Source organism: Nicotiana tomentosiformis, chromosome 1, assembly GCF_000390325.3.
Source record: "Nicotiana tomentosiformis chromosome 1, ASM39032v3, whole genome shotgun sequence".
Lineage (NCBI taxonomy): Eukaryota > Viridiplantae > Streptophyta > Magnoliopsida > Solanales > Solanaceae > Nicotiana > Nicotiana tomentosiformis.
Genome location: NC_090812.1, coordinates 30134124 through 30204917, shown reverse-complemented (window position 1 = coordinate 30204917; position 70794 = coordinate 30134124). Strand labels below are relative to the sequence as shown.

At 36.9% G+C, this 70794-nt stretch overlaps 7 protein-coding genes across 9 annotated transcripts; 5 read left to right on the top strand and 2 right to left on the bottom strand.

Annotated features, from left to right (window-relative positions):
* Positions 1-6574: 6574 nt before the first annotated feature.
* On the top strand, positions 6575-9296 carry LOC104119316 (uncharacterized). Of its 2 annotated transcripts, none has more exons than XM_009630783.4 (6): positions 6575-6853; positions 7812-7881; positions 7973-8032; positions 8548-8589; positions 8680-8736; positions 8873-9296. In XM_009630783.4, exons 1-6 carry the CDS (start codon positions 6648-6650, stop codon positions 8963-8965), a joined length of 528 nt encoding a protein of 175 aa, XP_009629078.1. In that variant the 5' UTR covers positions 6575-6647; the 3' UTR covers positions 8966-9296. The 2 variants fall into 2 exon arrangements, with proteins under 2 accessions (XP_009629078.1, XP_009629077.1); XM_009630782.4 differs by having other exon boundaries at positions 7970-8032.
* Positions 9297-13089: 3793 nt separating this feature from the next.
* Positions 13090-14392, top strand: LOC104119315 (uncharacterized). Its single transcript, XM_009630781.4, has 3 exons — positions 13090-13245; positions 13360-13689; positions 14077-14392. The coding sequence occupies exons 1-3, from the start codon at positions 13191-13193 to the stop codon at positions 14223-14225; spliced, it is 534 nt and encodes a 177-aa protein (XP_009629076.1). The 5' UTR covers positions 13090-13190; the 3' UTR covers positions 14226-14392.
* A 3834-nt stretch (positions 14393-18226) lies between these two features.
* LOC138905141 (uncharacterized) lies at positions 18227-19532 on the top strand. Its single transcript, XM_070193650.1, has 3 exons — positions 18227-18568; positions 18885-19013; positions 19143-19532. The coding sequence occupies exons 1-3, from the start codon at positions 18227-18229 to the stop codon at positions 19530-19532; spliced, it is 861 nt and encodes a 286-aa protein (XP_070049751.1).
* A 13650-nt stretch (positions 19533-33182) lies between these two features.
* On the top strand, positions 33183-37712 carry LOC104119314 (uncharacterized). The gene is made up of 3 exons (XM_009630780.4): positions 33183-33940; positions 36982-37214; positions 37343-37712. Exons 1-3 carry the CDS (start codon positions 33476-33478, stop codon positions 37590-37592), a joined length of 948 nt encoding a protein of 315 aa, XP_009629075.1. The 5' UTR covers positions 33183-33475; the 3' UTR covers positions 37593-37712.
* Positions 37713-40560: 2848 nt separating this feature from the next.
* On the bottom strand, positions 40561-44029 carry LOC104119312 (large ribosomal subunit protein eL18y). Its single transcript, XM_009630779.4, has 4 exons — positions 43795-44029; positions 43570-43698; positions 43281-43463; positions 40561-40889 (listed from the first exon to the last, which is right to left on the bottom strand). The coding sequence occupies exons 1-4, from the start codon at positions 43885-43887 to the stop codon at positions 40731-40733; spliced, it is 564 nt and encodes a 187-aa protein (XP_009629074.1). The 5' UTR covers positions 43888-44029; the 3' UTR covers positions 40561-40730.
* Positions 44030-48101: 4072 nt separating this feature from the next.
* On the bottom strand, positions 48102-54803 carry LOC104119310 (uncharacterized). The gene is made up of 8 exons (XM_009630778.4): positions 54579-54803; positions 51429-51510; positions 51246-51313; positions 51054-51151; positions 49630-49766; positions 49465-49532; positions 48524-48587; positions 48102-48345 (listed from the first exon to the last, which is right to left on the bottom strand). Exons 1-8 carry the CDS (start codon positions 54587-54589, stop codon positions 48328-48330), a joined length of 546 nt encoding a protein of 181 aa, XP_009629073.1. The 5' UTR covers positions 54590-54803; the 3' UTR covers positions 48102-48327.
* A 7931-nt stretch (positions 54804-62734) lies between these two features.
* Positions 62735-65335, top strand: LOC104119309 (uncharacterized). 2 transcript variants are annotated; one of them, XM_009630777.4, is made up of 3 exons: positions 62778-62925; positions 63647-63712; positions 64083-65335. In XM_009630777.4, exon 3 carries the CDS (start codon positions 64128-64130, stop codon positions 64869-64871), a length of 744 nt encoding a protein of 247 aa, XP_009629072.1. In that variant the 5' UTR covers positions 62778-62925; positions 63647-63712; positions 64083-64127; the 3' UTR covers positions 64872-65335. The 2 variants fall into 2 exon arrangements, with proteins under 2 accessions (XP_009629071.1, XP_009629072.1); XM_009630776.4 differs by lacking the exon at positions 63647-63712 and having other exon boundaries at positions 62735-62925.
* The last annotated feature ends 5459 nt before the right edge of the window (positions 65336-70794 follow it).

The following is a 70794-nucleotide window of genomic DNA, read 5'->3' as shown; positions in this document are numbered from 1 at the left end:
TCATCACCAGGTTGCTCCCCCTGCTCAATAACTTCACCAGGTTTCTCCCCCTGCTCGTCAACCTCGTCGGTCGTACTTTCTGCACTTGTGGGATTGTTAGAAGTAGAAGGAATAGTAACCAGGTTAGAAATAATACCATTCTTGGCCTTCTCTAGCATATCATCAGCAGTTCCAACTTCACTTTCTCGAAAGACTACATCTCTGCTTCTGATGACCTTCTTCCTTACGGGATCCCACAATCTGTATCTGAATTCTTCATCTCCATATCCGATGAATATGCAAGGAACAGATTTATCATCCAGCTTTATTTTCTGCTCAGTTGGTACATGTGCAAGGCTTTGCAACCGAACACCTTCACATGCGAGTAGGACACCTCCTTGTTGGTCCAAACTCTCTCTGGGATGTCAAACGCCAACGGAACTGATGGACTCCTATTGATCAAGTAACAGGTTGTCTGAACTACTTCACCCCAGAATGACTTAGGCAATTTAGCCATTCTGAGCATGCTTCTCACCTTCTCCACAATGGTGTGGTTCATCTTTTTGGCTACGCCATTGTGTTGTGGGGTTCTAGAAACTGTCTTTTCATGTCTGATCCCATGGTTAGAACAGTACTCTTCAAATTGCCTTGAAGTGTACTCACCTCCATTGTCACTTCGGAGATGCTTTAGCTTTTGGCCTGTCTCCCTTTCCACCATAGCATGAAACTTCTAGAAAACTTGAAACACCTGATCTTTGGTTTTCAAAATATGAACCCATAATTTTCGTGAAGCATCATCAATAAAAGTAACAAAATATTTGTTACCGCCCATCGATTCAATTTCTATTGGACCACAAACAGCAGAATATACCAAATCAAGTATATTCAATTTTCTTTCAGACGATGTCTGAAATGAGACTCTATGCTGCTTACCAAATAAACAGTAGTCATAGGGTTTTACCGTTGTACCTTTGGCATAAGAAATGAGTGATTTCTTGGCAAGAATCTGCAATCCATTCTCGCTCATATGACCCATTCTTTTGTGCCACAAATCTGCAGAAATCTCATCTTGTGCCGCGTTCAATTCACCTTGGCATATTTATGCATTTGTCCTGTACAATGTGCCATGAGCAACTCCCTTTGCAATCACCAATCATCCCTTGGTGAGTCTTCACTTTTGATTTGTAAAATAGTTCTCGTATCCATCTCGGTTTAAAGCAATTCCCGAGATCAAGTTCATCCGCAAATCAGGTTTCATGTCGCACGTCCTTCAGAACCAATGTGCATCCGACATTTGTCTTGATACAAATATCACCAATCCCCGTAATCTTTGAGTAACTTGTGTTACCCATTCTCACAAGGCCGAAATCACCTGCTACATATCTGCAAAAAAAAGATCTTTTACCGGTGTGGCATGGTAAGATGTTGCTGTATCAACCACCCATTCCAACTCTGGACCTGATAAGTGCATGCATTCCTCTTCCTCATTTATACAGAGGACAACATTATCATTGTGTTGCACCATGGAGGCTGTGTTGTCGTCATTCTTCTAGCCACTAGTTTCACTTTTGCCCTTCCTTGAATTTGGGCAATCTCCTTTGAAGTGACCTGGTTGATCACAATTGTAGAAATTTTTAGCTCTTGATTTGGACCGGTTCTTAGACTTCCCACGAGCTCCGGATCTACCATAGTTGTTCAAACTCCTTTTATAACTCATGCCTCTACCTTCTGTGATGAGAGCATGTCCTTGATTTTCAGGCTTCTTTCTCATCTTCTTATTGAGTAAAAGAGTCGATGTGACATCTTTCAACTCAATGGTAGTCTTACCGTGCAGGATGATTGTTGCCAGATTATCGTACGAAGATGGAAACGAGTTCAACAGCAAGATGGCTTTATCTTCTTCCTCGATTTTCATTCCGAGATTGGCGAGCTGTGTGATTAGTCCGTTAAACCCATTTAAATGTGACAAAAAATTCGTACCTTTACCCATGTGTAGGGCGTATAGTTGCTTCTTCAGGTACAATTTATTTGTTAGCGTTTTGGACATGTATAGACTTTCCAACCTTCCCCAAATGCCACATGCGGTATCTTCATCAATGATGTTATTTATCACATTATCTGATAAGTTCAACCTGATTGTACTAGCAGCCCTTTCATCCAAGTCAGCCAAATCCGCAGCTTTCATAGTATCATGCATTTTGGCATCAACATCTAGTACCTTGTGTAATCCTTGTTGGATGAGCAGATCTCTCGTCCTTCTTTGGCATGTTGAGAAACCGCTATCTCCGTTAAATTTTGATATCTCGTACTTTACTCCGGACATTTTTATTTTTCACCGAGTATAGTACTACCGACAGTGAATAGTATTTCTGTGAACAAACAGAAAATGTGCTCTGATACTAGTTGTTGGGAATAAACCCCCACATAAATAATATTTACGGTACTTAAAGCGAAATAATAATGTAGCACCGAGATACGGTAGTTAACAAGAATAAAAGAGTGACAACGACACCAAGATTTTTACGTGAAAATCCCTTTTGAATAAGGGAAAAAATCACGGCCCCGAGACGAGCAACCAATATCACTATAGCAAGGAATTTTACACTTTGTAGGTCCGAGTAAAATACTCCAAAGATCACTACAACACTCAAAAGAAATAACCCTCTTTTGATATTCCCACCTCACTACAATATCGCTCACTCTCTCTTTTTCCTCTACACAATCTATTTCTCACAATGCCTGAGAAATACTCTCTGCAACTATTGTGTTGCTTCTCTTTCTGTGTGTTGAAATGAAGAAGCCGAAGCTCTCCTTTTATAGGAGAAATAGCCTACCTCTTCAACCAATCAGAATGAAGGATTAGTTGAAAATTTGCAATGCAAATTTTTCTTTCTTCCGCCTAACAATTTGACATTTTCCTTCTGCAGCCTACCATTTTTGACAATGCAAAAGAGAAGATGGTTGCCAATCAAAGGAAGAAATTTTTCTTCCTTAATTTATGGGATGGACCCCACAAATCAGTTATTCAGCTTTACAATTTCCCAAGGACGGACCAAGTCACAATCTCCTCGGTGCACGCCCGCACGTCCGTCACCTAGTATATGCGTCACCTCCAAAATAATCACATGATACAAAATTCCAGGGTTTCATACCCTCAGGACCAGATTTAAAACTGTTACTTACCTCGAACAAGCCAAATCCAATGTCGAGCAAGCTAAATAATGCTCCAGAAATCCCATTCTGCGCGTATCAACTTTCGAACGGCTCGAATCTAGTCACAATTAATTTTATTCAGCTCACAAAATTTATAAGAATTAATTCCATATTAAAATATTAATATTTTTCACAAAATTCAAAATTACGCCCCAAAAACGTTTGTGGGGCCCACGTCTTGGAACCCGAAAAAGTTATAAAATATTAACGACCATCCAACCACGAGTTCAACCATACAAATTTTACTAAATTCCAATATCAACTCGACCCTCAAATCTTCAATTGAAGTTTTTGAAGATTTCTACCATTTTCAACCCAATCTTTACCCATTTGAACTCAACACTCTTTCCATAAACCTTATTGATACGTATAAATAATACTTTTATACCCAAGAATCATACTCTTAATCACCCATCATTACTCAAACTCGAAATTGAAGATTAGAGGTTAAAACCTTACCTCTTTGATGAAGAACTTGAGGGATTTCTTGTTGGATTTTAAGGCTTGGACAAGAATTTGATGAACAAGACACTTCATCTACTTCCTCTCTCTAGAACACTCTCACTTCTCTCTAAAATCATCAGATAATTGCCTCAAAATAAGCCCCAAAGCTTATTTATCAAAATGGGGTCGGGTTATGAAAATAAAAAAATTACCCCTCCGAAAACATGTATGTGATCGCACAATGCACCGCCAAATAGGTATGCGGGTCGCACAATGGATCGCAAAACTGATGCCCAGAAGTGGTGTGTGCTGGGCATATCGGCGACCATTTTGCGGGTCGCAAACCTGTTTTGCGGCTCGCATAATTGATTTGCGGTCGCACAGTTTGCCGCATAATCGTATTTTTTCAGCTTTTGGTAATTTGGTCATAACTTCTTGTAGGAATGTCCAAATGACAAACGGTTTGAAGAGTTAGAAACTAGACTCAAAGATCTTTCATTTTATAGGTAATACACCATATAACACTTCATATCATGAGAGTTATACTCATTTGAAATTAGGTCTTGTACGAACTCACTTGAAACTTTAGTCTTATGAAATTTCCAACTTCTACATTCGATGTCGAAACCTATTGAATCAAGTCCGATTGACCTCAAATTTTGCACACAAGTCATAAATGACATAATGAAGCTATTCCAATTTCCAGAATCGGATTCCGACCTCGATATTAAAAAGTCAACCCCTCGGTCAAACTTCCCAAAAATTTAACTTTCGGCATTTCAAGCCTAATTCCACTACGGACCTCCAAATAATTTTTCGGACACGCCCCTAAGTCCAAAATCACCATATAAATATTGGAATCCTCAGAATTAAATTCCGAGGTCGTTTACACATAAGTCAATATCCGATCAACTTTTTCAACTTAAGTTTTAAACCTTGGAACTAAGTGTTCCAATTCATTCCAATACCTAACCGAACCCGAACCAATTACCCTAGTAAGTCACACAACAATTGTAAAGCCCAAATTGAGTAGTAAATAGGGAAAGGGGGCTGTGATACTCAAAACGACCGGTCGGATCGTTACATAGGGTGAACATGATTTCCTTATATAAGAGTAGTTTAGAAACGTGGCTTCAGATTTTGGTGAATAAGTAATAGATAAGGAGGAGTTAGAATGAAGGGACAAAAAGGAAGAAAAGGAAGAACCAAAAATAATTTTCGAACAACGAGCAAGAAATAAATAAATGAAGGATATATAGAGCTGCGATATATAAGAGTCATTTTCCTTCAGAAACTTAAAGAAGACGAAAGTACAAGATAAACGTAGGCCTCATTTATTTGCACTTAGTGGAGATCTGAATCTTAATCATTCAGTTCTCAGACATTAAGTGTATTTGATTTTAAAGTCTGAATCTTAAACATTCAGATCTAATAATTAAGTGTGTTTGTTTTTTTTACTCACAACCACTTAATGAGTGTGAATAGGTCTGTATGATTAAGATCTATAACCAAGACTTGATTTCATTAAGATGCTATCATCCACAATCATTACTAACTGCCGCCACCACCTACCATTATCAACTACCACTACCACCACCCGCAACCATAGTCGCCTCCACTACCATCATCCTCAACCATAACCACACACTCACCCACCTTAACTACCACAATCAACCACCTCATCACCATTAATAAACATAGATGACACCACCCATTATTATAAACTACTATCACCCATCATCACTCATCGCCTTTCTCAACCACAACCACAACCACCACCCACCTTTTATTAACTATCACTACCCACCACCATCCTCAAACATAATTGTTATTGCTACCAATCACCACTAGCTACTACCCAGAACCACTACCATCAATCAACTACCACCAACCACCGCCTCTAGTCGGCACTCACATGCACCTTCGTTAACCATCACCACTACCATATATATATATATATATATATATATATATATATATATATATATATAAAATTTTTATTGATAGAATATTAGATTAATTAATATTTTATTTGAATTTTATATTTATTATTTTTTAAATAAAGATATTAAAAAAATAAACAGTCTCAATCATTTAGTATTCAGATCTTAATATATATCTTGATATTCAGATGTGTATTCGAATTCAGATATCTTAATCTTAATACATATCTTGATATTCAGATATGTATTCAGATTCTGACGTCTTAATTATAAAATAAAAAAAACAAATGAGGCTATTCACCTCAATTTGTTATATTACATCAAAATTAGACAAAGATCAAAAATTTGTCTTCTTTATTTTTGTTGCATTCGTGCCAAACAACAAAGTAAACTGTAAACATTTCAAAGTAAACTGTAAACATTTCATGCAAAGAAAATAAATAGATGTAATTAGTTCCTTTATCTTACCTCTCCTCGTTATGAAATCGGATATTGTGTTGGAGAACGAGAAGGTAAACAATTAAGTGTACATATCCGATTTTATTATTTTTAGTATTTGAATATTAGAAAAAGATCATCTTATAAATATAATGAAATCTTTCACAAGTTCACTAGTTAAGTTTATAATTTAATGTAGGTAGGTAAAAATTCCTATAAAATAGCATGCTTCGGCCTCACTCTCTGTTTCTACAGTAATTTTTTATTGTTTAATAAAAACCAGAAGTGTAATTCAGGAAATTAGTAGTTTCTCTCCCACAACATGCTTCTGCTGTTGATCATTAGTTCAAAGTATTTTTTCCCTTGCCAAACACCCCAAAATTCTCGTAAAAAATGGATCGTTTTTAAAGGGAAAAAAAAGGTAGTTTTGACTTCCCAAAAGTTTGATAAAAAAGTCATAAGCTGGTCTTTAGAACTAGGGGTTTAATTGAAATGGAGTACTAGCATAATACCAAGATTACCCTTTCGAAAAACGTAAAATTCAAGTAGCGTTGCTTGCAGATACAATTTGCACCAATTTGTCTCTTCACAAGGGGAAAGAAAAAGCTCCCAACTCATCCGCCGATCTCGATGGCCGCCTCATCGTCCTCATCGGCGTCGGACTCTTCGTCGTCTTCTGGTCACCGGGATCGTAAGCGTCATCGGCGCCACCGAAAAGACAAAGATAAGGACGCTCTCAAGGTTCTCAAGAAGAGCCGCTCTCACACCAAACGTCGTCGTAGCCGTCATTCATCCTCCGACAGCTATTCTTCTTCCTCTTCCTCTGAAGACTACAGGTTTATTTACATAGATTAATTTGCTTTGATGGAGAGTTGTTTAGGGATTTGACGATCTAGTTTTATGAACTTAGGGTTAATTAGTTGTGTAAATTAATCCTAAGTGTTAATTCTAGTAAACAATTAGTTGTTGTCAAATGATTGTTCGAATTGTTTGCTTTGTATTTGTTTATTCTATGTCGAAATCAGTGTTTTAGGCCTAAGAAGTATTGGAAACTGCAGTATTCGTCACTTAAGATGTTTGTCACCTTATCATTATCATTATAAATAGAAGGCGAGGTGTTTTCCTAGCGCCTTAGCTATATCTTTTAAGTCACTGTTAATTGCTGAAAGTTTAACCAAAGCTGGGGAGGTCAGCCTTCGCTAGGACGAAGGCATCCTCTTAAGAAGATAAGAGAAAGAGAAGTAATAGAAGTTTTAATATGGTAAAACAGTGTTCTATATGGGTAACTTAATGTTAGAAAAATATCTTGAGTTTTTCCTATTTAGTTGCTTGGTGATGAAGACATTGCTCTCAATAGATCCTACAGTTGGATCTTTGCCGAACTGGGGCAGAACGAGCAAATAAATATTGCTTTGTCACAGTTTCGACATGAGATATTGGGGTTCACACCAGCTTGTGGGAACTTAGACCGGAAACTAGGGGTCAGAAAGAAAAAGGAAATGGAAGCTTTAATAGTTCTCTCTTTCCAGAACAAAGGAATTCTTTCGTATCCAAATTCTTAAAGGTCCTATTTTATTTTGGAATATCTCAAATCCAAGCATGGGGCTTTCAAGATGAGCATGATTGTTGCATGCCTCTGCGTTGTTGCTTCTTATAAAACTGTTGCATGCCTCTGCCTGTTCCACAATGTGTGTAGATTCCAGCCTGCTGTTACTGGGAGGTCTCAAGTGTTTCTAAATTAGATTGCTTCTTTTTTCCATTGTAACCATCTAGTTACAACTCTTTTGCTTATAGTTCTTCAGACAGTGAACGTGAAGCAGTCAACAGTTCAAAAAGACACAGACAGAAAGATAGAGCCACTAAGGTGGTTGCTTGAGAAGATTTGGTTATTATTTTTTCAATTACATATTTTGCTTGAACATTGACATATTACCAGCTTGTTTCCTTTTCAGAAGAAGGATAAAGAGAGAGGGAAAAGTCACAGGCAAAAACGTCATAAGCTTAAAACTAAAGAGGTAGATTTTTGTTCGCATGACCATGCAGTCAGACTTCTTCTGCTTTTTATGTTTTAATGTTGTACACTATTAGAAGGGGAGCCTTGGCATAACCGGTAAAGTTGCTGCCATGTGACCAGGAGGTCATGGGTTCGAGCCGTGGAGACAACCTCTTGCATAAATGCAGGGTAAGGCTGCGTACAATAGACCCTTGTGGTCCGGCCCTTCTCCGGACCTCGCGCATAGCGAGAGCTTAGTGCACCGAGCTGGCCTTTTTAATGTTGTACGCTATTGCTCCGAGCATACAAACTTTAAGCACACTGTTACATAGTCCATATAAACTTTTTAGATTTCAGCTGTTGGCAGTTACTGTGCTTATTAATGTATGAGATGCTGATAGTACTTTTCTGCCTGTTTATTTTTATGGCTCTTCGAATTTGGAGCTGTGGTCTGTGACATGGTGGCTGGGTGCTTGATGGTTTGCCTGGTTTTGTTACTTGTTTGTGGGTTATGATGGCAATGGGAGCCATATGCAGAAGCAGCAGGAGGAAAGTAGTGGTCCTGTGCAGCTTTCTAAGGTTTTATTTTCTCATACTTAATTTTAGTTTCTCTTTTAGAGTTGTTCTCCTTTCTTTCTTTTTTTCATATACATAATCTACCATATCCAGTTTTTGGGGCGTGATAAGGATGATGGCGTCCGTCGGAGTGCTGTCTCTGGCAAAAAGGTCCGTTCATCTTTCTTGGATTGTCAGGAAACTATGCTACTAGTGTTTGCTGCCTTTAGCTTGCCTACTAATCGCCTTGAAACATGGGTGGGGTTAAAGCTATGGAATTTTAGTGATTATATGTTCTTATTTGTAGATTCTCTTGAAGCTAGACAAGACAAAGGAGGACAAGGAAGCAGAGAGTAAACGAAATGAATTACTCAAATTCCTGAATGCAAGTTATGATTGATTATTTGAAGTCTAAAAGTTAGCCTAAGTTTCCCACTGGTTCAGGCAAATGTTTGTAGCAACATATCTTCAAGTATCAGTGTTCTCATTGTATTCAGAACTTGCATCATTTTGCCTATTGTGAGTATGTTGATCTTATCCAGCCTTCAGGTGAAGCTCAATACCATGCTGCTCATTTCTGCGGTTGCCAGTGTGGGAAGTTTGTATAAGTTTTGAAATTTTTGTTAGTTTCACCATTATGTATTCTGTCAAATGCCGTTGTGCTTTTAGTTTTTGTATGGTTAAATTAGACATTGTAATATTAAATGATCGAAAAGTGTTTTGGCTGATCATTGTTGATCTTCTGTGAGGGAACCAACTTTTATTTCAGCTCAATTAATTTAATAGCTGAACAAGTCTCAGCATAGGAGACACGACTATAGGCTTAAAAAGCATGATTCGAATTGTACAAATTCTCCCTTTAATGTTTTACCAAATGTAATTAAGTGATCAATCTTAAAGTACTGCTGTTAAATCTGCCTGTTTTTTAGGTTGAGCCGTTCAGGCAGAGTGGAGCTCTTTTGACTCTTCATAGTGAGAAAGGCACTTTCACGGGGACCTTTAATTGAATTTCCTCTTCGCCTGCTTGCTTGATTTCAGAATTTTTCCTAACGTCATTTATGTGCAAGGATAGTAGGCATTTCGGACATCTGGTTAACGCATTGCATCTATAAAAGAACTGATAGCCAGCTAGAGTTCGTCACTCTCTCTTCTGATTGTTGATTAAGTGCTAGTGATGTAAGCAGTCTACCCTTATGTGGTTTCCTATTTCAAAGAGGATCAAAACAAATTTCTGTTGCTTTCAATTTTCAAATTTTGATAGATATCATTTGCCATTTGTCCAGTTGTAGAAGGCCTCTAATTTTTCTCTGTAGTTGCCAAAAACTAGTAATCTCCATGTATTGCTGATAAGCATGCTAAGGAGGTGCTATTTTCTTTTTTCTTTTTTTCCCCGAAAAGGAGGTGTTAATTTATTAGCTTCACTATATTAATGCTAGGCAACTACCCCTTTTCTTCAATGATTTGTCTAATAGCTTTCACTTCTGAAGCATCCTCCATGGGTCACCTTGTTGCGAAACACAAGGAGGTAGCACCATTGGATCAGTTTCAGATAATCTTTTTATACCCCATTACAAGACATTTTCTTAAACCAAGCAGCATACCACTTGTTTAGCCCAATTACAATTACTAGTACCAGCTCCCAGGTAATACAAAATGATTGGAGATTGGTTATTAACAGCTCGAAAACCATATCAGTATCATCTTTTATTATAACCGTTACAGTCGATTAATCGTATTTTGTGTTTAGGGCACTAAACTTTAACTGGTAAATCAGAATACGTAACGAGTACTTTTCTTTTCTAAACTAACCGAAGTTTCATACTTGTATAACTCCCGACACAAATAAAGTGACTTCCTTAATCAAATTGCGAAGTAGAATCAGATATGAAATAATGTAGAAATTCTTAAGTTGACACATCTCGACAAGAGGGGTCATAAAGTCAGTGCACAAGAATAGATACATATATTAGATTTTAAAATGGACAAGTTGAACTCTAATTACCAAACTTTAATAATATCTTTTTGTTTTTCCCTTACTGCACCTTCCATGAAATGCTGTACTGCCAAGTTAGAGAATAAAAGGTAGAGACCGATATAAACTATAAGTATATGACATAATTAGATTATTACCCTATCAATATCATACGCCCGCCTCTTTCAATGAGGCGGAGAACCAAGTATATAAACTGTATGGGTCAAAATCTATCTTTAGAATACTTAAGTCAAAGCCGCAGCGGCACCTCACGAACTTTTTACTGGGGCAGTACTATAATAGGTATTTGCGAGTGTTTGGATGCACATGTTTTGTTCATATTCGTATTGGTGGAACGTTCCCAGCTATCGCTTGTCGAAGTAATCTAAGAAACAGTGAAGGCCGTGGTCGAAGAGTCAGCAAGGGATGAAGCCGAGGAAGTCATCATGGATCAAGGCCGAGGTCGAGTACCCTTGAAAGAGTTATAACGGCTAGTTTCAAGATAAGACATAAAAGAGAATATTCTAGTAGATATTCTCTGCACTTGTTTAGGAACATGTTCTCTATAAATAGAAAGAGACACAATGATAGGGGACATGTGATATTCATTTGTAAAATACTCTTTAACTTTAAAAGAGAGAATCAGATCTCGTTGCAAGGATACAAACACAATCTTTTCACTAAGATTCTTATCTACACTTTTTCACTAGATCCGAGAATAACTCAGATATTCAAAGGCTTATCCATCACTCATCATTGTCAGGAAGAACATTCACTGATTTCATCCTTTCTTGGATGACTCATTCGGTCTATTTAGATAAATGTCATTTATTGCTATTCATCACTATTTAATGCTACATTACTTCCTTTGACTTCTTAAATATTGATTGTGTGCCACCGTTGCTATTGAAGTATATCTACGTATTATTTATTGCACTTCTTAAAATTTCATCTTTAGAATATTATCGTTAACTAAGATTAACCCTTATTTATATAAATTTAATTAGTTGAACCAAGTTCTATATTTTCTAGTCAAACATAAACTATTTTAATTTCATCGATTACTTGCAATCTTCTTCCCTTTCTGCCCATGCACAAAAACACTTCTAGTCTGACTAACAAATGTGACTTATCCCTTAGCTCCATTAACGCCCCTAGTTTTGACATTTTCACTTGTATATTCATAATTAAAATGCATATAATTTCTAGGATCAGATGTTAAAAGTTTTCATCCTTGGGGAATGCGGTATAGGTGATGCATTATTTGTATATACCTCATTTGTTAAGCTCGACAGTGTAGCTAATATAAGGTTAAAGCAACCTTCTGAATCATTGGAAGAATGAAGATCATCACATGACAAATGACAAATGACAAACTTTAAGGACATTGTGTTACGTGCATATTCCTTCTTATCTTGTTTTAACCTGTTAAGTGTAATCTGACATTTCAAACTTGTTCTTCTGTGCATATATACTACGAGTACTATTTAATTTGTCGTCCCACTCCTCCTCCGATCCTAATATTCATCTAGTTATCTGTCTATGGAGTTTTGCTTCTCTCTTGTAGTCGTAATGCTTGGCTTGTCATTTCTTCCTAACCCTCACCCAAACAAAATACATGTGAAATGAATTCGTACAGTCCACCACACATAAAATACCAAATTCCCCTGCGCAACGCTCATCAACCTAAATATTGGCTGTACTTGAAATGACGAAAGGTGCTCATTATCTTCAGCAATATAAACAACAAAAGAGAAAAACTTACTAAAATTAGAAGAGAAAAACTTGGAACTTGTCTGTTTGTGTATATAGGCAAACGTAAGCTGTCTCCTGTTAAAACTCCACCTAGACAAAAACAAACTGCCACCAAGGATCGTGCTACAGTTTGCTTTTCTTGAACCAAATGTATAATCTAGCTCCTCTCTTTGTACTTTGCATAGACAAAGAGACAAACTACCAGCAAGATTCGTGCCACAATTTTCATGCAAGGTTTTAATAGTAAAAACAATTTTCGTTCGAGGCTTTAATATCACACTACCTGAACTGTGCGAACAAAACAATTTAGTGATGATATCATTACATGACAGGAACTAATTACCTTGAAACGTGTATATTCGCAGTTTACCAGGTTAAGAAAATGAATTTACTAAAAAAAACAAGAATTAGCGACGGACAAATCTGTAGCTAAACAGAAAAATTCTCCTCTAATCATGTTTAGCGACATATTATATATCAATAAATTATATTAGCTACGAGCGATTTAGCGACGAAATTCGTAGTTAATTCCAAATTTTTTGTAGTGTTTTAATTACCTAGAATAATTCTTCTCATTACGGCAAACAATTTGTAGAGACGAGTGTAGGATTAATGTAAATCAATATATTAATTCTTGTAACCCAAACAAGTGCATGTTGACTAGTAGATCCAATATAGAAAAAGAAAAAAAAAAGGATTTATTTTGACCGACATCCGCCCCAGACAATTTTGGGAAACAATAATTGTCCTGGAACTCCTCCCTTTCCAATAGATTTGATAAACTCTTCTCTATATAATAAACTCTCATTTCCATAATTCTCCTCATACAAACACACTCACTCTTCCTTCATCAAATCTCCAAGCAACAAAATCTTGCAGAATATTCTTGGAAATCAATATGAACTTCACTACTCTCTTCCTTGCTTTATGCCTCTTCCTCCAAGGAGTTCTTGGTAATTAACCTCAAAAATAAATAGAAACCCTGCTTTCTTTTACATTCTTAATAATCACTTCAGGGTTTTAAGTTATATAACCTCTTTTAATATTGCCTTTTGTTGATTTTTCAGGTGATTTGATATGCGAGGAATTACCAGAGGAAATGTGTACGTTCTCAATAGCAAGCAGTGGAAAGAGGTGTTTGCTGGAGAGTCACGTTTCTAGCGAAGGAAATCTGGAAATGGAATGCCAAACTTCAGAAGTGTTTGCAACTAATAAAATGCAGGAATATATAGAGACAGATGAATGCATTGGTGCATGTGGTGTTGACAGGCAATCTCTTGGCCTGTCTTCAGACTCCCTTCTTGATTCTAAATTCATTGCCAAACTTTGCTCAGCACAGTGTTACAACAATTGTCCCAATATTGTTGATCTTTACTCCAATTTGGCTTCTGCTGAAGGTGATCCCTACCTTCCCCCAATCTCCACACAAATCCCCCTCAAAAGTAGTACCCCTTGTGTTCATTTTTCGTGTTTGTTAGTTCAATGGACATTTTTAGTAGTTAAACTTATATATACAGATAAAAAATGTATTAGAATTTTTACACTATCATGTCGATAATTAGAGGTAACTGTCCATAATTATTGGAACCAACCACGTGGAAAAATAAAGTTGACAACTTGCTACAACACCGATAATGTAAAAATTATTTACAATTTGCTTTCTCCTTTTCTTCTAATTTAATAAAACTATGTTTTATCTCTTTCTTGTATTGATACTTTATAAGATACATTAATCTAGCCAAAAGTCTTAGCTTTTCTTATCCTAAAAACTGAAATACTTGCAGGAATATCTTTGCATGGACTATGTTTGTCGCAGAAAACTCGTGCACACCATGGAACGTCTCAACTTCTGAGCTCTGGTGCTGCTGCTAAGGCTCCAGTTTATGCTGCTGGTCCAGTTTCTGCTGCAGCTCCTCCTCCTTCTGAATATTGATTTTGATTGTGCTCCGGCACCCATGTAATAAATGTGTAAGACAGTCCCACTGCCATTGCCAATATCTATCACAATTATCTCTTGGTGATTTGATAGATAAAGTTCTTGTATTATTAAAAGTTATACTCGTGTAAAATGGGATGATACTATATGATGTTTAATTTTAATTTTGTGCACCGATAGGTTATAATATAAATATGTTATTAGATCAAGGTGATTTGCAACAGTAGGTACGTAACTTTCATATATAGTAACTTATCTTATTTTCAAGATCACAAATCTCACATTTTAAGAAAGTTTACATGTAGATATTCTTTGGGTGATTTTTTGATGAACTAGACAGTAAGGTATAAGAAACTTGTTATAACATGTTAAAATATAATAATAGTGTATAGATTATTTGTAGTGTCATACTCATATAAGTTAAATCCTATATGCAATTCTTTGAGTTTATACAACAAAGAAGCAAATAATATAGACCAAGCTAATACTCCAATATAAGATCGTATTTAACAAGTTCATTTACAATATGAATTAGAAACAAATTAACCCGTTTCTAACTTGAAAATATGAGTGAGCTTGGATTAGAAAAGGGATGAATATGACTTAAAGGACAGATATAGGAAACAAATGTCGTGTACTTCATGTCTATTTCTAGCGGTTTTTATTGAGGATCTAATGCCACCTATCTTGAAACTTACTACTGTTGGGTTTTTTGAGTAAGGGCATGAATGAAAAATCGAGGGGAAAAAATGGAGGAAAATAATATATTATTCTTTTTATAAATGGAACTTTATGAAAAAGAATCACTTCCTTTCCAACGAGGGAAATAAAAATTTAATCCTTGTTTGTTTTATATCCTAACTCAACTAATCAGGAAAAAAAAAGTAACAAAGTTGACACTTATGAGTCAATGGAATTGTATACGTGAAGAAAAAAAGACCATCAAGATTCGATTTCTTTAGAGAGGTGGGCCAAAATTTCAATTAAATGGGCCTTGTGGGCCGACGATTAACATGATGAGCCCTGCTATGGATAATGTTGGGTCAGAGGAAGTATTTCATCGGATTGATCAAATTGAACATTAAGATTAAATTCCAAAAACAAAGACAAAATTATGTCAGTAATGTATGTATTTTATCATGCGTGTTAATCATGTACAATTACCGATAATTTCATATTTTAAAACTAAATTGAACTTTATAGGCCAAATTTACATGATTAATGAGAAAAATAATGTCGTGAAAGATGATATTGTTCGGGACATGTCACGTATTAGTGAATCTTCTAGTTATTGAAATCCCTCTATTTCACTTTATTTGATTTTTTTATTAATTCGTTTCAAAAACAATATTTTTATATTTTAAATAGTTGAACTTTTTAAATTTTTTATTATATTCTTAATGAGAAATTTTTCACATAATAAATATGGTTTATTTAAAATTACAACATCAAAAGTTAGTCACATAATAATTATGGTATATTTAAAATTACAATATCAAAATCTTTCTTTTATCTTAAGTATCTTGCTAAACAAAACCACGCCATGTAAATTAAAATGTGGAGTACACAATTTTGTGTAATAAAATACATTTGCGCAACCCGTTTTCAATTCACCTTTGCCGCCACTAGCTACTACAAAATAGTCAAACTTCTAATGATAAGGATAGGTGTGATGTGCCTTTCGAGGTCTGATCTTTTCGGTACAGATATTTATTTACCCGAAAAATGGATAGAGTTGAATTTATACGTAGTTCTAAGAATATGTGAAATAACTTGGTACAAAATAAAAAAATAAGTAGAAATATATCGAATATTGACTGTAAAAAATGAATGAAATACAAACTCAAATTGAGTAGAGAATGATTTATAAATGAACAAGATGAACCAATGTAAAAAGCCCCAAAAAGATAATATTTACTATATGCGTGTAAATCTCAATAATCTCTGAAATGTGAGAGTTTATTGATGTCTGCATGTTCAATGTCCACTCTATAGAAATGATAGTCACTCTTAATATAGTAGAGGAATCCTACTTTGAATATTATTAAAAATACATAGTGGGGATCCCATGATAGATTAGTTAAATAGTTTTTTCTTAATTCCCGCTGAGATTCTTTCCCCCAGTGCGGCTATAACGGCCTTTTGTCCCTTAGCTCGATCTTGACCGTTCTTGGTATTGATCGGTCTCTAGATCTCGAACTTGATAATACCACTTCACATAATAGTTCGATATTAACTCGAGCCTGATATTCGATATTGACTCGAGCTCGGTATTGACTCGAGCTCGATATTGACTCGGGCTTGATAATGACTCGAGCTTGGTATTGGCTCGAGCTCAATACTGACTGGATCTCGGTATTGATCGGTCTGGGTCTTGAGCTCGATAACCCGGCTTCACATCATATCTTGATATCATAATGACGACCCTCAGTCCATTATGTTCCAATCTTGAGTGATTATACGAAGGGCAAACTCGATTTTGACCGTATACAAATAGTCCCCACGTTTCTCGGAAAGAATGTGGCGAGAAACGATATGATTTTTCAACTTTTGACTAGGTACATACTGACATCTGCATCGAGCCCGATTATGACGTATGTGACAAATGTCCCGTCGGTCCAGTTATCAAGGCATTAAATACGCATCAGACGATGGTCGGCCACTGCCGATTTTGAACCGTCATTGAAAAATCTATAAATAGCCCCCCTTCTTCATTATTTTAAACCTTTTACCTTCAACTCTTCTCATTCCAACCTTCACAGTTCTTCGCCTTCTCCAAAGTTCTCTATTTCCAGCTTTAAAAATTTCTTTGCTTGTTCTTTGCCAAACACCAAAATATTTCAATTTCTCATCTTCTTTGTTCTTGAAAATTTAAATGGCTAAGATATCTAAAACTGTTCCTCAGAAAGAGGCTGCTTCCTCAACTCGGCCGGTCGGTGAGAAACCGGTGGTGGAGCCACGCCTCGAAGAACTCGTTCCTGGGGGATGTGTTATCCATTCTGACTTTAAGGTAGAGAAACTTTCATCGGCTACGGGTCAATGTGAGTCGGTATCGAGATACATATGCTCGATACCCCAAAGCCTTATTGATTTGGTGAAGAAAGATTGTGATTGGGAGAACAAAGAGGTCGTGATACCGGCACCGGAGGAAGCGATCACTACCCATGTGGAAGGGTACTTAAGTGTTTATACTTATCCTTTCATGCTGGGTCCCCTCGATTCTATCATCATCGACTTCTACAAAAAGTACCAAGTGACCCTCGGCCAAATACATCCTTCTTTCTGGAGGATTGTAATACAGCTCCGTTTCTTTGTGAGCAAAATCGACGGGCTTCCTTTTACCATCGACCACCTCGTAAGATTATACAGCCCTCGTCTTTACCGAGGTGGGCTGATAAAGCTTCAACGCTTGGCCACCAAGGCGTTCACCTCGAGCATAGATGAAGACAAAGATCGGGGTTGGATGGGTCGGTTTGTTCGATTGAAGACCTCAGACTTAATCCCGGCTGAGAGTATGCCATTTTTCGAGAAATGGAATATGAATTGTAAGTGTGATTCCATTTTTAGCTTTTGTTATTTTTACTTCTTCACCTTTTCTTATCAGTGCCTTTCTTGATACAGTCGTTGCTCGGATGCCGGGCGCGGTTCTCCATCTCGAGAACTGGGTCAGGAGCCTGGTTTCTGCGTCAACATATGCCGAGCGCGCATGGCGCGATTTGTCGAAGAGCCGGTGGGAGGATCATACCCATGGTAAACCTTTCTCTTAGCTCACCGATCTGTTCAAGTATTTTTTCGGGCATAAGTTTTACTTACTTTCCTTTCTTTGTAGGTCTTGGAAAAGATGCGGTTATGAGACCCCCATCAGGTGATGAAGAAATTCTACCGCCTATCTCAAAACCGGAGAAGGTGGTTAAGAGAAAAAGGGCCTCGGACTTCGAGGGTCAAAAACCAAAAAGAGAGTGGCTCGTAAACCCAAGGTGAACGTAATCCCTTTGACTATGGAGTCGGTCCTAAGTCAAAGGGACATAGAAGAAGAAGAAGAAGAAGAAGAAGAAGAAGAAGAAGAAGAAGAAGAAGAAGAAAGTGATTTCGGGTTGTTGGCTCGTGCCCGGGCTAGCACCGATACTCAGAATCCTTCGGTATCGATGGGAGTTGATACTGCTCCGACCAGGCTTGATGAGGTCGAGGAGGGGACTTCGACCCATGTTCCCGAGCCGAGGGAGACCGAGAATGTTTTACCTCGGGGTAAAGACACTGTCGAAGAGGCAGTGAATGTCGGTGCACAAAATGCGCTTGGGGCTCCCGAAGACAGAGGTGGTGCCCCAAAAGACCTACTCGGGGTGATAGAGATCGGGGATTCCCCTTTTTTCCCTTCATTTTCCCAATCGATGATACGTGACACTTAAGCTATAGAGACTTGTCACAGGGAAGGGGGCCACGGAGGGGAGGATCCTTTCCGTGGTTATTTTATCGGGGTAGAAGATGTTAGCGGTCCGAGTGACTTGGAGGATTCGAAGAAGAGCTCGAGCGAGGTGGGAGCATCTTGCCTATTTAACGAAGCCCAACAGGCCCTGAATCGGGTTAGTTCATACTTTCTTTGCCAATTTTCATACTTGTATTTTCCTTTCCTTGTATAATCCCTTCTTATTTTTGTAGGCTTCTGTGCTTCATCACGAGGCATTTTCCCAATCCCAAGGAGAGCTGAGCCGGTATGAGGCCGAAGTTCGAAAGCTTACTGAGGAGAGGGATGCCTTAAAGCTTTTCAGTGAGCAGATAGAAGGAGAAGTAAAAAGGACTTCGGGACGAGCTGGAAGCATCTCGGAAAGAACAAGCTGAGTTGGCCGAGAAGGTACAAAGAATCTTTGAATTTAATGATATTGACTCAGGTTGATGGCTAATAGTTCGGTCCCGCAGGTCGAGCAAAAGTTTGATGTGATTAGGCAGCTTTGTGTTGAAGTGGAAGTAGTGAAATCGGAGGCTGAGGAGTGGAAGAAGAACATGGATCGCCTCGCCTCAGAAAAGGAAACTGCCCGAACTCAACTGGCTTCGGCCGAAGGCCAACTTCAAACCTTAAAAGTGAAAGCCTTGGTACAAGCCAAGAAAATCGAGGAGTTCCAGTCTCAGTTGAGCTCAGCAAATTATGATAGAGAGAGATTGGCCACAGAACTTGCAGCGGCCAAAACAGAGGTCAAGAAAATGATGGCCAATGCTAATGCAATGGTGGTTGTTTATCGATTTGATGCCAAAGCTGCTCAAGTTCGAGCAAAGGAGGTTACTGAGGCTGCTCAGGCTCGGGAAATCTAGGTTGCCGAGCATGCTAAATGCCAGTCTCGATAGGAGAATCTCGAAGAGATTCATGCTCGTGGCTTCGATCTAACAGCTGAGATCGAAAAGGCTAAGGAGCTTGAAGCCGAAGCTAGGATATTGGCCTTTCCCGATGATGATGATATCGGGAGCACGAGCAAATCTGAAAGTGAAGAGGGCCTCGAGGGCGAAGATGCTGCTCCCGGAGAGGACTAAAAATTTTTTAATATTTTTTATGTTTCTTATAAGACCATTTTGGTCTTTTGTAAAGAAATTTGATCAGGCTATCTTTCCTTTGTAAATGATTTTGACATGAATATAAAAACTTTCTTCCTTTCATATCTTCTGAATCTTTCACCTTTTGTTAACTTGTACAAAGGTCAAAAGTGCCTTAGCATTGAATAATTATTCGAAGGTCCAAGATTGAGATAGTTAGGACCGATAGGAAGTACTGCACTCGACCGTTTCTTATAGGTAGTCCCCGAGTGAATCTTCGAACTCAAACTGAGGTGGCCCTTAGGCTTGATAGATAGATGTCAAATGAAATGATTTGCTCAAACTTGAAGCAGAGTAGCCTTTTTAAGCTTGACACGTAGTCCCCGGTTTGGGGTAATAGTACGAACTTGAATCAATGTGTCCCTTGGGATTTGTGGTTGAGTGAGAATGATTTGATTTCTTGGACTCGAGATGAAAAAAAGACCTTAGACTTAATGGTCGAGTGAGTGTTTGCTTGAACTCAAAACGAAAATAGCCCTTAGGCTTTATGGTCGAGTGAGTCCTTGCTCGAACTCGGACTAGTGTAGTCCTTAGGCTTTATGGTCGAGTGAGTATTTTCTTGAACTCGAAGAAAGAGTAACCCTTAGGCTTAAGGTTGAGTGAGTATTTGCTCGAACTCGAAGAAAGAGTAGCCCTTAGGCTTAATGGTCGAGTGAATGTTTGCTCGAACTCGAAGAAAAAGTAGCCCTTAGGCTTAATGGTCGAGTGAGTGTTTACTCGAACTTGAAGAAAGGGTAGCCCTTAGGCTTAATGGTCGAGTGAGTATTTGCTCGAACTCGAAGAAAGAGTAGCCCTTAGGCTCGATGGTCGAGTAAGTGTTTGCTCGAACTCGAATTAAGAATAGCCCTTAGGCTTAATGGTAGAGTGAGTGTTTCCTCGAACTCGAATTAAGAATAGCCCTTAGGCTTAATGGTCGAGTGAGTGTTTGCTCGAACTCGAAGAAAGGGTAGCCCTTAGGCTTAATGGTCGAGTGAGTGTTTGCTCGAACTCAAAGAAAGAGTAGCCCTTAGGCTTTATGGTCGAGTGAGTATTTTCTCGAACTCGAAGAAAGAGTAGCCCTTAGGCTTAATGGTTGAGTGAGTGTTTACTCGAACTCGAAGAAAGAGTAGCCCTTAGGTTAATGGTCGAGTGAGTGTTTGCTCGAACTAGAAGAAAGAGTAGCATTTAGGCTTAATGGTCGAGTGAGTGTTTGCTCGAACTCGAAGAAAGGGTATCCCTTAGGCTTAATAGTCGAGTGAGTATTTTCTCGAACTCGAAGAAAGAGTAGCCCTTAAGCTTGATGGTCGAGTGAGTGTTTGATCGAATTAAGAATAGCCCTTAGGCTTAATGGTCGAGTGAGTGTTTGCTCGAACTCGAATTAAGAATTGCCCTTAGGCTTAATGGTCGAGTAAGTGTTTGCTCGAACTCGAACTAAGAATAGCACTTAGGCTTAATGGTCGAGTGAGTATTTGCTCGAACTCGAAGAAAGGCTAGCCCTTAGGCTTAATGGTCGAGTGAGTGTTTGCTCGAACTCGAAGTAGCCCTTAGGCTTAACGGTCGAGTGAGTGTTTTCTCGAACTCGAATTAAGAATAGCCCTTAGGCTTGATGGTCGAGTGAGTGTTTGCTCGAACTCGAATTAAGAATAGCTCTTAGGCTTAATGGTCGAGTGAGTGTTTGCTCGAACTCGAAGAAAGGGTAGCCCTTAGGCTTAATGGTCGAGTGAGTGTTTGTTCGAACTCGAAGTAGCCCTTAGACTTAATGGTCGAGTGAGTGTTTGCTCGAACTAGAATTAAGAATAGCCCTTAGGCTTGATGGTCGAGTGAGTGTTTGGTCAAACTCGAATTAAGAATAGCCCTTATGCTTAATGGTTGAGTGAGTATTTGCTCGAACTCGAAGAAAGGGTAGCCCTTAGGCTTAATAGTCGAGTGAGTGTTTGCCCGAACTCGAAGTATCCCTTAGGCTTAATGGTCGAGTGAGTGTTTTCTCGAATTAAGAATAGCTCTTAGGCTTAATGGTCGAGTGAGTGTTTGCTCGAACTCGAATTAAGAATTGCCCTTAGGCTTAATGGTCGAGTAAGTGTTTGCTCGAACTCTAACTAAGAATAGCACTTAGGCTTAATGGTCGAGTGAGTATTTGCTCGAACTCGAAGAAAGGCTAGCCCTTAGGCTTAATGGTCGAGTGAGTGTTTGCTCGAACTCGAAGTAGCCCTTAGGCTTAACGGTCGAGTGAGTGTTTGCTCGAACTCGAATTAAGAATAGCCCTTAGGCTTGATGGTCGAGTGAGTGTTTGCTCGAACTCGAATTAAGAATAGCCCTTAGGCTTAATGGTCGAGTGAGTGTTTGCTCGAACTCGAAGAAAGGGTAGCCCTTAGGCTTAATGGTCGAGTGAGTGTTTGCTCGAACTCGAAGTAGCCCTTAGACTTAATGGTCGAGTGAGTGTTTGCTCGAACTAGAATTAAGAATAGCCCTTAGGCTTGATGGTCGAGTGAGTGTTTGGTCGAACTCGAATTAAGAATAGCCCTTATTCTTAATGGTCGAGTGAGTGTTTGCTCGAACTCGAAGAAAGGATAGCCCTTAGGCTTAATAGTCGAGTGAGTGTTTGCCCGAACTCGAAGTAGCCCTTAGACTTAATGGTCGAGTGAGTGTTTGCTCGAACTCAAATTAAGAATAGATCTTAGCTTGATGGTCGAGTGAGTGTTTGCTCGAACTTGAAGAAAGAGTAGCCTTTAGGCTATATGGAGCTCGATCTCGTTGATGTTTTGGTTGGCAGTCCCCGATTTATGGGGTAATTATTCAAACTTCGATCATTATTGGCCTTTAAGCATGTTTACATAATAGATCTGGAACATGAAGTAAAAGAATCTTTCTAAGATATGAGATGTCGGTAAATAAGAAATTTATCTTTATAAGTCATTATACATGTGTTCATGTTTTGTTCCAGGGGCTCGAGCAATACTACGTGGGCATGGTTCGTTTGACCATTTAGCCCTTATAATTTTTTTCCTAACGAAACCTTGTTGCCATGTAGTAGCGTTCTTGCATCGAACTCGATATATTCGAGGGCAATGCCTCCCAACATTCCAGGTTGATTGTAAAGAGGCCTCGGATACTGTTGAATGGTTCTAAGTTAGCACGATCAATGGTTGCCTCATTAAAAACCTTGCCTAAAAATCCATTTAGGACAAAAACGGTCTAAGGGAAAAAGAGTGCTATGCGTGCTTTCAGACCTAAAGGCTTCGAGTTAAATAATCCATCCATGTTTCTGGTCGAACACCTGGAAGGGTTAATTTCGAAATACAAATGAACATGGGAGGGTCGTACCTTAGCAGTAGTATCATTTTAGGTGTGACACGTTCCGATTGCTCGGTAGTTGTTTGCCATTTATCACGCCGAGCTTGGAGGATCCTTTTCCGATGATTTTGAGAACCTGATATGGTCCTTCCTAGTTCGGACCCAGTTTCACTTCATTCAGATTTTGGGTGTTGAGGGTGACTTTCTGTCACGACCCAAACCATAGGGTCGCGATGGCACCCGATGCCTAACTCAACCGAGTACCAACGTAACGTATCATTCTTATCATATTATCATGGGTACATGAACAAGAAAGGCCGTCATAAGATAACTAGAATAAAACATAAGGGAATACTAGATATAGGACGACCCAACATGATATAGAAACTTATACATGTGACATACGAGCCTATAAGGCCGACATAATCATTTGTATACTCAAGACATAGGCCGATAAGGCCATACAAGTATCCATATACATGTCACATATCTACAAGCCTCTAAGAGTACATAAATGTCATAAAGGTCGGGACATTGCCATGTCATACCAAGCAATACATATTCAAATCATACTAACCAAATAGGCAACTCCGGAGCAAGTGGAGTACACCCTTCTACTGAGATGATAGCCTACTAGGAGAACTCTCAACCTGTCTATCGGGACCTGCGGGCATGAAACGCAGCGTCCCCAGAAAAAAGGGACGTCAGTACAAATAAAGTACTGAGTATGTAAGGCATTAAAGTAGTATATAAAAGACATAAAAGAAACGTGGAGTAAAGAACTCAACCTGAAATTCTGAATAGCTCTGTGAATCATGAAAAATTTATAATATCATGCATGTGCATATAAATGTCATACCATGCATAGGTATATGCGTACATAACATCATCAAGTCTCTGAGAGCATCCCATCATATCATCTCAGCCACTATGGGTGAAATCATCAACGTATATCAGTTGATCGGGTGGTGGTGCGTATATTAACGCCGTAACCTTTTTCCATATCCCATATACATATAATATATGCGTATATAACATCATCTGGTCATGGGTCAATATATATGTATAAATGAATAAAATACATAAGAAATACGTTAATAAAATCAATATACCTTTCGAATAAACTTTATCAACTACGTATTTTTCTGAGACCCATGAACAGAAGATATAATAACAATTCACATGGGGAATCACGAACGTAGGCATCTCTAATACTTCTATGAATAGAGTCATTTATGAAAGTTTCGCATTTGCACGTTTTGTTTGTATCATATGGATCATGCCAAAAGGAAAGAATAGATAGCCTTAACATACCTTAACTCTGTTGAGACTGTAATACCTTCCAAGCAATTCTTCAAATAACTCAACTCAATCTACCATAGCATACGGAGATTCAAAATTAGTGTTGAGTAAAGGCTAAGTCCGCAACTTAAACTAGTAGCTCATTTATGTAAATTTGGGCAGCATCTCCCCTGTAACAAGAGCCCTCTCCTATACCATATACCAACAACAATAACTAGAGCAATCCATCAATACATAATTATCAATAACACGAATAATACTATTGTCAACCACGCGAACAATTCTCTTAATCCATAAGAGAAGGTAACCAATCCTACAATGAAACAGGCGACATTTCCCCAGTTCTTATCATTCCCTCAAGCCTACCATGGTCAAGGTAATACAACAACACAACTAGCAACTACCACAACAAGTTTTATAACCCAAACTATGATACAACGAGCGGCAAGCTCGGCTACGATTATTAAACATACTTCTTCAATATCTTCTTTCCTTCAAAACACATATCAATGATGACTACAACTATATATCCAAGTTACTCTAATGATTTCCAGCCATGAAAAAAAAAATTAGAAAATTACCGAATAACTGATACAACAATAGCAACGTCAAAATACGAGTTTTCGCTACTAATCCCATAATTCTCATCCTACAATTTAGCCATGACCTGGAAGAATTTAAATATACCAAGGAGAGGAAAATTCTTACCTTATTTTTCAAGAAATACTCATATTCCTCCTTACTTCACATAGAAGAAATCCCGGATTAACCAACGTGCCAAAACAGAACAACGAGATCGAGGTGGTACGCAAAACCTGTATACTGTCTTTGAGAAAGATTACACTCTTCTTCTAACTTACTTTGCTTTGAAGCTGATTTGCAATCATCCGGAGAAAACCGACGTAGGCATAATCTCTATGTTGTTCTTCGCATTTTTCTTCCATGCAAGGACATATCTTTACCTCCACACATTGTAGCTCATATTTCTCAAGGGGGCTTTTTTCTAAACTATGTTGAGAAAAGGTAAAATATTTATTTTCTCCGTACTTGCTAAAGCGTTGATGATGATATACATAGATTTTCAAGACATAAGTTTATCCATCAAAAAGTAAATATAATAGTTGTAGTTAGTGGACAGTGGGGTCCACCCCCATTTTCCATCACTTTTGAATTTGATCCTAATCTTATATAACTATTCTTTGCTTAAGTTCATCCGTCACTTTAGAGTTGTAAGTATCTTATTTTATGAATTCAAGAAGTCTTTTGTATTAGTGTGTGTGGGCCCCAAACTTTGATGAATTTGGCCACAAGTCCTCTAATGTGCCACCAAATTACATGACTTAAGAGTCATTAATTTGGCCAAAACTTGCTGCCACGTTAGGAGCCTATCAAGTTTATCCAAAATAATTTACCCTTTTCCTTAATCAACTTATTGATCCCCCGTTAATCCAATAATTAACCAATTACCCACATAATTAAGAATTATCTCAAATTACTTAAAATACTAATTATTTTTAACATACCTTATACACCTCACTATCATGGTCATGTGGTACCTTGTATGGCACAAGTCCATAAATATGGGGTATTATAGCTTGGACCGTATTTTATCCCTAAATTGTCAAACTTCGATGAAAACTCACTTTATTCGATTCGCTTACTCTCTCACCTTAACGAATTTACTTATCACTTGTTTGAAGTAGTATAATACTTAGAATCTCCAAATAATCTTGTCCTTGAACTGAGGTCAATTATCTTACGACAATTTCAACGTACAATACTACAAGGTGTAACATCGACATAATATTGCGGGGTGTAACACTTTCCTTAGTACCAAGTCCCCGATTTTAAAATGTCAAAGATTGGTTCTTCGATTGTAGTATCTTTCGATCCGTTATTTTTGGGCGGCCAATCGGACGAGAGCGGCATCTCGTCTTTCGTCCAATAATTCTAGGCTCGTGTTCATGGTCTGGTTATTCGACTCCTTTATTTCATATCGAAATCTGATGCTAAGTTCTCCGACCTCAACCGGGATTAGAGCTTCGGCGCCATAGACCAACAAGAATGGCGTTGCTCCGGTATTGGATTTCGATGTTGTGCGATATGCCCATAGGACCTCGGGTAGTATTTCTCTCCACTTTTCTTTAGCGTCGGTCAATCTCTTCTTAAGATTTTGGATGATGGTTTTGTTGGTTGATTCGGCTTGTTCATTCCCGCTGGGATGATACGGTGTTGATAGGATCTATTTGATTTTGTGATCCTCAAGAAATTTAGTTACTTTGCTGCCGATGAATTGTTTTCCATTATCACATACAATCTCAACTGACACCCCGAATCGACATATGATGTGGTCCCAAATGAAGTCTATCACATCTTTTTCTCTGACTTTCTCGAAAGCCTCTGCTTCAACCTATTTAGAGAAATAATCAGTCATAAACAGAATAAACTGAGCTTTACCTGGGGCCGATGGGAGGGGGCCAACGATGTCCATTCCCCATTTCATGAAAGGCCATGGAGATAGGACCGAGTGGAGAAGTTCCTCGGGTTGATGAATCATGTGCGCATGTATTTGGCATTTGTCGTATTTTCGAACGAACTCCCTCGCATCTTTGCCCATATCGGTCCAATAATACCCTGCTCTGATTGCTTTGTGGACCAGCGAATCGGCACCGAAATGGTTTCCACAAGTGCCTTCGTGAATTTTTCGTAGGATGTAATCGGTATCTCCTGGTCCCAACCATATTGCCAATGGTCCATCGAACGTCCTTCTATATAGCGTTCCGTCTTTGGACAGGGTGAACCGTGATGCCTTTATGTGCAAAGCTCTCGATTCCTTTAGATCTGATGGAAGCTTCCCGTTCTTGAAGTACTCTATATATTTGTTTCTCTAATCCCAGGTTAGACTTGTGGAGTTTATCTCAGTGTGAGCTTCTTCGACCACCGATCTTATGAGTTATACGACAGTTCCCGAGTTGAGTTCGTCATCTTCGACCAATGAACCTAAGTTTGAAAGAGCGTCGGCCTCGTTGTTCTGTTCTCGGGGTACTTGTTGCAAAGTCCATTCTTTAAATTGATGTAGAGTCACCTGTAATTTATCTAAGTACCTCTGCATTTGATTTTCTTGGACTTCAAAAGTCCCGTTAACTTGGTTTACCACGAGGAGGGAATCACACTTAGCCTATACGACCTTCACTCCCAAGTTTCTAGCTAGTTTGAGACCTGCAATCGTGGCCTCATACTCAGCCTCATTGTTAGTCAATTTTGTAGTTCTGATAGACTATCTAACTACATTACCTGTGGGTGATTTTAGTACAATGCCTAATCTGGACCCCTTCGCGTTCAAGGCACCGTCCGTGAAAAGGGTCCAGACTCCCGAAGAGGTACCCGATTTTATCAGTAGCTTTTTTTCAATCTCGAGTACGAGGTCCGGTGAAAATTCAGCTACAACGTCTGCCAAGATTTGAGATTTGATAGAGGTTTAGGGTCGATACTCGATATTGTATCCACCGATTTCTATTGCCCATATGGCCAATCGACCCGAAAGCTCGGGTTTGTGCAAAATGTTTCGAAGAGGATAAGTTGTTACAACATGTATTGGATGATATTGGAAATATGGTTTTAGTTTCCTAAAGGTGCTTATTAAAGCAAGCACTAATTTTTCTAAGTGGGAATATCTAGTTTCGGCCTCGCCTAAGGTCCGACTAACATAATAAATAGGGAATTGCGTACCGTGTTCTTCTCGAACCAGGACTCCACTTACCGTTATCTCCAAGACAGTTAAGTACAAGTAAAGTTGTTCGTCCACTTTCGGGGTATGAAGCAGAGGCGGGCTCGATAAATACCGCTTTAGTTCTTCCAAAGCCTGTTGGCATTCCGAAATTCATGCAAAGTTATTTTTCTTCTTAAGCAGTGAGAAACATCGGTGGCTCTTATCTGAGGATCTCGAAATGAATCGTCCCAGGGAGGCTATCCTCTCTGTTAACCTTTGCACAGCCTTCACATTATCTACTACCGTAATGCCCTCGATAGCTTTGATTTTATTGGGGTTGATCTCGATTCCTCGGTTGGACACCATGAAACTAAGAAACTTGCTCGAGCCAACCCCGAATGTACATTTTTCGGGGTTGAGCTTCATATTGTACTTCTTTAGTACGTTGAAAGTTTCCTGCAAATGCTTTAAATGGTCCTCTGCTCGTAGGGAATTAACTAACATGTCATCAATATAAACTTCCATTGATTTTCCTATTTGTTTTTCGAACGTTCAGTTTACTAGGCGTTGATAAGTTGCACCAACATTTTTTAGACCTAATGGAATTACGTTATAACAGTAGGTACCGTACTTAGTGATAAACGAGGTTTTTTCCTGATCCTCCGGGTTCATCTGTATCTGGTTGTACTAGGAGTAGGCATCGAGAAAACTGAGAGTCTCGTGGTCGGCCATGGAATAGATCATACGATCGATATTATGCAAAGGAAAAGAATCCTTAGTGCATGCTTTATTCAGGTCTTTATAATCTATACACATTCTAAGTTTGTTTCCCTTCTTAGGGACCACCACCACATTTGCTAGGTATATTACTTCTCGAAAGGATCCTATTTTAAGAAGTTTGGTTACCTCGGACTGGGGCCTTCTTTTTTGCTTTACCGGATGAAATTTTGGATCCAAGCTTAGTTTATGAGTGGTCGTTTCCTGTGGGATCCCTGTCATGTCAAGGTGGGACCAAGCGAAACAGTTCATGTTAGCTATAAGAAATTGAATAAACTTTTTCCTGAGCTCGGGATCTAACCCTGTGCCCAGGTATAACTTTTGGTCGGGGCACTATTCGATTAGTGTGATTTGCTCCAGTTCTTCGACTGTTGATTGGGTAGCGTTGGAATCATCGGGGACCACAAAGGATCGAGGGACCCCATAGTCATCATCTTTGTCAGTCTTCCGATTCTTTAGTTGGGTCAAGGCTGATGTTTGTGATTGCTATTTAGCATCTCGACACTCCTTCGAATCTGATCCCTTTGTCGATGATAGTGAAGATATCATAATCACTTCATCGACGGCAAACATTTCTTTTGCAGTTGGTTTCTCCCCGTAGACCGTTTTGATTCCCTCTGATGTTGGGAATTTCAGAACCTGATGAAGGGTCGAGGGCACTCCTCTCATGTTGTGGATCCATGGCCTCCCGAACAGGGTATTATATCTCATATCGCCCTCGATTACATGGAACGTCATTTCTTGGATGATGGCCATGTTTACTGGCAAGATTATCTCGCCCTTAGCAGTTTCACATGCCATATTAAATCTGTTCAGTACCAGGGTAGCGGGTACGACCTGGTCCTGTAGACCGAGTTGCTCTACGACCCTTGATCGAATAATATTGGCCGAACTACCTAGATCAATTAACACACGCTGAACTTGAGTTTTATTCATAAGTACAGATATTACCAGTGCGTCGTTGTGGAGTTGCATGATTCCTTATGTGTCTTCGTCACTAAAGGACAAGGTTCCTTTAGGTGTGTAATCCTGAGTCCGAGATCGCTTCTCTCTTATAATAGATATCTTATTGCGTTTAAGCACCGGTCCCTGGGGGACATCGATCCCTCCGATGATCATGTGGATGATGTGTTGTGGCTCTTCTTGTTCATTTTGTCTATTGAAATCTCTATTTTTTAAATGGTTTTTGGCCTGGTCACTTAAAAATTCTCGAAGGTGCCCTTCATTGAATAAATGGGCTATCTCTTCTCTCAACTGCCTGCAGTCTTCGGTTCTGTGGCCATGTGTGCCATGATATTTGCATATTTGATTGGGATTTCTCTGGGCTAGATCGGACTACAGCGGTCAAGGCCACTTAGTATCTTTGATGTGTTCGATAGACGACACGATGGCGGATGTATCGATGTTGAAGTTATATTCTGATAACTGTGGTACTTCCTTAGGTCTGATATGCATGTCGAACCCATTCTTGTTCATCAGCCCCCAAGACACTTGGCCTCGATCACTTCCCCTTTCGCCTCGTACGGAGTTGCGTGTAGGTTCGCTATCCCTACGATCTCCGTTATACAATCGATATTGGTCCTTGTTCGACCTTGGTTCTCGGTCGATGTCCCTTTTAATAACGGACCCAGAACCCAACTGGTCATCCTCAACTATGATCTTCGATTGATATCGATTGTGCACATCGGTCCAGGTAACAGACGAGTACTCGACCAAATTCTACTTCAACTATCGTGAAGCCATCGAGCTTCGTTCGTTCAGTCCTTGAGTGAAAGCTTGTATAGCCCAATCGTCCATGACCGGTGGTAGATCCATTCGTTCCATTTGGAAATGAGATACGAACTCTCTTAGCATCTCGTTATATTTTTGCTTTACCTTAAAAAGGTCCAACTTCCTGGTATCGACCTTTATGGCTCCGGTGTGTGCTTTAACGAAAGAATCTGTAAGCATAGCAAAAAAATTCAATAGAGTTAGGCGGTAAATTATGATACCATATCATTGCCACATTTGACAGAGTTTCCCTGAACTTCTTCAATAGTACGGATTCGATCTTATCGTCTTCTATATCATTCCCTTTAATGGCACATGTGTAAGAGGTGACATGTTTGTTGGGGTCGGTCATTCTATTATATTTAGGAATTTTGGGCATGAAAAATTTCTTGGGGATCGGTTTAGGAGCCGCTCTCGGGGGGAAAGGCTTTTGTACGAATTTTTTGTAATCCAAGCCCTTCAATACCGGTGGTGCCCCCGTGATCTGATCAACTTTGGAGTTATAAGTTTCTATTTTTTTGTCGTTTGCTTCAATCCTCTTTTCTCCTAACTCAATTTTTTTTGTCAGTTCCTCTAATATCTTAATAATTTCAGGATTAGTCCCCGATTCTTGTTCATTTGATCTTACTACAGCTGGTCCCGTTTTGTGGGTGACTTCTCGGGGTGGACCGGGCTCGGCCCTGCTCGGTGTCAGGGTTTGGCTCTGCAACTGAGCTATTGCTACCTGTTAAGCTTGCAATATTTCAAAAATCATACGCATGTTGATCCCGTTTTCTCCAACATTTTGGGTATTTCGAACTGCAGGTTGAGTTCCACCATGAATGTTGTTTTCGGGGTCGGAAGGTTGGTTCGCCTTGATGGCCACATGTGAATTAACGTCGATTGGATCTGCGGCCCGAGTTCCAACGGGATCGACGAGTGGCCTTTCATCCCCGATCGTCAGGTTGTTGTTCTCATCTTGAAGGCCAATTTCGTTGTCAATAGGTAAGGCCATTAATTAAGAGTTCGTCGTTTTTAACCTGAAATCAAAGACACTTCCAAGAACAAGTGTAAAATGGTGTGTTTTGCAGAGATTCGTACCAAATAACCATTGTGCGGTGGGCGCCAAACTATTTACCCGAAAAACGGATAGAGTTGAATTTATACGTAGTTCTAAGGATACGTGGTATAACTTGGTACAAAATAAAAAAATAAGTAAAAATATATCGAATATTGACAGTAAAAAGGGAATGAAATACAAACTCAAATTGAGTAGATAATGATTTATAAATGAACAATATGAACCAATATAAAAAGCCCCAAAAAGGATAATATTTACTATATGCGTGCAAATCTCAATAATCTCTGAAATGTGAGAGTTTATTGATGTCTGAATGTTCAATGTCCCCTCTACAGAAATGATAGCCACTCTTAATATAGTAGAGGAATCCTACTTTAGATATTATTAAAAATACATAGTAGGGATCTCATGATAGATTAGTTAAATAGTTTTTCCTTAATTCCCGCCGAGATTCTTTCCCCCGGTGCGGCTACAATGACCTTTTGTACCTTAGCTCGATCTTGGCCGGTCTTGATATTGGTCAGTCTTTGGATCTCGAGCTTGATAATACCACTTCACATCATAGTTCGGTATTGACTCGAGCTCGATATTGACTCGGGCTCGATATTGACTCGAGCTTGGTATTGACTCGAGCTCGATACTGAATCGAACTCGGTATTGATCGGTCTGGGCCTTGAGCTCGATAACTCGGCTTCACATCATATCTTGATATCATAATGACGACCCTTGGTCCATTATGTTCCAATCTTGATTGATTATACAAAGGGCAAACTCGGTTTTGACTGTATACAATATGAACATTGAGAAGATGCCAGTTATCTTTCACCGTGTATAATTAAGAGCAAAGTGTAGCCCAGTGTTAGTTTTGAAACTATAATCTTAATAATACAATAGATTTAATATCAAAATTATAAATGTTGAACCCATTAAATTTAATTTTGAATTCGGCTTTGGCTCCCTTCCATTTATTAACATGGATTATTACTATTGGAGTATCCCAACTGAAACGTACTATCATGCACTAGCAATGGAAAAGAATTACAATATCACGTCTAATACATACTATTTCAAAAAAGGTCAAAAGGGACAGGAAAAAACACAGAAACAAAATTAAATGGTCATCAAGGAAACAAGAATAAGCGGGAGTCCACTGGTAGGGCTATCAATTGTACAATTTTATGTGCTCCAATCTTTTTAATCAGTTTAAAAAAATAGCAGTTTTTTAAATTTGAAAATAATTTAATTTAAACTTCATATTTTATCGTTAATAACAAATTTTTATACGCACATATTTTATACTATAAATTTTAAAATTCTTACACACAAATATTATGTATGGTATATTTATGATTACAATATTTTTATTAAATTTTATGTTTAGTCAAACTATATCATATTTATATATATATATATATATATACACGAACCATATTCATTCTTAATGACTGACTCTCCATTTCCTACGGCAACCACCCCTACCTAGCACAAATTAAAGGGGTGTGACTAGGCTGGCAGTCATAATGTCATATTACACACAAGTTCCTATCCAGCGGTCTCCTTCTTTTAAGATACATTTCGGCCTTGTCGTTTCCAATGCACCATTATTATTAAAGTCCGCTTCACATCCATGACGAATTAATACGTGCGGCAGCTGCATTTAATTACTTTCATCGATCTGTCACCTTTAATTTGCCTAGCTAGCTCCCTTTTTCTTTTCATAAAACTACCCTACAAAAACACGTGATATATCATCTTTCACTGAATGAACAAGAGAGAAAGATGGAAGGCATCGAGCACAGAAGCGTGAACGTTAATGGCATCAACATGCACGTAGCTGAAAAGGGTCAAGGCCCAGTTGTTCTCTTCCTCCATGGTTTTCCCGAGCTCTGGTACACGTGGCGCCACCAGTTGGTAGCCTTCGCTGAGTTAGGCTACCGTGCGGTGGCGCCGGACTTACGGGGCTACGGAGACACGGACGCACCCGGTGAAGTAGCTAGCTATACTTATTTTCACGTAGTCGGGGATTTGGTGGCGCTTATAGAGTCGCTAGGAGTGGAGAGTGTTTTCTTGGTGGCTCATGATTGGGGTGCCATGATAGGTTGGTACTTGTGTTTATTCAGGCCTGATTTGGTGAAGGCCTATGTTTGTCTCTCTGTGCCTTTCAGACCAAGGCATCCCAAAATGAAGCCTATTCCTACCATGAGAGCTTTCTTTGGAGATGATTACTACATGTGCAGATTCCAGGTACGTACTCATTTTGTAGAAAGATCCATGTTATTTCTCAACATTATTTTCCACTTGCATCTATGATTATATATAGACTACACTTGTAGGATTTACTGAGTCCATATGATTAATCTAATGGCATCGTAAGTTAGTATATACAGTGGAGGGAGCCACATAAATTCAAAGACTTACCGTGTGTTTGGTACGAAAGAAAATATTTTTCATCGAAAACATTTTCCTGAAAAAACTTTCATAGAAAATGAGTGGTTTTATCACTTATTTTTCCTTATTTGGTTAGTGTTTGATTGGGGAGTATAAAATATTTTTAGAAAAATAATTTTTTATGCTACTCTCCACAATCCACCTTCCCAAAATCTTCATGTTTCTTGTACTCCTTCCCTCCCTCCTACCCCCGCCCTATCCGGGAATCTATTTCCTTCAAGAATTTAATTATTCTTTTCAAAATTCACACAAACCCAAAGGAACTAATGTGTTACTTTCACACAAGAACAACGTTGAAATTTGAGCTCGATGACTAAAAGAAAATACTTTTTTTTTTGTTGAAAAAGAAAGTATTATTTCTACAACATGAAAAGAAATTACTCATTTTATTGAACGAAAGAAAATACTTTTTCTACGTCATGAAAAGAAAACGAAAGAAAATACTTAGTTTATTGAAATAAAAGAAAATACTTTTTCAAATAATGAAAAGAAAATACCCGTTTTGTTGAAATAATAGAAAATATTTTTTCTACATCATGAAAAAATAAATATTCGTTTTGTTGGAATGAAAGAAAATATTTCTTATACGTCATGAAAAGAATATACTCATTTTGTTGAAATAAAAAAAGTAGTGTATTTACAATATGAAAAGAAAGTACTCTTAACAATATTTCTATTTAGGGTGGGTGATGAGCGAGGGTGGTTTGGAGTGGGTGGGGTAGGGGTGGGTTGGTGGGGATGAGCAATAGGGCGGAGAAGGTTGAAAATGAGTTTTGGAAAATGTTTTTCCTTAGTTGGAGGAAATATTTTCTAAAACATTTAAGTCAACCAAACATGAGAAAATTGGAATGCATTTTCCGGAAAATATTTTCCTTTGTACCAAACACACCCTTAGTTAAACACCTTTCAACCAGATATTATATATATCGTGTATATATATGGAGTAGTTTTTAACGTATATAAATAAATCTTAAACCCCTTTAATGAAATTTGTGACCACACAAGTATATGGGGTCTTTCATATCTATTGGCTGTGCGTGTTAATGTCTAGATAGGTGGGGAAAGTTGTTCTGCTCTTTTGAATAACGATGGTACGTGCCTAGAATTTTGATTAATCCAGCTTTACAGTAGGCAACGCCATTATCTTTTTAGGATTTAACGTATATTCATTCACTCTCTATGCAAATAAATATTTACAAAATTAGTAAAATTTAACTTGATACAGAAATTTATTTGTCCTATTTTCAGGTTATCAAATTCCCTAATCATAGATCGCTTTTTAATTCCTTTTTAAGTACCCTAATAGTGTAAAATGTTGTTTATATAGTTTTATTCCTTTATTTCTTTTGCATGCAAAAAAAGTTTGACAGTTCTTTTCATTACTAGTACCTAGTAATGAACCATTCTAAGCATCAACAAGAGTTGTGGTGGAGTGGTAGTACTTATTCATTATTAATCATATGTTTCGGGTTCGAGCTAGAGGCGGATTTAGGATTTCGAGAACGTGGGTGCACCACTAAAAAAAGGAGGGAAAATAATTAAGTATTGAATCAAGTGCATCATTAAACATTTATGGAACATGGGTACCAATACATAATAGTGGACAAATTCTAAAAAATGTGTACATAAAATACCTAATTTGATGGAGGGACCATGGGTTCATGTGCCATGTATTATAGGCTATAGATGCGCCTCTGGTTCGAGCATTGGGTATAAAGTCATCTTTATCAGGGAGTATTTTACCTCTGATATGGGACTTCCAGGCTAGAATTTGGATTTAGTCGAGGCTTAATACATATTCCGAACATCGGATAGAAAAAGAAAAAAAATCTAAGCATATCCATGTCTAAAGAAAATTCTTTGAAAAGTTAAATGGTATCTCTTATTTTCTTCCAAAGTAAGCAAACAACACAAGACGAAAGGAATATTTAAACAGGCTTTTAGTACTCCTTGTAACTTCTAGATGTATAAGCTTTTCAAGTACTGAAAACAAAAGAGAAAAGAAGTTAAACAAATATTTTCTATGTACATATAAATTGACCACTTGTTCTTGAGGAAGAGAGTACAGTAGATGCAGAAGTCTTATTACACATGGAAAGTTGGCATTATTGTTGCCAAATTTGACCATCCAAGACAGTACCTCCAATTTGTCCTCATGTTGTACCGAAATGTTAATGGGTCCAATGTACTAGTTGCACTAACGTAGAATTTAAGAATGCTGGTAAGCGGTGGTTTTTAATGATGTAACGTGCCTGTGTCAGGGTGAGTTGTTAGTACTAGTAGTTTAGTTCGTTAACACAGTCGAATTTAGTACTCCATCTACCAAATTAAATATGACCAAAAGGGCTTCATTTTAGGATCGAACTAGCTAACGCGCACTCGTTCTGTACGTTTAATTACACCTAATTGTTGTTAAATTTGTCCAAAATGTGCTTTAAATACAAAGTTTAGTCCATCAAAAGAGAAGAAATTTAGTAAAAATCAAAAGTACAACTTGCTCCATAATATGTTACTACTAGTATTTTTCTGTGTTCTTATGGTTACATGTGGAGTTAAATAGCTGATTATGTTTTAAATTTTTTGATTATCCAGTAGGAATATGCTTTGTTATTGTCTTCTCAGATAAAATACAAAACTTTACAGCAACTTCGTTTTTTTTCCCCTCTGGTTTGGTTATCATGATTGTAGCCAACTTGAGGTCTGATGCGCGGCTGAATAAATGCTGTATAGTAATCCACTTCACCAACTCCACGAATCTAAGCTTAATTTTGTTGTCATGGTTTTGTATCGCGAAATATAAAGATAACGTATATTTTGACATGGTTCTTGTGTTACAGGATCCAGGAATGGAAGATGAGATAGCGAAATATGGCAGCGAAGCAGTACTGAAAAAGATACTCACAGATAGAAAACCAGGACCCCCTTGCTTGCCCAAGGAAAACCCCTTTGGCATTTCCTCTGATTCTAAGCTACCCTCTTGGCTTTCTCAAGATGACCTCAACTACTACTCTAGCAAGTTTGACCAAAAGGGCTTCACTGGAGGATTGAACTACTACCGCGCACTCGATTTGTACGTTCCATTACCCCTAATTATGTTAAAATTGCTGTTAACTATCTAGGGGTATGTTAAACATATTTAAGTTAAAACTTTTCATATACGTACTATGTATTTTATAGTGTTGAATTATTTTTTTGCAGGAGCTGGGAGCTGACAGCTGCGTGGACGGGAGCAACAGTGAAGGTTCCGGTGAAATTTGTGGTTGGTGAGTTGGACTTGGTGTATACGACACCAGGAATGAAAGAGTATGTGCACGGAGGTGGTTTCAAGAAGGATGTTCCAATGCTTGAGGAAGATGTGGTTGTGATGGAAGGAGCTGCACATTTCATTAATCAAGAAAGAGCTCAAGAGACTAACTCTCACATTCATGACTTCATTAACAAGTTCTGATCATATATACTCTTCTTGCTTGCGATTTACTGCTATTCTAGTTACTAAACTGGAATTATGTGGTTTGGTATCGGCAAACTTTGAATGAATTAATCTGCATGTTTCTGATGTTTTACAAAACGCTTTAATTTTAGTTCTAGTTCACTGCTCTTGCCTTCTGAAATTACAACTCAAGTGTTATGCATAGAATATTTTCAAAGCCCAAAACTAAGTGAGAGACCTTGAGCACTCCAATTTCTTACATCTCTTTCTCTCAACTCAAATCAAGTTGAAAATACTGACTGAAGTTGTGCTCAATGAAGGGCTTCTTGCTGGGAGAAAGGAAACAGAACCTTAAAATCGGTATTAACAATTATCAAACAGTTGATAAAATTGAGAAAAAAAGGCCTTTTTATAATCTTTCTGAATTAAAGCCTGTTGAGATGCCATTATCAATACAATTTCTCTCTGATTAGATGGTTTGGACTAATGACACAAAAATAGAGAAATAGGGTTAATTGTATGGTTAAAAATCAAAATTGAAATATAAGCAAATGGAATATTTGAGTGGTTTGATCAACTAGTTTGATCGTTGAGCAGGACAAAGACGGAATATCTGGAGTGTAAATTCAGCGCTAAGCCAGGGTAAGTGGGCGTGGATGTGAGGCTTAAATCACAGGTCATCCCGAGTAGAGGTAGCTTCAAGTACCTTGGTTCGGTTATCCAGGGGGAGGGGAGATCGACGAGGATGTCACACACCGTATTGGGGTAGGATGGATGAAGTGGAGGTTAGCATCTGGAGTCCTGTGTGACAAGAGAGTGCCACCAATACTCAAAGGTAAGTTCTATAAAACGGTGATTAGACCGGCCATGTTGTATGGGGCTGAGTGTTGGCCCGTTAAGAACTCACATATCCAGAAGATGAAAGTAACAGAAATGAGGATGTTGAGGTGGATGTGCGGGCACACTAGGATAGATAAGATTAGGAATGATGTTATTCGGGAGAAGGTGCACGTGGCTCCCATTGATAACAAGATGCGGGAAGCGAGGCTTAGATGGTTCGGATATGTTCAAAGGAGAAGCCCATATGCTCCGGTACGGAGGTGTGAGCGGCTGGTTGTGGAGGGCACGAGAAGAGGTAGAGGGCGGCCTAAGAAGTATTGGGGAGAGGTGATCAGACAGGATATGGCGAGGCTCCAGATTTCCGAGGACATGACACTTGATAGGAGGATGTGGAGGTCGAGTATTAGAGTTGTAGGTTAGGATGTAGTTGAGCCTTGACCTACTTCATACTATTGTGAGACTAGCCAGATAGGGTTTTTGTCTAAGATAGCTAGTGACAATGTTGTATTTTACTACTTCGCTTTTCAGTGCATGTCCTATTTACTAGCTATCGTTTTTTCTTTGCATCTTTCTTCTGCATTTCATGGTGTTCCTATGATTGTTGTGGTGATACTAATATTGTCTCCTTTTGTCCTTTTATTTTCTTGAGCCGAGAGTCTTTCAGAAACAATCTCTCTACTCCTTTGGGGTAGGGGTAAGGTCTGCGTACACACTACTCTCATCAGACCTCATTAGTGGAATTTTACTGAGTTGTTGTTGTTGTTTGATCAACTAGTTCCGTTCTTGTGTAGCATTGAAAATTTGAAGTGGACGCTTGAAGATAAATGGAAAGACTATTCATTGATCGATGATCTGTAGTAATTAATGTAGGTTTGAAGATAAGTGGAGAGGTCACTCATCCATAACTATAAAGGATACTTAGGGTGTGTTTGGTACCAAGGAAAATATTTTTCGGAACCCCACCCCATGCCTACCCACCACACTCCCTCTCTCAAAAAAGGTTTTTATTTTTTCAAATTTCAGTTTTTTTTTTTCGTCACCACCCACCTTACTACCCCGCAAAAAAAAAATATATAATTTCAAATTTCTGTTTTTTTGTTTTTCTGCACCACCCACCCCCATCCCACCACCCCACCCCTCACTGCCCCACCCCGCACAAAAAAAAATTACTTTTTGTTTTGTAATTTCAAATTTTTATTTTTTCGTTTTTCTGCAATCCCCCTCCCCCTCCCCCCGAAAAAAATATTTTTTTAATATATTTTCAGTTTTAGTTTTTTCATCTTTCAATTTACATGTTCGAAATTTTACAAGTTCCAAAGTTATGAGTTCAGAGGTTTATGTGTTTGGAAGTTTGTGCGTACCAAACACCGAAAAATGAATAAAATTACTACTTGTTTTCCAAGAAAATATTTTCCGTTATACCAAACACACCCGTAATGACAAATTTATCTCCAAACGGCCATTAAGCAACTACAGTTATCAAATGGCCAAAATAAAAAAGCAACAGCAATTCATGGTACATTCAAGCAATTCATGGTACAAACACTTCCCATACCGACCTCATACTGATCACCATCCCATCCGGAGAATTCCAATTTCCACTTGCGGATGGTATTGCCAATTGATGCCGTACTACCTTATGTTTTCTTATACGGGCATGATGTACAAGTCTCTTACGTATAATAGATCTAAAAAGGGTCATTTTTTTAATTTTAAAATTGTAAAGGGGCAAGATATACAAATAGCACCAATAAAAGAGAGTAATCAGCACTGTAATATGCCCGAGCAAAGAGGACGAGAAATTTCAGGCTCAGACCAGCAGGAATATGAGCGATACTACCCGGAAGCAAAAGAGGGAGGGCAGCAGGTGGTTGGTTATGCTGCAGCAGAAAGGCATTGCAGGGGTATATTATTACAAAAAAGGGCAATGAGTACCGGACCCAACACCAAGGCCATTACCATCCCTAGGCTTAAGTTCTCATCTGCTACTAAGCTGCAAAACCCACAAATTTTCCGGGGCATGAGATAGTCCCAACTCCCGAATAGCGAAGTCAAAAGACATGAGGAATTCAACAGACACGTTGGCGGGAGTGCATTAACAAGCCCATAATTTTTGACATTTACTAAAGCAAACTGATAGGCTACATTCATTTTAAACCAAAACTTTGGTATCAAAGTTGATAGAGCTCAAATATCCTTGACAAAGACGAGTAAACATAAGCAACTTGCTGCAACTGCATACTAGAGTCTGCAAAAACTTGCATTGTAGCGTTACAAATGATAAAAACCATTCTGAGGTTAATAACTGAAATCAACCTAAGCCTTGTAACCCCTGCTATTTCTTCTTCCTCGAGCCCTCTCAAACTTTCTGCCCTTAGAACGCACAAATGGTTTGGTATGGCTGTGTGGAACACCAGGAGCTGGACCAAAGTGCTTCACTGCTTCACGTGCGTTCTTAGGACCCCTTAGGAGAAGCTGCAAATCAATAGAAAATCTCAACATCCAAACAAACTGGGACTTTCTGATACTCTTCAATTTGTGGAGTGAAGGAAATATGATAATCAGCTATTTTTTTTAAATAAAATGTTGGATAAGGAATACACTGTCATCTTAAACATTCTCAGAGCAAAACAAAAATTCTATAAAACCAAAGAAAATTCTTTAAGTTAGTAGAAACCTTTGCTGGTACCACTGGAATAATATTCAGAGGATTAACATATTCAATACTAGACCTAAGAAAAAAAATAAACAATTTCCAATCAAATAGAACCAATAATTATTTGGACAATATGTAATCCCATTACATTGAAGCACAACTCCATGTTCAGCTGGCAAAAGGCTTAAGCAGATAGGATCCTTCTGGTTTGCTATACGCACAGATAAAATCTTTGCAATCATAAGATTCCCAAGAAGAACCATGTGCATCAAATGAGCAGCTAAGGTCATACAATAGCTTTCTTTGCTATCTTTGACAAGATTTAAAATTCAGAATGTTCCTCTTAAATTTGCAGGCATCCAGACTAGACTCAAAAATATATCACATAATAATTATTTGAAAATAATTGTAATCCCATTACATTGAAGCACAACTCCATATTCAGCTGGGAAAAGGCTTAAGCAGATAGGACCTTTCCTGGTTTGATATACGCACAGATAAAATCTTCGAAATCATAAGAAGATTACCAAGAAGATCTATGTGCGACAAATGAACAGCCAAGGTCAATAAAACCTAGGGTGCAAGGAACGGAGCAGAAGTACCAAGAAAAAGAACATTCAAAATACAGAGGAAACAGTCCGAATGCAAAGAGCGTGAGTCAATCACAAAATATGTCTAAACGATGTCAATAGGTTTAACATGAAAGCACGTATTTCCTTCATTGAGTCATGTAGTGTCACCAGACACATCCACAATACTGCACTTTACCAATAGAAAATATCAACATCCAAAAAAACTGGAACTTTCTGATACGCTTTAATGTGTAGAGTGACAGAAATATGACCCTCAGCTATCTTTTTAAAGATAAAAAAGGCGGATACGGAATACTCTACCATCTTAAAGATTTCTCATAGCAAAACAAAAAAATCTTCAAAACCAAAGAAAGTTCTCAAGTTATTAGAAACCTTTTCTGGTACCATCGGAATAATACTAAGAGGTAAAACAGAATCAATACCAGACCTAGGAAACGAAATAAACAAATAGCCAATAATTGGGGGGGGGGGGGGGATGTAATCCCATTACATTGAAGCACAACTCCATATTCAGCTGCGGAAAGGCTTAAGCAGATAGGATCCTTCTGGTTTGCTATACGCACAGATAAAATCTTTGAAATCATAAGATTCCCAAGAAGAACTATGTGCATCAAATAAACAGCTAAGGTCATGCATTAGTTTTCTTTGCTTTATTTGTCAAGATTTAAAAATATAAAATTTATCAAAAAAAAAATTTGCAGACATCCAGAAAAAGACTCAAATAATATATCACATAATAATTATTTGGAAAAAAGTGTAATCCTATTACATTGAAGCACAACTCCATATTCAGCTGGGAAAAGGCTTAAGCAGATAGAATCTTTTTCTGGTTTGCTATACGCACAGATAAAATCTTTGAAATCAGAAGAAGATTACCAAGAAGATCTATGTGCGACAAGTGAACAGCAAGAGTCAAAAAACCTAGGGTGCAAGGGATGGAGCAGAGGTCACCAAGAAAAAGAACATTACAAATAAAGAGGAAACAGTCCAATTGCAAAGAACATGAATCGATCATGTCAATGGACAATGAGTCATTTACTGACACTAGACACAACACAATACTGCACTTTACCAACTATTTCCCTGGTATGCTGTGAAAGACTAATCTTTAACCATGTCAATCCATAAATAATGTTCATTTTCAACCTATTAACAGGAACCATTAGTTCACTTTGACATGTATCTACAAAAAACACAATGAAATTCACAAACGCTGGTCACATATAGCTTTATTAAAACAAAAAAGAACTGACAGTCACATTAGCAAGATATGAACGACACAAGAAATGTGTAAGGCCCTTGTCTTATGGCCAACAAATTTGCTAGTGGTGACTGAAGAGAATCAAGGCTCACTAAGTTTTTCATCCACTCAAGGTTATTATCCAATTTCAGAAGTTATTCCATTCCTTTAATACATGAAAAAAGGTCAGCTGTTAAACAATGGTTGTAAAAGGAACATCAAAAGCTGAGAAAATGGGACCTCACCCCGTCTTGCAACTTAAAAGTCATCAACTACTACATTAAAAGTAGCAACATATAAATACACATCACTCATATCTAGCAAAGATCCATAAAATACTGCGAGTAGCAGAGAACTATAAGGATGTAACTCAGTACCGTGTTCTGGCCAAGTGGAGCCCTGAGAGCCAGCTGATCGAATGTCAAGCACTCGCCACCAGCCTTCTCAATCCTAGCCCTGGCAGTCTTAGTGAACCTCAAAGCACACACCTTCAATGCTGGAACTTCATAAGCCCTAACATCGTCGGTAATAGTACCCACAATCACCACAACCTTATCCTCCTATAAACACATTTCAAAAACCCCAACTTTAATCAAAACCACAAACAAATAACATATACATCTAATCAAACACATATTGAACAAAGAAAAACTTAACAAAATATACCTTTCCTTTGGCATAAGAGATCAACCTCGAGAGAGAAAGTGGAGGCTTGTTGATCTTACTCATGAAGAGCCGCTTGAGAATCACCGCATTGAACTTGCTTCCGGTCCTCCTTACCAGGAACCGGTAAAGCTATTACACACATAGAGCAACAAACTTTAAGCAATCGAACATTTAGACATTCTGAACAAAAACAAAAAGTAGATTTAAAACTAACTAGAGATATACCTTGACGAGGAGCTTGAGGTAAACATCGTCAGATTTAGGGGCAGTACGCTTAGTCTTCTTACTCTTACCTCCGGCCTTCAAATCGATACCCATGGCTGCTCGGGTCTGGACTCCGCTGAACGAGTGATGGAGAAATGGCTGCAGCTGCAGGGGTCGGCTCTTATATGAACATAAGAAAGAAATGAAGTGGGGAGCTAGGGTTTTTAGAGAGGTTTGTGCTGCCCCGTGTTTTCTGTTGTTGAGGTCTATAGTAACTCCTATGCACCTTTACTTAGATGTTCAACACGTCTTTACTAACTTTTTCTTTTTTATTTATATTCCTCCCTATGCGTTAGGGTTGTGTGCCTTATTCGTATTAAAACCGAACAGAAAACTTCTTCTTCTTTTTTTATTTTAGATGAAAATTTTCGTAATTTCTTTTAACCCTCACCGAGTACAACATCAGCATACCCAATAATATCCTGTGGGTTTGGGGAGGGACCTTACTCCTACCTTGTGAGGATAGAGAGTATGTTTCCAATATACCCTCGGCTCAGGAAAGTATAAGCTTCCCATTAATGAAAATATAGACAAGAAGGGACAGTACTAAAAAGCCATATAAAAGCAGAATAAAAACAATAAGACAGTAAGGTGATCAACAATGAAAGAAAATAACGGTTAGTCGTAAAAACCTACTACCAACAGAAAACGAGATTGCGTGCCAATACTACTGCTATGAACACTCTAAACTATCTACTCTACTGCCCTAATCTTCGACCTCCATATCTTCCTGTTAAGGGTCATGTTCTCGTTCAGCTGAAACTGTGTCATGTCTTACTTAATTAGCTCTCTCCACCTTTTCTTTGGCCTACCTCTACCTCTCCGTAGGCCCTCCAATATTAACCCTCAGTGAGTACCCATATATATATATATTTGTAGAAATTTCTCCAACTCGTCTCATTTTCAAGTTTTTTTAAAACCCCATTCTCCTTGACCATATTGCCTTAAGAAACTGGCTACATTAACTTCCCTCTCATTAGACCAATCCTATTTATTTCGGTGAAGAATCTTTGTAAGTTGAAAAGGTTTACTTGAAATATTCTGATTATTGCCATGAAAATGTGATTGTAATTAGAGACGAATTGAGGATTTAAATTTTATGGGTTCAATTTTGATGTTTTTACCATTGAACACATTGTATTTTAACATTTTAGATTCATATCTACTCTCTGTTACAATTTTAATGAATATTACACATAAATTTATACTATGAATCGAAAGTTATGAGTTCAATTTAGGGATGACAAAACATGTACGAACTCATGTAACCCACCCAAGTGCTAATGATTTTGGGCTAGAGTGATTTTGTTGATGGGCTTATTAGGCTAGTCCAAAGTAACCCATGAAAAAATACTAGGTCAAATTGACTCATGATAGTGCCCAACTATGACACACGTGAGTATCCAAATTTCTCTCTTGAAGACATATGTGAACCTCCGATGATGCTCAATCAAATAAAAATAGGAGTAATTCCTTGTCCAGCAAGGTGGATTTTAATTTATAATTTGATGATGAAATATAATTTTATGGTTAAAGCACTTGTTCTTTTCATAAATCACATTTGTGGATCAATCATACTCTTTAGAATATTTAAAATAAAATAGGAATTAATTTAATCTTAAAAGTGAAATAATAGATCTCATATTAGTGTGTAAGCAGACCTTACCGTTACTCTAGGGTAGAGAGACTGTTTCTGATAGACCCTCGGTTCCCTCTCTCCAAGAACTCTCCACCTTGTTCTTGGGGTGACTCGAACTCACAACCACTTAGTATTATTCACAAGAATTTACCTTGCAAATTAAATGATTCTCTAAATTTTCCAGTAATGTTTAACAATAACAAATTATTAACAAGGTCAATACTACCAGATCTAAGAAATCGAATTAGTTGTGATTGTAGTCACAGAAAGAGCTGTTGATGGTGTCTTGCAAAAAGAAAATTCAAAATAAAAGAGAACATATACAAAAAAAAGTAAAAATTTCTCATGACATAGGTTGTCTTACATAAAAAACAAAAGGATATTACATTGTAAAAATATTGGGTCAAGTTGGGCGGTTGGACTATAACCCACTATTTAGCCTATATTGATTCAGCTCATTTTAGCCCAAGTAATATTTGGGAAGGGTTAGGCAATGACCCATTTATTAGTTCATCCCATTTTAACCTGCCAAATTATAACTCAACTTGTCCATTTGTCGCTACTAGTTTAATTGAACCTAGTGTGAGAATGCTAGATCTAACTAGAATTCACTCTCAAATGCACAACATTACATATCCTCCATATATAGATGCCTCCATTTAATAAATCACATATTATCTTAAGTATTGCAGAATCCATACTTGTATCTCTATAGTCTGTATCACAACCTTATAATTTTTCATCTTCCTTATTACAATGCATTTATTTTTTCGGCCCCATTTTCTTCTTCTTTTTCTAATATTAAGGTGACTGAATTTTTATCTATGTCTGATTATAAAAATAGTCTTTTGACTTGAATACTGGATAATTAAGCCTATTTGTTCTTAGCATTTAAATGTGTATAGTTTATAATTTTAATTTACACGGTGTTGCAAATTTTTTTATTTTATTTTATGGAACACACTCCAAAAGATAGCAATAATAACAATGACGTTGGTGGTGATTGACATAATGGTTCAGATCCCGTTGTAACATATAGCAGCGACTCTTACATAACGTAAAAAAATACCAAAAATTAATCGAACTACACTGATATCGAAGAGAAACCGAGATGATTAGGACGATTTTAAAAAGTCTAATTTTGGTTATACAAAAATAGAGTAACCGAAAATTTGTTATGATACAAATTTTATACAAAGACCGAACCGAATCATTAATCCCCCGATCATATGGTGATCTCAAGTTTTCAACACTAAGTTAAAAATCAATAATTTCATATTTGAATAATTCCAATATAATTTGAAGTAAAAAGATGGCTCGTATTCAATTTTTTAGGCTTAAATCAATTTCTCTAGTAACGTTTAACATCACTGCTTCGCTGCTCTCTATGTGATTAATAAGGTTAAACCTGGAACTTTTCTTTTTATGGGTATTGATCAAAGAATTTGCTTTGACTGTTAGATATTGTTTGATTTAATTGATACTAAACATGCTAAGTTAAATTTATTTCCCTATATTTAGTTTGTTGAATGCTTGCAAACAAGTTCGTTAGTTTGTCACATTTAGCTTCTACTATTATTATGTATGACATATTTTCTTAGCTTTTCTTTTCTAGCGAAAAACGAGACCCATTGATATCGTTTTGGATTAATTTGTTCTCCTTTAGCTTCTTTTTTTTTTTTTTGGGCTTGATTTAATCATTTAGTCCGAAAAAACAGTTTCATGAATCACAGGTACAAATAGTGGCGTACATGGACCGGGTTAGTTCGAATTTTATCAAAACAAAACCAAACTCATTATATCGATTTGGATTGGTTCGATTTTATCGGGTTTTTCGAGTTTTTTGTGTTACATGAATATTATTTTAATATTGCATTATTAAAGTAATAGATAAAATTTTAATAAGTGAATATAAGTTTACTAAAAAAAAACATAATAACAAGCATATGATCTATTAAAGTGATATTATGGGAGAAATTGTTTTTAGTAATACATAATAGTTTATTTTCTTAATCGTCTACCAATAATTTTTGGTTGATGTACGCTTTCAGGGTTAACCAAATTTAATAATTAAACATAAAAATCAATATGATACCTAAATAATGATATGTTCTATGTAATTTTAGATTATTGAAATACCACTTCAAATTCGAAAAACATATAATAAATCTTGACATATGAATATGAAAGAACAAAGAGATGATTGACGCATTTCAATAACACATAATAAGAAAGTGATACAATCTATTATTTAAAGTAAATAAAAATGAATGCACTTTATACTTCTATTAAATATTATATCCCGTGAGAGAATCTCAAATATTTCTAGACATTTTTAAATAAAATTCTATATAAAATCTTAAAATTATATATAAAAAATTATAGATTTATATATCGATTTGGTTCAAATTTTTTTACTCAATAGCCAATACCAAATCAAACCTAGTCGGGTTTTTAATTCGGTTTGATTTGACTTTTCAATTTGGTGCGATTTTTCGGTTCGGTTTGTACACCCCTAGGTACAAGTTTTAAATGTCTATTCTAATTTTTTTTTTGTTGCTAAAATATGACTTTAACGAATAGTACCAAAGTCACCACACCGCACAGACCAAAGTCGAAAATCGAAAAGTGAAAAAACAAACCATATCGAATTTATTTCGTTATGGTTGTGTTTAACATTTTTAAAAGTTGAAATCTAAAATATCAAACCAAAATCTGTCAAAACCGTTGGATGAACCCCCACTAACATCTAGAGAAACGAAATAACAGGTGCATAACGATGAGTAACTCTTGCTATTTGCAGCAGGTAAACATTGTCCATCTAGTAAAAGATGGGTCTCGAGTTTCATTCAAGCTCAATCCAGTCGCTCCATCTGTCAACAGAAACACAGATCACAAATTGACCAATGACTACAGAAAGAAATATCTTTCACGTTTCTTACAATTGCATCACAAATACATAATCATGTTCCATCAGCAAACAAAATGCCGTATGTATAAATCAAAAGGGAACAATTCACTGCTCGTATAGGAGTTGTGGCAATAGAGTACCTTCCAGAGGCCATCATTAAGATAATGCATGTTATCCACACCAATTCCCTTGTTGATTGCCCTTCTGCAACGGTAAGACATGCTTTTTCAGGTGTTGAAACAACATATATATATATATATCTCAGACAAGAGAAACATGAAAATAACAGAACTTGAAAAGCTCTCTCATAATAGAATATAAGCAAGATCGTCAATGCCAAAGTTTGAAAAAGTCATTTGGTACTCCTAAACATAAAGTTTATCGTTTTCACACGTACAAAGAAATGGAGATAGATTGACTAATCTAATCATGAAAGCCTATTAGTCCTCATGACTATATCTTCACAAACTGCGTTTTCCAAATCCACCACTTCAAGCAGATGGAATGCTATCAACAACATCCCGTCTCTCATACTAGTTGTGTCTCTCACCTCATACAATTTACACACACACAGAAATATACTATATGGATGCCCAAGGCAAATACTGCGACTATCAATTACTGAATATCTCAGGATTTCCAATTGAAAATTCAATAATAAAAAAGTCTTATTTCTATCATTTCTCACAAACTCACTATACCAAAGCTTGCAAGAATATCTAAGGTCAAGGAGAGAAATATATGAACTTAATGCTAAAAGGCATTACCAGCCAATTACCTTGACACAAAGAGGAAACATTTTAAGGTCAAAGACCAATATATGTACTTTAAGGCTTACCTTCCTTTTTTGGGGTAAGGGTTTTCCGCTAAAGTCATGGCAGATAGATATTCCTCACAACAATTGAGGCAATAAAGTGTCACAGAGGATTCACATTTAGGGTCAATAAACAAACTAAACAAAGAAAGGGCAGAACATCTTTGACCTACAAAAGGTAGTAAAACATCTCAGTGCTATCACACAGAGGAGCATGCTTTAACATACAAAAGAAGAAGTCATGCAAATACTAAGATAGCAACTCACATATCTTTTGCCGACATCTTTGTAAAGCCAATAGCAAGAGCATGTTGCTTTCCTTCAGCCATAATAGCCTAAAAACAAAAGGTCGCACCTTAAAATTCCGCAAAAAAAAAAACTGCAGTAACAACACCTAATAATATTAAAGCATAAAATTGCTCTTATTCATACCACAGGAGTTTCTGCTCCCACTTCGTCATCCAAGGCACCCCCGGGAGAAGTAAGGCCCGGACACATTATGTTGGCACCAGAAAGGACAAATTTAATTGCTCCCCTGTCAACTTGTAGTTTTTTCATTATATTGGGATCTGTATAGCGGGAAAGAGGAAGGTCAAACAGAGCATTAATATCACTGAATAAATCAAATAGTCAACATATCATATAAATAAAGTTCATCAATGGCATACATTGAAAAGTTACAAATCACAAATATATGTATATGTCGTTGAGTCAATCAGCAACTGTTTAAAAGGACTGGAGAACGAGAATTGGCAGGGTATGCCATATGATCTGAGTACCAGTAAACTGAACCAGACAGAAAGTCAATTGAACAAAAAGGAAGCAATTCACCAGTTGACCTACTCGCTCCATCTCAGCCAGACTGCTCAAAAAATAATATTTGTCTGTGTCTTTCATGCGTATAATTACAAGGAGAAACACCCAATTAACTGAATGAAAGATGTACCCTTGAATTTCAGAGCACCCACATCATCTCCAATCTCAAGCATAACAAATTAATTAATATTTCGTCCCTCGCCCTCACAAGAAATCAATGACCTCCACATGGTAATTTAGTTTCCTAGGTTCTTTTAGACCAGATTGCTACAGAAACCTCTAACTTCAAAATTTTGAATAGTAAATTGGAAGTACACAAATGCTTGATCACTTCGCTGTGACTGGTTTTACTGAACCAAGCAGGTATATCTTGTGAATAGTAAATTAGTTATGCATATCAAGGGAAAAGAAAAATAAGGCATTAAGTATCATGAGCCTTCAAATGAGTTTCTGGATGTGAATCATACACCCATTCTATTATTGCTTGGTTAATTATGCTAATATGCTAATATGCTAATCAGCAACATCAGCTGGCTTGAATTATTTTGTTGCAATGGTCATAGCCATTCCATATCGAAGCATGATCTTGTTGTGTTTGATGCATGTTCGATTAGAATCTTCAAAACTCCGTGGATGAGAAGTCAATTATTCTTCCTTTACATTCTTCAAACGTCTTAAGAAGCTCTATTTTTCCTCACAGCCCACAAGGGTTGAATTGGCTGCATATTAAGGAGATACTTGCTGATGACAAAAATGACCTAATCGTCCAATATTTTGAAGTGATTTCACATGTAAAACTAATAACTTTACCAGGGCGGAAGTATCAATTATATCTGATCTGGATTGTCTATACTAGTATCCAAAGAAACCAACACCAAATAACAGTCCTTATTAGTAAAGAAATAAAAAAGTTGAAAAGGACTTGATACAACCATAAGAAAGGTTACCAAAAGAAAGGACAGAAGTTTAAGCGGATGACCTTTGATTTAATGGAAAAGAAAAATAAAGGAGGAAGAAAATTAAAAAACCGAATAACTTACACTGATGCAGAAGACGTAAAGTAGGCATATAAGGTCCATCACGTATGTTGAAAAACAGGGGTACATTGTTCACTACAACTAGGTTCAGATGATTCGGACTGCAAAAGAAATGATGAATGAACGAACTATGATGTTAATGAAAGAAGAAGAAAACAACAGATAAAAAACTGCATTAAGACAGTCGAAATCAACCATTTTGCAACAATAAGTGGAGACTTCTTCGGAAGCAAATCCTCCAACACCGGCTCTAGTGCTGGGTACTGCAAAAGGAAGAAATGTTGACATTATTAACACATTATAACCACAATTTCAGAGAAATGCGCTAGCTGGAATAAAGTGTGGAAGAAACAAAGTGGTCTGTAGCATAGTCAGGACCTCTTCCGCAATGCTTTGACGAATTTTACGCTGCACAGATGCCTTGACTTGATTTTGTCCAGACACTTCTTCAGTTGTAAACCTACATATTTAACATAGATTGAGTTGTCCAAGTTATTTTAGTTCAGCACAATAAACTGCAGTGGGACACAGCATACTTAACAAATTTGAGCATGAGAACTTAAGATCTAAGATTAATGACAAACACATTCTTGATTAGAAAATTTTGACTTAATGACATTTAAGGTTAAGGGCCTGTTTAGTTTGAATTGTTTCACCTGATTAAATCAATTGCATAACCATTGTCAATTGATTCATCGCAATACGAAATACAAAAGTATATAGATTCCCTCAGGATAATTAAAATAGTTCATATCAATCAGGTAGTTGGACAGCTGAAAGCTGCAATGAGTATGTAAGCCTGAGGGACCAAAGGCAGTTATTACTTATTTGTCCCGGTACACGTAGGTGATGGAATCAACTGCAGTGTGGATGAAATGCATGCCACTAAAGACATGGTCTGACACATTAATTAATCAATCAATCAACAATCTATCAATTATGCCTCAATCCGAAATTGATCGGCTATATGAGTCTCCATATCCATTCTACTCTATTTAGGCACATTTCATTGCAATATTAGATAATTTATATTTCAGGCAACGCAGGGATTCTTCAAAACTAGAGATCTTTTTAATCTCACATTTTTCTCGACATGGATATACAAGTTTCTAACCAGGATAAAAAACTCTCTCGGCACATATCAGACATAATTGATCGGCTATATGAGTCTCCATATCCATTCTACTCTATTTAGGCACATTTCATTGCAATATTAGATAATTTATATTTCAGGCAACTCAGGGATTCTTCAAAACTAGAGATCTTTTTAATCTCACATTTTTCACGACATGGATATACAAGTTTCTAACCAAGATAAAAAAAACTCTCGACACATATCAGACATAATGTGCCTCGACCCTAACTGGTAGCAATTCCCTATAAAGGTCATTTACTTCGTTGTGTTATATCCTTAGCTAAATCCATAATGAATTCAAAGAGGGTTGTTTAAAACAACTTCTCTCAGAGATTTAGGTCTATCTCATTTCCAGTTGTCACCTCCTACAATCATCATAGGGTCCCACCTACCACTTGGTCCATATGGAGGTCTACGTAAGATCATCTTAGGTGACACTTTTTCATTTTATCAATGTGTGCGTAATTTGCAAGTTTTTTTTTTATTAATCAACTAGTGAAGGGAATAGAAGCATAGGTAGAGAAGAGGAATGAGAGAGCAAGCTGGCTGCATAGATCGTGGAGATGCCCACTTTGTAGATTTGTTGAGTCAGACCAATTAGTCTACTGAATTGTCTTCTTGAAATGTACTTAATTTATTAGGAAAGCGACTGTTTCGGGAAATTTGGATGTGACCATTTCCAATTTTGTATGACCCACATCCACACTTCTACAACATTTGCTAACAGTTTCCATGGCCAAGAATCATAGGGAAGTCAAAGGTGCAAAAGAGAGGTACACTTCAAGTTGGAAACTGAAGAGTTTGGATACAAGTACCATAAGATGATTTACATTTGAACTTAACAATCTAGGCAATGATCAGCTTTATAAGAGTAAATAGCCTAACCATTTTAATCCTTGGCTACCAGTAAATAGCCTAACCATTTTAATCCTTGGCTACCAGAAAACATTGAATTTGTAGATGAGGACATCAAACAGGAGAAACACCGGGAAGAAGAAGGTACAATGATAAGCAAATCTCCAAACCCAAGAAGGGCCCTAGGAAAAGCAGATTGCAAACACAAGTAGCTGAATTTCAATTGCATCCTTCTTCGGGTCTTAGACACCTCTATGTTTTGAGATATTGCAGTCATTTCACAGTCTATGACAGTTGCATAGTTAGCACTGAGATGCAGGTGTCTGTAACGAGTGTCAGATGGTTTGTCAACAATATTTCCTGAATCATATAATCAATATTAATATAATTACATATGTTGATCAGAACCTTGAGCAAGAACTTTGGCTCCAAGTCTTGCCTGCTGGTTTAAGCATCATGTATATTTCAGCTGTAATAGATTTCTCGTTAGTTAAGTATGAACCAGTCCAATATTGATTATCCCCTTTGTCCTCTCTGTTAAAAGCATTCTAGGTAGCTATTACAACACCCAAGCATCTAACATCTGTCTAAATTCTTAAAGGTATCAAGCACTAATCCCTTAATGTTCTTAACCCTCAAAAAGATTTTTGTTGTTTGAGAACTATTAAAATAGAACCAATGAGGTATCCTCCCACCCCTCATCTAAATTGAGGCCAAGGAAATCCATACAAGGAAAAGAACCACTTGGTCTACACAAACTTGGAGCAGCTAAATTGAAGTTGAGAACCTCATAAACATTACCACATTCTACTTACGCAAAAAAGCACTGATACTTACCCAAGGAGATAAAACTATACAATTTGTAAAGTCTTTCCTTGTATACTAAAATTTAAGGACATAAAGAGGCTGGACCACACAAAAGAATACCATCATAAACCAGATATGAATTGCAGCCCGGAACAAGAAATTCGATGGAAGGCATTATAATCAATTGTTTAATTCTTACGTCCACATTTATAGATGAGGATCTGCTGGATTGAACATCTAGCTTGTGCAAGAATTACTTTTTCTTACACTGACAACTATGTGTTGCTTATATTTATAGCGTACAGACCCCGGAGCCTGCTGCAGCAAACATCCTTAATCACTCCAACAATGTAGAAAGGGAAAAAAACATATTTCTCATGAATATAGTCTATAGACAAGTTGAGAACAAGCAAAAAAGTAATAAGTGAATAAAACAACTACATCAGCTCATTTTTTAAATGACCAATAAATCATTTACCTAACAATCAAGAAAATCAAACAAAACAGCCAAAGTAAGCAATTTACAATAGAAAAAGTAAAATCACTTGCAGGCACCCTTAATTCCCGTACTTAACCAAAATAGATAAGTAAAATCACTAATCAGGCACGGAATGTACTTCAAAATGAAATCAAGATTGTCTAATAATTCCATGGAAATTAATCAAATAACAAGAGAACTCTGAAATTGAACCTAGAGCTCCAGTAGGGAAAAAGGAAAGGAGTGCACTTACTTCTTGAACATTTTCACGGGCTGACGCTGAGAGAAAAATAATATGTAGGGTTTAAGCTGATGAACAGAGTGATAAATTTGGAATTGAGATCTCAATTTTAAAATAAAATATATGCTAGCCCTTATATTTATTGATGATAACCAAAGATGACGTTTTTTTTAGTGGATCCACCAGCCCCGTGGACCGCGTTGTAAGAAAGCTAAGGTATCTGAGTTCCACTTTGATGATTCTAATGTTCTATGTTAACTTGTCCGTATAAAGTTGGATTTAGTGAACCATTTGCGGTTAAAAGAAAAAAAGGAAGTATTTGAGGCTAAAGTTTAAAACACAAAAAAAAAAACGTTTGGCCGTAGATTTTGTCAAATTTTTTTCCAAAACCTTTTTGGCAAAATCCGTTTGTTTATAGATTTTATCCTGGCAAATTTTGAAAACAAAATTTTCAAATCCCAAAACTAGCTTTACACCTGTTTTTGGCCCAAAATATTACCTTTGGTTTTTTTAACAATTTCAAAAACGATCCCAAACTTTTGTATTTTATAAAAAAAATACACAATCTATTATGACCCAACTAATTTACCAGCTAATTACTATCATTTTTTAAAACTGATGGATCTTGTAATATTATTGCAATTTGACGAATTGTAGTAGCTAGTAATTGTGTTATTAGCAGTTGATATTAAAATATCAGGTTATGGTTTTAGGATAGTGTATTATGTAGTTCATTATAAAAATAATGATTTGTGCCAAACCTATCTATGTTTGTTTGTGATAATGATAATGAATGGCGTCGAAGAAGGTTCTGCATATAGATGATTAGCAAGTTTGTCTGTTTGGTATTGTTGGATATTTTTGATAGTTTTTAGAACTTATGGGTATAAGTCACATTTTTTTTTTTAAGTGAAATGTGTTTTGAAAAACGATTTCCAAACAGATTTTAATCTTCAAACCAAATTTTGCGCAAATCAAATTTTTTAAAATAAATTTGAGAATTTATGGGCAAACGCTAGCAATAAGTCTAGATTTCAATATTTAGAGTATGGTTATAGGAGTACTTTTATCTCTTGTTTATACTACTTAATATAGAATATCCTTTTATCTTTATAAAAATGGACAACTTTAGTGTAACACTAAATAAAGTTTATAAAACTAATGGTAAAAGCATCAAGTTGAGTTAAAAGCAATGAAGTTTTTTCTCTATCAACTACTAGTTAACTATTATGTTAATATCCATCAATTATTTTTGCCCTTCGCTCTCTGGCTCTCCCGCCCATCAACCTTTTTTCTCCTAAAATCCCTAGAATTGAACTCCACTCTTTCTCCCAAAATCCCTAGAAATCGAACTCAACCCTTTCTAATGTAGAAACTATGAGTCTAGTCAGTGGAGGGACAGGATAATCCAGAATCGAAGTTCGACTGAAAATAATTTATAAATTAAGTGATATTGTGTAATCATCTAGGATTTGTTAAAGCGATGCATTGTTAATTTTTTGCTTTCGAATTCTTGCAACCGATTCATGTGATTTTGTTCTTATCCAAGTAGCGGCGGTTGAAGCTTTTGAAGCTATCGTTTATTACCAGTTTGTAGTTCTATGCTTTGGGCTTTTATTTGTAAGAATTCAAACCTTCTGTTTCACAACTTTATGGTCAAAAATATGAAAAATATATGATCTTTCTTTTAGTATATGTATGATTATTTTGGTTTACAAGCTACTTACTTTTTTTAAGATAAATATTTTTGCTCTTTTAACTTGACATATGAATTTTTTTGCATCATGGACTATGAAACTGGGGAGTAATGTTCAGCAATATTGAACTATTTCAGTAGCATGGTTCTTGTAAATAAAATTAATAGTTGGAACTTACTTGAGAACACGTGTTGTCTATATAGTGCTGCTTTATATATATTTAACTAAAGTTATTCTTATTTTCTATTGTAAAGATCAAGATCTATAGTCGTGATCCCAAAATTAATGGAAAAAGTAGGAGAAGTTGAAGCCTGGTTAGAATCCTAATTGAATTTTTGTATGTAAGATGAAAGTTGAATTTGAGAAAATGAAGAAAAAGTTTTAGTGAATGTGAAATTCACGATGTTTGCCATCAACAGTTCACAACATCTTGCCTGCAACTTAGTGATATAGTTGCCATATGTATTACTAGTTTTAGTTGTTAGTTGAAGTTATAATAAGTATGACTAGTTTTAGCTGTAAATTGAAGTTGAAATAGTAACTATTTTATAAATGAATGTTGTTGTCGAATCATGTGTATATGAATGAAATAGTTTTTTTCTTTCGATAAGTTAATCAATAACAGTGAATTGATAATAATTCCATCACCATCTGCTTGAAAAAAATTAAATGGAATCATCACATGATATATTAACTAAGAACCAAGTGAACTAAATATTATCTTCAAAATGATATCATGCATTAAAGCATCAAAACATAGTTACAGTTTGCTCAAAAGATGAATTTTATATGGCATATGTTGTTCAAATATTTGAAAAGTAAAAAGTTTTCAACAACTTCTAGTTTCAGTAAGAAGTCTTTAATAGTTTCAGCAATTGCATATTATATTTAACTTCCAAAAAGAAAAATAGCAGTTACAGTAACCTGAACATCATTCCAAACCAACTAAAAATTCGAACAACATCCAATCTTTACTTCTCAATTCTCACGTTCTAATTCTCCTCTTCTAACCTAAAAAAATAATAGAAAAGGTGCTTTAATTTTTAGCTTGTAATTAAAAGGTCGATTCAACATAGCATATTCAAATATTGTACCGGCAACTTTAAAAGAATAATTTTGGAGCCAAATAGAGAAAATTGGAAGAATGATTTTAGCGCGAAAGCAAAGAGAAGAAATTATGGAATTCTTCTCTTCTCCCTTGTTAATGTGATACTTACGGTCTTCTTAACTTTTAGCTAACATTTACCGTAAACCTTTCTTTCTTTTACTGTTAGTTTTATAAACCTTATTAAGGATTAGATCAAAGTTGTCCTGTCACGACCCAAAATCTAAACTGTAATGATGACACCTAATCCATAATCCATCCGTCAGGTAAGCCAGCTAATAATAAAACACAATATAATAATAATGATGTGAGTCAAAGATGAGATAACTGAATTCTATACAACTCCTCAAGGACTGGTAGTACAAATCATGAGCGTCTAAGATTTAGATTTTTACAGGACTGAAGTGAAATAATTACAACACCTGTTCGAAATGTAAATGAACATAATTCAGATCTAATGTTACCAAGGACAAGTGATAGTCATAACTAGAACGCAGGTAAATCTTCCGATCCAGCTCCCGCCGTACGCAGCAACATCGGTATCCAACATCTGCATGCAAGGTGCAAAAGTGTAGTATGAGTACAACCGACCCCATGTACTCAATAAGTAACAAACCTAACCTTAAGTTGAAAGTAGTGACGAGGTGGGACAAGGGCCAGAGTCCAACTCCAATAACCAGCAATAATTCATAATAGTATAATAAAGATGGTACAAGAAATAACTCGGCTCGTTCACACTTACGAAAAATAGGCATGATTGTCAAGTATAATAGTAGATCCCAAATCTTTCACCAAAAAACCCCCCAAAATATATGAGTAAGTTTAATAACTGTGATTTTTCCCAAAAACCTTTCAACAATAAATAAGATGTTTTATTTTCAGGTAGCATGAGGAAACTATATCTCTATTCCTACATGTCAACATACAGGTAAAATCATGAATGTCACAAAAAACCTGGTAGTAGAAGGAAATGCATCTCTATGTATGTATATGAGGTACGCATGTCAAATGCAATGTATCTCAGTGATAAACTCATGTACTCACACTCTCGGAGTACTCAATCACTCAGTATTGTACGGGACAGGTCCAGCCCAAGGAAGATCCATCCCTCAATATAAATAGTGACTGACAGTCAGTCACTCAGTACCGTATAGGGGCAATCCAGCCTAGGGAACTCCATCACAAATATAAAAGTATAGGGCAACTCCATGCCTAGGGAACTCCATCCCAAATGTGAATATATAGGGCAAATCCATGCCCATGGAACTCCATCCCAAACATAATATCCATTGCGCTCACTGTGGGGGTGCAGACTCCGGAGGGGCTCCTTCAGCTCAAGCACTATAATAAGCCAGATACATGCATAAATAAATAAAATACATGTTGCTGCGTGCAGCCCGATCCCTTAATTATCACTCACAATCAGGTCATCGGCCTCACTCGGTCATTAATCTCTCTTGTCTCTCGGGCTCACAATGCTCATGCTAATCAGCCCTAATAAATGATACGAGATGTGACAATATACGATAACAGAGACCGAGATATAATATGTAATGATGAATGCGACTGAGTACATAACTGCAATTAAGCAAAGAACTCACTAGCAAAGAACGACCACTATGGGTCTCAATAATACCAGCATGTTGCCTAAACATGACTTCTAGCATCAATTACAGCTCGGGTGCTCTAACACACAGAGTAAAGTAAAAATGTTCAGATAAGTTAGCTACATAGTTTCATGGAATCGACTAAATCACAATGCACACGGTACTCGCCCACATGCTCGTCACCTAGCATGCGCGTCACCTCAACATCCATTACACAACACGTAACTCGGGGTTTCATACCCTCAACACCAAGTTTAGAAGTGTTACTTACCTAGAACAAGCCAAATCCAATACCGATCAAGCCAAGCAATGCTCCAAAAATGCCATCCCGCACGTACCGATCTCTGAGTGACTCGAAACTAGCCAAAAGCAACTAAAGAACATCAAATCATGCCCAAGGAAATAATTCCAAATGATAAAGGTCGTATCTCACCCGAACCCCTCGGGACCTCGTCCGAACATACCAAAAAGCCTCGTAACATAACACGGACCTACTCGAGGCCTCAAATCACGCATAACAACATTGAAACAACGAATCGCACCTCAAATCAAACTTAATATACTTTTGAACTTTTAACTTTCAAAACCCGCGCCGAAACATATCAAATCAACCCGGAATGAACTTAAATTTTGCACACAAGTCCCAAATAATATAAAGAAGCTATTCCAATTCCCGGAACCACAATCTAAATCTGATATCCTCAAAGTCAACTCTCGGTCAAACTTATGAACTTTTCACACCTTCAAATTTCTAACTTTTGCCAATTAGCGCAGAAATTTTCTAGAAACATCTAAATACAAATGCGGACATATGCCCAAGTCCAAAATCACCATCCGGACCTAACGTACTATCAAAACTCTGTTCCGGGGTCAAATACTAAAAAGTCAAACTCGGTCAACTCTTCCAACTCTAAAGCTTCAATCATGAAATTCATTCTTCCAAATCAATTCCGAATAATCTGAAAATCAAAACCGATAATTTACACAAGTCATAATATATCATACGATAACGATGTTGCTTAAGACTTCAAATAGTTGAACGGAATGCAAATGCTCAAAACGATCTGCCGGGTCGTTACATGTCCATTTTTACAAATATAAGAGATATTTTATATTCAGTGGTATAGATAAGGAATAAAAATACTCATATAGACATATTTAAGTACTAAAGTCTTTTCCTCTGGGCATTTGCATATATATCCATTTCTGGGCCACCATTGAATTTAAATATTTGCATGCATAAAACTTTGTAAAATATACCCGCTCGGATCTGAAGTAGTTCAATCTCTTCAATGCAACTTCAAAAATCAAATATGAGTTTTCCTATATCTCAACTGCAACTTCAAAAATTTAAATCCTGATTGGTTCAAGCCCTTCAAAGCAACTTCACATTTCGAATCTGAAGTTCTTTTATTTTTCAATTGCACTTTCAGAAATTCAAATCTTAAGTAGTTCAATTTTTTAATTCAGCTTTAGACAAAGAGATTTAAAATCAGATTCAAAATCTGTAGTTATGAGACATAAACATGTTCTTCGAATTTCAATAATCCAACACATGATTCAACACCCAAATCTACTTTAAATGAGCTCAAATTTAAAATATAACTTTCAAATATTATAAAGAATAATTCTTAATCATCAAATTGTTAAATTTAACAAACCCATTTTGCAACTAAGAAGAAGAAGAAACCCTAAACACAAAGAAGAAGAAAGTTGCATTGAAGAAGAAGAGAAAAATGTATGTATCTGAAGTTCTTGGAAAATTAGGTATCAGTTAAACTTTTTTAAAAAAATGGGTATAGATTCAATTAGTGGCGCAGGCGCCACATGAAAAATTTACCTTTTCCTCAATTATAATACAAGGAAGCCTAAAGAAATTTATAAGAACTAAGAAGAAGGAAAAATTGATATTCGGCCGCTTAAGCCCAAGTCTTGCATCTAAATAAAATAGAAAATTTTATCTCTTATATCAAACTATTACATCCTATTTAATATAAAATAAAATAATTTCAAAGTATTATTACTTATAGCTACCTTTTATATTTTATAACAAAATACATATTTATTATGTATACTACCATTAAGGCGCGAAATACGCTAGATACATTTCTCTCTCTTCCTCCTTCAGTTAGCACATGATTTCTCTCTCTCTCTCTCTCTCTCTCTCTCTCTCTCTCTCTCTCTCTCTCTCTCTATATATATATATATATATATATATATATATATATATATATATATATATATATATATATATACAAGATTGTCAATCCTCTCTCTTCTCCCCCAAATCTCTTTCCCGTTTCCATTAAGACAGTCGTCGTAGCAGCCATTCTTGGTGGCGATGGTGGACTTTCCTTTTTGTCTCGTTTTTTTTTATTTTCTGAATTTTCAATGATACATAGATCTGGAACTTTTAGTTTTGAATAAATTGAATACAATGTATCAAATCTTCCATCGTGCCATGGATAGATCTGAAGCGAAGAGAATAGATCTGAAGCGAAGAGGGAGTAGGTGAATAGATTTGGCCATGGCTATGGATTGAGCTTTTGGAAATCTGAAGCAAGTCGCCGGAGAAGATTTGAGGGTCGGGTTTTTGTTCGTCTCCATTTTTAGTTTTAATAATGTATACAGTATTTTGCTTGGCCGAAAAACGCCATCTCCAGCGAACTTTCTTCTCTTCTTTGCTATTGAGTCACATACAATGATACAAATACATTGTATTCTGTACAAATACACTCAAATATGTTGTATTTTTGTATAAAAATATTATATTTTTTTGCTTGTATTTATGTATTCCAAAGGTTTGTATTTTTTGAATACAACCGAATATCACTATTTTTGTGATTTTTTTTATTTGAATATAGTCGAATTGAATATGGCAAATTGAATACAATGTATAATAATGAATAATGAATATTAGTGAATTGAATACAATTTATACAGTCGAATTGAATAGAACGGTATACACCATGTTTCTTGATTTTTTGTTGTTTGAATACACCTGAATTCAATAAGGTGAAATTGAATAAAATTCAATATTACGCTTTCCCTTATTAAACACCCGTAATTACTATTTTTAGGCAGATTACCTCACTGTATTTATAAATATATTCGCACGAATACATGGAATACATAACTAAATAACTGTAATCCCTATTTTTTAGACGGATTACCTTACTGTATTTATAAATACAGTCACGCGACTGCATGGAATACAAAATTAAACAACTGTAATCCCTATTTTTAGGCGGATTACCTCACTATATTTATAAAATACAGTCGCGCGAATACATAGAATACAACACACTAATAACCAAATTGTAGAATTGATTTGTTGAGTTAAATTAGGAGTGATACACGCTAATTGATCCTCTTTCCTTTATTAAACAGCTGGACTCCCTACTTATTAAGCGAGTTCTGCGATTGTATTCATGAATACAGTATCGCGAATATAGTCCGGTAGTATATATATATATATATATATATATATATATATATATATATATATATGGTAGCTATAGGAAGTTAATAGCCACTAAACTATAGTGGTTTCTGAAAATCCTCAATAAAATAACCAAAGCCACCAGAAATTTCTATTAAGTTCAAGCCCAAAACACGAAGTCCAGTAATTCAGGCCCAACCGACCAAGCCTCTCCCTCCACCAGGCCCAAACGAAATCCTTCACTTTAGCCCAATAAATGGACCCTCGAGCTCTCAACCGCGGACTACTTTGGAATCTCACCCTGCACGGCCAAGAATACTGATACAAATTCATAATTTTTGGTTGCTGCTTTTACTTTTTAATCTCCACTGTTCATCGCTTTCTTTGAGAAGAAAAACGTTGGACACTTTTCTTCGGGTCTCTTTTTATTTTCGGTCTTAGACGAGATCTGTTTAATTCGCAAAGTATATCTGAAGCCTGAAAGTCCCCGTTCACTGCCGCCACAAAGGTCTGTGATCTTTTTCTTTAGCTCTTTTGAATATGTTTGTGATTTGGTTGCTATTCTTGGTGTGCTGTTAGTTTCTTTGGATGTGTTTATCAGACATCATGTTTCGCATGCCGTTTGAACAATGTTCTGGAATTTCTTTTATAAAAAACATGACTATGATAGTGTGTAGTTTCTTTCACACCATTCGACGACGTGAGTTACTAATTCTAGGCTTCAGGTTTTCCTGTTAAGAAGATAGGCTCTACGAATTCCAGCATGACTTTTTCAATACGCTTAATGTTTAGGCTCTCACTGAAGATGCTAAGTTAAAATAAGAACCTGCTCCTCTCTTTCAATTAATTTTTGTTTCATTAAAATGTGTGTATGTGTTCCTTGTTCTTTATTGCCTTTTTTGCTTCAAGCATTATTTATATTAGCTGAATTAGCAAGACGAGTGCTAGTCCTTTTTTGGGGGTTAGGTATTGTGCGTATGGGACATTTAAACTTTTGAAGATAGGAAAACCATGACTTTGCTTTGCTATGATATGAAAAGCTTGTTCTTTTTTTCGTAGTGACACTTTTGTGCTGGCTTTTCAATTCTTATTTCTTTTGAAAAGCTTACTTTTTCTCCTTTTTAAATGAATCCTAGCTGTTAATTAATTGACTTAAAAGTCCTGAAGGGTAGAGTAATAACTTGGAGATATCAAGTTCACATCTTTAGTTACAACAGTCTTGTGGGCAGGTCTAGACTTGTGCTTGTGGGAGGTAGTAGGCTGCTTGGTGGACTAGTCAAGCTGGGTGCTCAGAGGTGGATCGAGGATTTACACTTGATGATTTCAACCTTTAAATTTCTTAGAACTGACTCATTGTACTTTGAAATTATGTGTTCATAATTTAATATTTATCAAAATTTTAATGATTTTCACATGTACATCTATGCTCTGTCGAAAAAAGCTGGGTTCAGTTGAATGCATATACCTCTGCAGGTGTTGCAAGCTGGACCAAATACCATTGTCATCAAAGGAAAACTTAATTGACTTAGATTTTAGTGCTTACTTGCATTTTAGTCATGTTTTCTGAAGTTAGCGTGACTTACTTTGTATTGCAACAGAGTACAAATTCTTTTGGTTTAATTACTGGTTTGTGTTGTATGCTTACGCCCCTCCATCTCTGTGCAGCAATGTTCTCAAGTTCTTTTTCTCAAAGGGAATCAAATTGTTGAAATGAGAAACGACAAGGCAGCTGTTGCAAGTTCAAGTAAAATCAAATTTGATGACTCTGACAAACATGAATCTTTGTCTGAAGATGAGGAGGAGAAGGAGTTAGAGGAGGAGCTTGCTGATGTGACTTTTGAGGAATTGCTGAGAGCACGGTCCGATGGGTCAGATACAGTGTATAGGAAGTTCAATTCGGAAGGAAAAAGTGGCCGAGCAAACAAGAACAGGCCAGTGGAGATGAGTAGCAAGAAGCGAGTGAGCAGATTTAGGGAAATCATCCAAGTTCCTAAAAAAGTTACTCGTGACCCTCGCTTTGAGTCTTTATGCGGTCAGCTCAACGAAGAAGGGTTCAAGAAGAGATATAATTTTCTTTATGAGGATGATCTTCCAGCAGAAAAAGAGGATCTGAAGAAACAGATGAGGAAATCAAATGATCCAGAAGAGGTTGGTGAACTGAAAAATCGCATTACTTGGATTGACAAACAATTGAAATCAGCAGGAGTGAAGCACACCGAGAGCGAGATTCTTTCTGAGCACAAGAAGAAAGAGAGAGAAGCTGCTAAGCAAGGGAAACAACCTTATTACCTCAAAAAGTCTGAAATTCGGAAGCGCAAACTTGTTGAGAAATACAAAGAGCTCAAGGCGTCTGGCAAACTGGAAGCATACATTGAGAAGAAAAGGCGCAAGAATGCTTCAAAAGACCACAGATACTTGCCATATCGTCGTCCTGGCGAGCAAGAGAACCAGTGAAATAACAGGCTTGCTTGCTGTAGCAAATTTGTTTACTTGGGTTTCTGACTTTCTTCTCACAGGTATGTAGAGGCTTTGCTTGGTAGGCATAATCACGGGCCTCTTATTCAAGATACAGAGATACTGGGGAAATACTTTTGTTACTTCAATTCTTGTTAGGGTGCAGCCAGCTACGGCCTATATATGGGTCCCTGATGGTACAGTTGGCAGTTCTTTTTTAAGTTGGATATTCTGAATTTGAGTAGCACAGGCAACAACAGTGCTCTCTGTAATTGAAGATGAAGTAGCAAATTTATCTCCTTGACTTGGCTCTTTTAAAGTATTGTACTTTTTTGACGAAAGTTGTTTTGTATACTCTTTCTACAGACTGATTAAAAGTGTACAGTACCTTATTTTGTGGGTTGCTGTTGTTTATGTATTTTGTTATCTGGATTAAATTTCATATTGCATTAGCATTGGTTGCTTGTCGTTGTCCAAGTAAAGTTTTTGCACTTCAAACTCAGCGTCTACTCTTTTGTTCCGTATCTGCAGGACTTTACCTGAATCATTTGATTAGAGAAGATGATGTAAGTGTTTTTTTAATTGCTTGCTGATATAATGACATGCTGCAAGTCAAAGTTGATAAAACAATCCTCAGACCTCAGTGTATTTTTTTTAAGAATCCAAATGATACTGCTTATATGCAACTTCTGAAGCAAAAGCGTTTGAGTATTCATGCACTCTTTTTATTTAAGAAAAACCTGCTTTTGTTTGTATTGAATATTATCTATTTTTGTTAAACTAAGTTGCAAACTTTCCCCCCCACTAAGCTGATATATTTTCTGTGTCTTAATTGATATTTAGGCATGATTCGAACAATTATTTAAATTCCCGCAACTTATTGCGATTAATCTACTTGTCTATGTTTTGTTACGATTGGACTAGAAAATTGCTTCACCTCATTTACTTTTGCATCTTTTATCCTTTATAAGAAAACGGTACATGAAGCTTGATAAGATGGAAAAGATCCTGATGAAGCAAGCATACCATACCATTTTAAGGAACTTTCTATGGTAGTTCTTGATAGACAAGTCCTTTTTCTTTTAATTTCTTTAATATAATATGCTTCGGCCTACAAGAAGTGTACAAGCAGCTAAAGAACAATACAAAGGCAACTCAAATACACAGAACGCAAACGGAAATTCTTTACCATATATATTCTTGTTCAGTATCTGTCTGGTTTTGAACCTATTTGCATGATTAGAAAAGTAAACAAAGAAGAAATTGAGATTTATTTGAGTGTCACATATGACATAATACAAAAATTGACGAAACATAGATATCATGGTAAAAACAAATTGCAAGCATGTCTATGATCATCGGTGGCATAAAAAAGACAACCTTGGTTAAATAAAAAAGACAAAAATTTCTTACACCTCATATATATATACTACATACGGAAGAACAAAGAACATATAATCGCAACCGCACACAAATTGTAGGCAAATGATCCCATACCATTTGTTCTTCAAAACATTATATATGTCATCTTCAGCAAATTTCTCTTCTGCCACATTCCAAAGCCACCATATATATTTCAACCTTCTCTTTCTACATCTTTTTGTCCTTCAATATTACTATCAGCTTTAGCTGGTGTAAAACTATCATTTAAAACTTCAGACAAATTAATTCGATCACTAATATGGTTAAACCTGAATTTGTTGCTGGCATAATAGGTTATTTTATCTTAATTTCAATACGCTGTTGTTGGAGTTATCTTTACATGAGTATCATATATCGCTGATCCCTTTTTTTTTTATGGTGACATGAGTTTGATTTTAATTTGCAGGAAATGTCATCACTGTTCTACTTTGTGCATCTCCAGTGTGAGTATAAAATGAACTTATAATCCTGGATAGGAGTATTAATTTCTTCTCCTTTTTTATCATTTTCTCTACCATGTAATGAGGTGCTCAAGAGTAGCGTAATACTACGAGTAATCCCAAAATTGAATAGCATTTAGAAGTTATATCACTACTAAAAATTCGCGTAAAACCGTCCGAAAAAATCGACCAATATCGGTCGGTAATGGCCAATAATTGTCCAAAACGCGACCATTTACGTGTGGTCGGTATTTTGAAGGTCGGTAAAGCATACCGACCAAAGTCGGTCGGAAATTAACGACCAACTTCGGTCGGTATGCTCTACACGACCATCTGACAATTTAATTGAATTACCGACCAATATTGGTCAGAATATTATTTTAATAATTTAATTTTACCAACCAACATTGGTTGGTGTTCTAAATTTAATAATTTTGTTTACCGACCAACTTTGGCCGGTAATAAAAAATAAATTAATTTATAATATTTTATATACCAACCAACGTTGGTCGGTACTAGAAAATTTATATTTTTTTATAAATAATTAAATTTAATAATACCGACCGACGTTGGTCGGTAATCTGGACATGACAACCATCTTACCGACAACATTGGTTGGTATTTTACAATTGTTTTTTAATTTGTTACCGACCAAGGTCGGTCAGTTTTCTAGGATTAATTTTGGTAGAAAAATGCCTGTTTTGGTAGCTACACCACATGCCAAATAAAAACAGCTTACTAATACCCCCAATTGACATCAAATAACCCCCAATTCACCACAAATAACCCCTAATTCACCACAAATCCAACCAAACATCCAAATAATACTTTAAAACTAACAAAGTTCAATTAAACATCACAATTCAAAACCAAGAAAAAATTAAGTAATTACAACAAGTTCAAAATTGTTCAATCTAATTCAAAACTAGTTCTATTAGTCTAGTTCAAAGTATATCAAAGTATTGGTCAAGGGGTATTTTCTACAACATCCTCACCATCTGATGAACTTTCATCTACAAGACGATATAGAGAACGATCTTGTGGAGGACGGGAGGAACGATCACGTGGAGGTCGAGCCTTTGGCGAGGACTCACGAGACCGAGGCAATGGAAAAGCTCGATTAGAAAGGAAAGTTCTGATATGAGCTTGCATACAAGGATTTGAGCATCTCTAAGCCTTTCTCTTTCTTTGGCCACTTCTAGCTGGGATGTAAGCCTTGTCACTGTCTCCTGCATAGCCGAGAGGCTCTCCTTATTAAGCGCCTCGCCCTGTGAGGAAGAAACTTTTTCTTGAATTACACACCTGTAGCGATGGAATTCTTTTTTAGGAAGCCCGTATACCTTCCCCTTTTTTGGACCGCCAACAACCTCCAACCATATTCTTTCAGTATCTTCGTCCGAAGGTTGGGTTGAGTAATGACCCAACCGATTGTTTTACTTTCTAGATTCTTATTCCCCTAAATAAGACTCACCATATGTGCCTTTACTGTTTTATGACTTGTGGGGATGGTTAGTTCGGGACTTGAAAGGGTTCGGGTTAAATTCAGAACACTTAGTTCCTTATTATTGGTTTAAAAGGGTTAAGTTTTACTTGGGTCAATATTTTTAGTAAACGACCTCGGAACCGGAATTTGATGGTCCCTGTCACGACCCAAATTATCTCTCCGCAAGGGGTCGTGATGGCACCTAGTCTTTACGACTAGGTAAGCCTAATATTGCAAAAAATTTAAAGAAATCACAATATTTTAAAGATAAACAACATATTATAAATAGCCAAGAATAGCACCACTCGGCATATACAAAATAGTTTCTCCCAAAACCCGGAATATCACTAAGTCACAAGCTGCTATAATCTATGTAGCTCTATACAAAAGTCTGAAGATTTTATCTCAGTTTCTATTATTCATTATTGATGTATCATATCATTATTGTTTGGGCTGATTTTTATTATTGTGGAGAGCCCGGGAGACTGGAGAGCTTTATGACTGAGTAAGGCCGAGGGCCTGATTGTGAGTTATTATACTATAGCATGTGAGTTGGTTGTGCAACACGTGAGTTATCCGTGTAGATTCTTATATTATACTATAGCACGTGAGTTGGCCGTGCAGATCCTTATATTATACTATAGCACGTGAGTTGGCCATGCAGCACGTGAGTTGGCCGTGCAGATCCAGATATTTGTATTATGGCACATGAGTTGTCCGTGAAATACGTGAGTTGTCCGTGCAGATTATAGCGCTTGGGCTGTAGGAGCCCCTCCGGAGTCTGTACACCCCCAGTGAGCGCAGGTACCCATTGAGAGTGAGTGATGAAGGCTGGGAGCCCAGTGAGTGATGAGGGCTGGGAGCCCAGTGAGTGATTATTGTCCTGAGAAGTTGTACTTGATTTCCATTTGTTATTGCACTTAGTTGTTATCTGTCATTGTTGTGAAATCTCTGAAAGATTTTTATATACGAATTACATGAACATGAACTGTATAAAAATTGATTTGACATTAAACTGCCAGATTTGATAGCATGTCTATTCTTTGCTGGAATTACTGAAAATGAACCATAACTGTGTAGCTCGTTACTATCTTCAGTTCCTTATTTGTTATTGTTACTTGCTGAGTTGGTTGTACTCATACTACACCCTGCACTTCGTGTGCAGATTCAGGTATTCCCGGATATAGCGGGTGTTGATTCTTTCACACAACTGATTTTTCGGAGATTCTGAGGTAGCTGCCGTATTTTGCAAACCTTGCCTCTCCTTCCCTATCTCTTTATTTACTGTATTTGGTCTCAGACTATTACAGACCGTATTTTTCAGACTTTTATTCATAATTAGATGCTCATGTACTCAGTGACACCAGGTTTTGGGAATGTTTGTATCGGAAATTGTGAGGCCTTTTATTAAACTCAAATTATTATGTTTTTCAAACTTAAAGGAAATTGGGGGTTATTGATGTTATCGGCTTGCCTAGTTTCGAGATAGGCACCATCACGACATGTCAGATTTTGGGTCACGATAAGTTAGTATCAGAGCTTTAGGTGACATAGGTCTCACGAGTCATGAGCAGGTTTAGTAGAGTCTTGTGGATCGCTACGGAGACGTCTGTACTTATCTTCGAGAGGCTGCCGAACCCTTAGGAAAAATTTCACTTTCTTGTATTCTATCGTGCGAAATTGATTCAACTTGAAACATAACTCTTTGAATTCCCTCCACGCATTCGTATGCGCATATGAGCGCTCGGTATCAGCTGTGCATCGCCGGCTTATTATTCTATGAACGAGTTTCAAAATGTGTATTCTGTGTTTTGGTGATGGGCCAGTTTGGAGGACTTGAGGCCAGGATTAGACCGCAGCTTAGGCCCAATAGTTTCAGTTGTGTGAACTTGTACAATTGGACTCATATATCCGATAGTAGTGTCCCTATGAGTGGAATTTGTAGCCCGATGAATGGCTGGGTGACCATATGATGATTTTATTGTGACCACAAGAAGTATTCAGATGGTAGGGATGTAAAAAAGGGACTATTGGGTATTTGATTCCTGTCTCGATTTGACATAGAGTCTCAAGTTATGAATGTGTTGAATAATCTTTTACGTGGTGTAATTGTGGAACAAATTGAATTTTGGTGTCTTGTTGATGAGTTCAAACTCATGAAGGTTAAGTGATTACGTAGGAGTTGTGGCAGTAAAAAGGGTATAGAAAGATGCTAGTTTGAGGCTAAACATGCGGTTATCACATGAGGAATAAATTACAGAGGTGTGATCTTTATAATGTTGTGTGGAGAATCTTCTTTTCTACCAGTAGGGCAGATGTATTGGGATTTGAATTTGAATTGGTCAAGAAAGTTGACTTGACCATCTTGAGAATGAAGGCGGGCTTAGTAGACGATTTGAGGTAATATTTAGGTTGTGATGCACGAGCTTGGGAAGAATTTAGTTAAATCTCACTATGGTGTTATGGCAGTAATTGATTATGGGTATTGTGAATTATTGAATGTCTTGATCTATGGCTTTGAGCCAAGTGTGGGAGCTTACTATTGACAATTCGATTTCATGGTTATAGGTTAAATTAA

Excerpts from the sequence above, each read along its gene's own strand:
- LOC104119316 (XM_009630782.4), top strand. The coding sequence starts at position 6,648 with ATGGCCGCCTCATCGTCCTCATCGGCGTCGGACTCTTCGTCGTCTTCT. Across the intron at positions 6,854-7,811 it reads TCTTCCTCTGAAGACTACAG|TTCTTCAGACAGTGAACGTG; the intron begins GTTTATTTACAT and ends TTTTGCTTATAG. Across the intron at positions 8,590-8,679 it reads GTCCTGTGCAGCTTTCTAAG|TTTTTGGGGCGTGATAAGGA; the intron begins GTTTTATTTTCT and ends TACCATATCCAG.
- LOC104119315 (XM_009630781.4), top strand. The coding sequence starts at position 13,191 with ATGAACTTCACTACTCTCTTCCTTGCTTTATGCCTCTTCCTCCAAGGA. Across the intron at positions 13,246-13,359 it reads CTTCCTCCAAGGAGTTCTTG|GTGATTTGATATGCGAGGAA; the intron begins GTAATTAACCTC and ends TTGATTTTTCAG. Across the intron at positions 13,690-14,076 it reads CAATTTGGCTTCTGCTGAAG|GAATATCTTTGCATGGACTA; the intron begins GTGATCCCTACC and ends AAATACTTGCAG.
- LOC138905141 (XM_070193650.1), top strand. The coding sequence starts at position 18,227 with ATGGAGTCGGTCCTAAGTCAAAGGGACATAGAAGAAGAAGAAGAAGAA. Across the intron at positions 18,569-18,884 it reads CCCCAAAAGACCTACTCGGG|GCTTCTGTGCTTCATCACGA; the intron begins GTGATAGAGATC and ends TTATTTTTGTAG. Across the intron at positions 19,014-19,142 it reads GTGAGCAGATAGAAGGAGAA|GTCGAGCAAAAGTTTGATGT; the intron begins GTAAAAAGGACT and ends TCGGTCCCGCAG.
- LOC104119314 (XM_009630780.4), top strand. The coding sequence starts at position 33,476 with ATGGAAGGCATCGAGCACAGAAGCGTGAACGTTAATGGCATCAACATG. Across the intron at positions 33,941-36,981 it reads ACTACATGTGCAGATTCCAG|GATCCAGGAATGGAAGATGA; the intron begins GTACGTACTCAT and ends CTTGTGTTACAG. Across the intron at positions 37,215-37,342 it reads TACTACCGCGCACTCGATTT|GAGCTGGGAGCTGACAGCTG; the intron begins GTACGTTCCATT and ends ATTTTTTTGCAG.
- LOC104119312 (XM_009630779.4), bottom strand. The coding sequence starts at position 43,887 with ATGGGTATCGATTTGAAGGCCGGAGGTAAGAGTAAGAAGACTAAGCGT. Across the intron at positions 43,699-43,794 it reads ACCTCAAGCTCCTCGTCAAG|CTTTACCGGTTCCTGGTAAG; the intron begins GTATATCTCTAG and ends TGTGTGTAATAG. Across the intron at positions 40,890-43,280 it reads CTCCACTTGGCCAGAACACG|CTTCTCCTAAGGGGTCCTAA; the intron begins GTACTGAGTTAC and ends ATTGATTTGCAG.
- LOC104119310 (XM_009630778.4), bottom strand. Across the intron at positions 51,314-51,428 it reads GTCAAAGCATTGCGGAAGAG|TACCCAGCACTAGAGCCGGT; the intron begins GTCCTGACTATG and ends TTCCTTTTGCAG. Across the intron at positions 49,767-51,053 it reads TTTACGTCTTCTGCATCAGT|ATCCCAATATAATGAAAAAA; the intron begins GTAAGTTATTCG and ends CCCGCTATACAG.
- LOC104119309 (XM_009630776.4), top strand. The coding sequence starts at position 64,128 with ATGAGAAACGACAAGGCAGCTGTTGCAAGTTCAAGTAAAATCAAATTT.